The sequence below is a fragment of the Loxodonta africana genome, chromosome 3, assembly GCF_030014295.1.
Source record: "Loxodonta africana isolate mLoxAfr1 chromosome 3, mLoxAfr1.hap2, whole genome shotgun sequence".
Classification (NCBI taxonomy): domain Eukaryota; kingdom Metazoa; phylum Chordata; class Mammalia; order Proboscidea; family Elephantidae; genus Loxodonta; species Loxodonta africana.
In genome coordinates, this window is record NC_087344.1 from 18,601,445 (window position 1) to 18,673,533 (window position 72,089).

The following is a 72,089-nucleotide window of genomic DNA, read 5'->3' on the forward strand; positions in this document are numbered from 1 at the left end:
TCTACTCTGTCCTGTAGTGTCGCTCTAAGTTGGAATCAACTCAGTGGCAATGGGCAGGATCAGCAGACATTATTGTGCCCAGGGATTTCCATGATTTTGAAAGAATTACTGGGCCAAAGGGAGGCCTAATATGAATTCTTTTGTTACCTGGGACCACCATCTCACAGGCTCCTTACGTAAGGTGTAATGGAGGAAGCTCCCAGTTCAGCATCGGGCAGTGGCTTTGAGTAAATGACCAGGCCCCACAGCAGGTATGCACCCCAGGTGGAGCAGTAGTTGTCAGTCCAGTCCAGCCCAGTAATTGCAGCCTCAGCTCCTGGACTGGTAGACACTCCAAGAACCACAGAATTACCAAAAGCAGGACTCTCTCAAAATACAGGTTCTGGGCCTGTGCTGGACAGAAGTTCCATTGCTGCTAGGTTATGCTGTGGGTCCATATGAACCCAGAAGAGGAACCCTCCTTCCAGGGAACCCCTGCTTCTCATAGTACTACTTGCAAGGTGCATTTTTGTGAGAGTTTTGGCTTCCTCATCAGTAAACCAAGGATCGTTTAAAAGTCTTCACTATGGATTGAGTTATGTCCCCCCAAAAATGTGTGTATCAGTTTGGCTGGGCCATGATTCCCAGTATTGTGTGATTTTCCTATATGCTGTAAATCCTGCCTCTGTGATGTTAATGAGGGAGGATGGGCAGCAGTTGTGTTAGGGAGGACTCAATCTACAAGATTGGATTGTGTCTTGAAGCAATCTCTTGAAATATAAGAGAGCAGAGAAATGGGGGACCTCATACCACCAAGAAAGCAGTGCTGGGAGCAGAGCGCATCCTTTGGACCTGGGGTACCTGCACAGAGAAGCTCCTAGTCTGGCAGAAGATTGATGAGAAGGCCAACAAAGAGAGAAAGCCTTCCTCTGGAGATGACACCCTGAATTTGGACTTTTACCCTACTTTACTGTGAGAAAATAAACTTCTCTTTGTTAAAGCCATCCACTTGTGGTATTTATTATAGCAGCACTAGATGACTAAAACAGTCATGGAGGATAAATGAGAGAAGCAATGGAAAAATGTTCAGTACAGCACTACACATACAATATGAGATTTGATCAACACAGAACAAAAGACATTGCTTTCCATTACAAAGGCGGCTAAAAGGAAATACCCAAAACAAGACTGGTGGGATACTGAGTGATTTTTTGCTTTTCCATATAATTTCCCGTTAAAATCAGATTTTCTACAATAAGAACGATTATGTGAAAAAGTATACAAACTTTCAAAATATAGTTGATTAAAAAACACTTCAGGATACAAATGTGTAATAAGGACAATTTGTATATAAAAGAACAAAAATAATATGCTTATCTAAAGTTGGAAACCCTGGTGACGTAGTGGTTAAATGCTACAGCTGCTAACCAAAGGGTCAGCAGTTCAAATCCACCAGGCGCTCCTTGGAAACTATGGGGCAGTTCTCCTCTGTCCTGTAGGGTCACTATGAGTTGGAATCGACTCGACGGCACTGGGTTTGGTTGTTTTGGGTATCTAAAGTCGTGCTACAACTGAAAAGTAAGTTGGCTTACAGTCACAGTCTCTACATATGCAGTCTCACTGAATGAGGTCTCATTTTAGGGGTCCTAAGTGAGAAGGGACACTGAAGGAGTCCCTCACATCTTATAGGATCAATCCACAGTGTGATATTTCACATATTTTCTAAGAATTCCAAGATGTTTCTATGTTCCTTACATGGACGTGATTTTTCAGAAATATGACTTCTTACATATTTAATATAGGTAATTAGTGGAGCCCTATTTGCTACGGCTGCTAAACAAAAGGTCAGATCCACCAGGTGCTCCTTGGAAACCCTATGGGCAGTTCTCTCTGTCCCATAGCATTGCTTGAGTTGGAACTGACTTGATGTTCCTATATGCATGAAACTTCACACCTTAGAAAGTACAGCAGGAAAAGCAAAAACTTTCCCTATATCACGTTCCTTACACTACTATGGTTTCTCTCCCAGGTGTTTTCTTTCAGGGTTTTTTTTTTTTTGGTAAAGATGAGGGATTACCAAAAGCCTTCCAACATTACTAACACATGTTTATTTCCAGCGTATCTTCTCACATGACTTCAAAAGGCTGAGAGAACTGAAGACTTTCCCTCATTCCTTACATACATAAGGCCTTTCTCCATTATGAGTTCTTAAATATTGACTGAGGAATGAGGGATAACTAAAGGCTTTCCTATATTCCTTACATTCCTAAGGTTTCTCTCCACTGTGAAGTCTTTTATGTTTAGTGAGGTATGAAGACTAAGGCTTTCCAACATCATAAGGCATCCCTGCACTGTAAACTCTATTGTATGGTTAGTGAGGGATGAAGACCAACTAAAGGCTTTCCCACATTCCTTACTATTCATAAAGCTTCTGTAAAAATGGCATGGCATTAGAAGCCATCGTCTAGCTTCACGAGGAGGAGAAAGAATCACCATTATCATCAGCCCAAAGCCCAAAGCTGATTCCTATAAGGTGGAAATCAAACAAAACCTCCACTCTCCAAACTATCAATTCTGACACCAGCCATCCCATCCACAGCACTCTGTACCTCTCTACTGGTTTGATAATTCATTGCAATGGCCACAATGAACTCAAAGACAATACTCACAATTAATGGAGTTTATTAGGGAAATAACAGGTTACAATTCAGGATCAGGATAAACACAGAAGTAACACCTCAGGATACAGTTCTTCGATAAGGACTGCTTCTTGGCCTCTGTCACTGCACCCTGGTCAGGGCCTTGCTGCTGCTGCTACCTGCTTGGGTCTGCGACCTGCTGACAGCCTCTGCCCTGCTCAGTCAAGTGTTAGACCTCTTTAGTCAGGCTGATAAGTACCCAGCAGCACCCCGCTCCACCAGCAAGCCTCCTGACCACAGGTGCTCAGTTCTTGTTCCTTGGAACAGTAAGCCTAGCTCCACCAACTAGTGCCAGGAGGCACCCCTCTCTACCACAAAGCTTCCTGCCCGAAAGCACTCAGCTCTCTCACTCTGTGGGCTGGCAAGCCCACTGTGGCTGCCTCACTCGGAGGGCCAGAAAGCCAATCATGCAATCTTGGGCCGGTCTTGTGGTTCTGGTGCTGTATGTTCCCCTGTTGTGCTTGCCACTGCTCCTCACTGCCTCACGCCACTCCTCCTACAATGTTAAACTCCTCTGTCTCCTGGGTCTAGAAGGTTCCCAGTGCAAGGACCACAGGTTCACAAGATGCACTCCGTTCCTGGCCTTTCTTCTTGATGGTAGTGAGGTTCCTCTACCCTTCTATAGGATCAGCTCCTTTTTAAACCTATTGATATGGCAAAACTGACCAATCCCCTACAAGGGCTCCATTCACCTTATTTGCATAGTCCCACCCAATCATTTTGTGCGAGTTACAAAACCATGGCTAGAAGGGCCATATGATAGCAATTTAGTGTGCCACAGGTTCTGTCCACTGAGGTCTTATATGACCAGTGAAGTGTGAGAACTAAGGGCTTTCCCACATTCCTTACCATCAGAAGGCCTACCTTCATGGTAAGTTCTAACATGTTTACGGAAGGATGAGAAACAACTAAAGGCTTTCTCACATTCCTTACATTCATAAGGCTTCTCACCACTGTGAGTTCTAACATGGTCATTGAGGTGTGAGGACTGAAAAAAGGCTTTCCCACATTCCTTACATTCATAAGGCCTCTCTCCACTGTGCGATCTCAGATGGGTAGTGAGGTTTGAGGATCTACTAAAGGCTTTCCCACATTCTTTACATTTATAAGGCCTGTACCCATTGTGAATTCTTATGTGGCCAGTGAGGTATGAAAACCGTCTAAAAGATTTTCCACATTCCTTACACTCATAAGGCTTTTCTCCACTGTGAATTCTTACATGTCTAGTGAGTTGTGAACACTGACTAAAGGCTTTCCCACATTCCTTACATTCATAAGGCTTCTCTCCACTGTGAACTCTTAAATGTCTGGTGAGTTGTGAAAACTGCTTAAAAGTTTTCCCACATTCTTTACATTCATAAGGCCTCACTTCATTGTGTGTTATTATATGGGCAGTGAGGTGTGAGGATCGTCTAAAGGCTTTCCCACATTCTTCACATTCATAAGGCTTCTCTCCACTGTGAATTCTTACATGTCTAGTGAGTTGTGAAAACTGACTAAAGGCTTTTCCACATTCCTTACATTCATAAGGCTTCTCTCCACTGTGAACTCTCATGTGTCTAGTGAGTTGTGTAAATTGCTTAAAGGCTTTCCTACATTCTTTACATTCATAAGGCTTCTCTTCACTGTGCGTTATTATATGGGTAGTGAGGTGTGAGGACCGACTAAAGGTTTTCCCACATTCCTTACATTCATAAGGCTTCTCTCCACTGTGAGATCTTATATGTATAGTAAGAGATGAGGAACAAGTAAAGGCTTTCCCACATTCCTTGCATTCATAAGGCCTCTCTCCACTGTGAGTTCTTGTATGTCTAATGAGGTCTGAGGGCCGACTAAAGGCTTTCCCACATTCCTTACATTCATAAGGCCTCTCTCCACTGTGAGATCTTACATGTGCAGTGAGAGATGAAGAACAGTGAAAGGCTTTCCCACATTCCTTACATTCATAAGGCCTCTCTTTACTGTGAGTTCGTGTATGTCTAGTGAGACTTGAGAGATAACTAAAGGCCTTCCCACACTCCTTACATTCATAAGGCCTCTCTCCACTGTGAGTTCCCATATGTTTAGTGAGGGGTAAGGAACTACTACAAGGTTTCCCATAATCCTTACATTTACAAAGTTTCACATGAAGTTTTAGGTAAGGACAAGTGCAGCCTTCTCCGCATTCCTTACAATGATACGGTGTGTATCCAGTGTGAGATCTGATATGATTTTTAAATGACAAATGATCCATAAAGGCTTTTCCACACTCAAGGGATCCAATAGGATTTACTCCAGCAATTCTTCTGAGGCTAGTAAAATTCCCAATCCAGCTGAAAGTTTTTCCACACTGATTATCTTCTTCAACTTTATTTACTTTACCATCGTTACTTTCACAGAGGCTCTCTACTGAATATATTCTGTTAAAAATGGGAAGCATGTTGTTAGAATTAAAGTTTTACCATTTCACAATTACTATACACAATGTGTTTTTTGCCAAGTTGTCTCGTGTTGCATAGGTTGAATCGTCTCACAGAGGGTACTACCATTATACTCACAGTGTTTCTAAATAATGGAACTTTCTAGTAATTAGGTACAAGTGAAATATGTTTCAAATACTCAATAACTGATTCACATTTGTGGAAATACTGTGTTGTGAAAATTTTGTGAACACACCACTTTAGAGCTACTCTTACACACACACACACACAGAAATATCACAACAACCTAAGACTCTCCTGAGGCACTGAGGCACTGTTCACTGTCATGTGAATAATAACTCACCTCATGTGCCTTCCCTGGTTGTTGTGTTGAAGTTCAATGCCATGGAATTCACAGATATCTCCTAACATGGAGAACCAGGAATCATTCTTCATGTACAACATTTGTCCACTGTTATCCTGTTTCAAAACTGAAACAATTTTAAGTGGAGTTTCACAGATGAAAAAAAATGAACAGGAAATTTTATGAGGAACAGACACATGAGAAAAAAGTGAGGCGTCTGACTGTTACAGGACTTTGGCAATGGTCAAGACAGTTAAGAAATTTACTAAGAAATAATTCCATGACAATTCACAGTGATTGTGACATACCAAAAAACCAAACCAAACCATTGCCGTTGAGTTGATTCCAACTCATAGTGACCCTAGAGGAGAGAGTAGAAGTGCCCCATAGAGTTTCCAAGGTGTGCCTGGTGGATTCAAACTGCCAACCTTTTGGTTAGCAGCTATAGCTCTTAACTACTACACCACCAGGGTTCCCAGTGGTGAGATTTAAAAAAAAAAAAAAAACTAGTGCCAAATAAGTACAGTGTAATTAGGAATGCAAAATTAAAAAGTATCGCAAATAATACAAGTGCATAAAGATAGTATTAAAGCAGGAAATGGAGGAGGTCTGTTCCCACAAACAAACAAGGCATGAGATGGTTGATGAAAACTCAAAAAAGTCAGCTCAGGTTCATGTGTAAGTCCACTTCCTCAAAGCAAGAGATTTTTTCAAATTGATTTCTTTAAATGTAATTTCATCCCAGCAGGACTGGTCCTTCAAAGGATTCTTGCCTTCCTGGTGCTCCCTGATAGTACAGTTCTGGATAAGTCCTATCTCCATTCTTCTAAGATCTTCCCTTTGCTTCTCAGGGAGGAAAATTAGTGTGGTTGACATGGTTCTCACAGGGAAAGACAGATCATGAGGGAAGACAGACAAGCACACTTCTCTGATGTTGAACCAACACTCTCGTCTCCACTGTCTCTATAGACAGACAGGTGTGAATGTATTTTTCACAAAATAATCACATTAAATGTGTAATAAACATGGTAAAACACTAACAAGGTCCCAAACCACAAATTTCTCTTTGCCACAAAGTGAACCCTGAAGCCAATGCTCAGACTTAAAACACTTAAAGAGGCCTCAAGGCTTTTAACAACAACAGTTAGTTTAATACATAGATTTTACTATCATAAGGAAGCTACTATGTCCCATACTCATTAAAAATCAAGCCCATTGCTGTCAAGTCAATTTTGACACATAACGACTGTACAGGACAGAGTAGAACTGCCCCATAGAGTTTCCAAGGAGCGCCTGGTGGATCTGAACTGCCAGCCTTTTGATTAGCAGCCATAGCACTTAACCACTATGCCAACAGGGTTTCCCTAAGCCCCATGAGGACAGTGGAAACACCTGTCATGCTTACCAATGTATTCCAGTTCCTCAGTCCAAATCCTAGAAGGTCGATGAGTACAATATATTTATTCACTAAATAAGTAAACAAGAAAAATGAAGCCATCCTTACCTAAGTCCAGGTTCCTAAAGGTTTCCATCATCACATCTGTGTAGAGTTTCCTCTGAGAAAAATCCAGCAAAGCCCACTCTTCCTGGGTAAATTCCACAGCTACATCCTCAAAGTCCACTGAGTCCTAAAACATCACACACATTCAGGATCAGCAAGGTACTGTTTTTCCCAATGTGTGCAAAAGTATGAATGAGGCTGAAAGTCTTGGGGAACTGAAAATTCATAGGGAGGTCACACAAGGTTCTATGTTCTACTTAGACTTTGGCCATCGGCACTGTCCCTTCACAAACTAAGTTATGACATACGGCTAGACAGTTGCTTTAGCCCTGAGGTAGGACACTGAAGGTGTACTGTTGGCCTTGCCAGCTGAAGGCAAACTGCTTTTGGTGGTCCTTTGAAAGAGGTATGGAAAAAAAGACATTGGCCAAATCAGTAGGTGCATACTAGGTACCAAAAGATGTATTAACTTGCTCAAGCAATGAAACCACATCTGGAACAGCAGCTGCAATTGCAGTCACCATCTGGTTAAGTTTTCGACAAGCCACTATCATTCTCCAAGATCCATCTGTTTTTTGCACAGGCCAAACAGGCAAATTGAATGGGGATGTGGTTAGAATCACCACCCCTGCATCCTTTAAGTCTGTGATGGTGGCATAATCTCTGCAATCCTTCCAGGAATGCAGTACTGCTCTTGGTTTGCTATTTTCCTAGGTAGGGGCAGTTCTAATGGCTTCCACTTGGCTTTTCCTACCATAATAGCCTTAACTACATTTGTCAGGGATCCAATGTGGGGGTTCTCCCAGTTGCTGAGTATATCTATTCCAATTATGTATTCTGGAACTAGGGAATTCACAATAGGACGGGTTTCGGGGGCCCACTGGACCTACTGTGAGACGTACATGAGCTAAGACTCCATTAACAACCTGACCTCCATATGCTGCCACTCTGACTTGTGGGCTACAGTGACATTTTGGGTCTCCTGGAATTAGTGTCAGTTCAGAGCCAGTATCTAGTAATCCCCAAAACGTCTGATGAACAGTCACTCTAGTAAAACACTGTGGATCCTTTTGGGAAAGGCTGGGAGAAAGATTAACAGTACAAATTTTTGGCAGTGTGATGGGGTCCTTCCTCAAGGCGACCTGGCCTCCCCTTAACTCAAGGGATTTTGAGCCTGAAAACTCACTAAAGTCTGGGAACTGATTGAGGAGCCATGACACTATTCTGGCGATTCAAGTTAGAATGCTGTTCACCTGCTCTAGAATTCATCCACTTGTACAAATCAAGTAAATATTTAGTAGATAACCTATTTCAATCCTACGCACACCATGACTAAGTAGCCAATACCATAAGTCCATACAAGTCAGACGACTCTGATTACTGCTTTCACTCTGTTGTCCATTACAGTAACCACACATACCTTCCCTTTGTCATTTGAGTGCTGCCACTTGGCCTCTACCACCATGGGGTCCAATCAGCCCCATTGTAGTTAGGTGTCTTAATTCAGATAAGGCAGTTCCCACTGTCAAATCTGAGTTACACAGAATAGCAATCACAGCAGTCTTCAAGGATGCTGGGGGCTCCCTTCACAAATTTATTCCTCATTGTTGTGGTAAAAGAATGTGAGAGAATAAATTTCTCTTATAGCAGCACTAGAAAACAGACAATTTGGTACTGAGAGTGGGGTGCTGCTCTAACAAATATCTAAAATGTGGAAGCAGTTTTGAAACTGAATGGGTAGAGGCTGGAAAAGTTTTCAGGTGTCTAATAGCAAAATCCAAGATTGCCTTGAAGAGACTGTTCATGGAATTATGGACATCAAAGACAATTCTGGCGAAGGATTACAAAGAGGTGAGGAGAGCTATAACAACAGAGATAGTGCATAGGGTGAGAAGCAGAGGCAGAGAAATGGCAGCAGCAGAACCAGGAGACTGGCGCAAGATTGTGGGGGAGCCAACCCAGGAAGTGAGAGAGCTGAGGGCCTTTGGACAGGAGGCTTCCTTGCAGATTTGGGTGCCTTGGAATACTTATCAGTGGAGCAAGGCTTGCTGACTCTGGGAGCAAGAGAGCTGAGTGCCTTCAGACCTATGTTTACTGGTGGAGTGGCTACCTTCAGGCATTATCAGTAGAGCTAAAGAGCTTTGGAACACTTGCCCGAACAGGGTAGACAGCAGGCCAAGCCAAAAAGGCCCAAGAGGCCAAGGAATCAGGCAGCAGAAGCTGAAAAGACAAGGAACACAAGGGTCTCATCTCTAAAATCTACAAAATACTTCAACATCTCAATAACAAAAAGACAATCCAATGAAAAAAATGGACAAAGGATATGAGCAGACACTTCAAAGAAGGCATTCAGGTGGCCAATAAACACATGAGGAAATGCTCAAGGTCATTAGCCGTTAGAGAAATGCAAATCAAAACTACAATGAGATACCATCTCACCCTGACAATACTGGCACTAATCCAAAAAACACAAAATAACAAATGTTGGGGAGGTGGCAAAGAGGCTGGAACTCTTACGCATTGCTGGCGGGAATGTAAAACGGTAATACCACTTTGGAAAATGATATGATGCTTCCTTAAAAAGCTAGGAATAGAAATACCATATGACCCAGCAATCCCACTCCTAGGAATATACCTGAGAGAAATGAGTGTCGTCACACCAATAGACATATGCCTTCCCATGTTCACTGCAGCACTATTCACAATAGCAAAAAGATGGAAACAACCTAAACGCCCATCAAGACATGAATGGATAAATAAATTATGGTACATATACACAAGGGAATACTATGCAACAATAAAGAACCATGATGAATCCATGAAATGTTTCACAACATGGATAAATTTGGAGGGCACTATGTTGAGTGAAATAAGTCAGTCACAAAAGGACAAATATTGTATGAGACCACGATTATAAGAACTCAAGGTTTACACAGAAAAAAAAAAAAATTCTGATGGTTACAAAGGTGGGGAGGGACGGGAAGGGAAAATCACAAACTAGGCAGTAGAGAAGTGTCAACTTTGGCGAAGGGAAAGACAACACACAATACAGGGGAAGTAAGCACAAGTGGACAAAGGCAAAAGCATAGAAGTTTCCTAGACACATCCAAACACTTTGAGGGACTGAGCAGCTGAGGCTGGGGACCACACATCCAACTTTGGTGTGTAGTGTCCAAGGTCTTAAAAGCTTGCAAGCAGCCATCTAAGATACATCTATTGGTCCCACACCATTTAGAGAAAAGGAGAATGAAGAAAACCAAAGACACAAGGAAAATAGTTGGCCCACATGAACCAGAGACTCCACCAACCTGAACCTAGAAGAAATAAATTGTGCCTGGCTACTGCCACCGAATGCTATGACAGGGGTCATGACAGAGAGCTCCAGGTAGAATAATAGAAATATGTAGAACAGAATTCAAATTCACACAAAAAAGACCAGACTTGCTGGTCTTACAAAGACTGGAGGAATGCCTAAGACTATGGCCTCCAGACACCGCTAACTCAGAACTGAAACCACTCCTGAAGCCCCTTTTCAAACAAAGATTAGACAGGCCTATAAAACAAAAAATAACACAAGTGAGGCAAGACAAGGCAGAAAGGGACAGGCACTGGATGAACGGACCCAGCAAACCTGGGGTGGAAAGGGGAAGTGTGCTGTCACATTGTGGGGATTGCAACCAATGTCATAGGACACTATGTGTATAAATTTTGAAGGAGAAATTAACTTGAGCTGTAAATTTTCACCTAAAGCATAATAAATTGTTTTAAAAAAGTAAAAAAACAAGCCAATAATGTTCAACTCTGTAAGAACTTCAGAACCATTCAAAGGTTTACAGCAATGATACAAACACAAAGCCAGGAAAAAGGTAACTTTAAAATGATAGGAAAGCTTTGTCAGATTTTCTACTTGCCCATGCCTCAACTGCTCCCTGGTTAGGGGGCAGTCTTTTAGGGGTGGCAGCCCATAGTCTCACAGTGGGCTAGAGAAAAAAAGCTAAAGGAAAACATAGCCAACGAACTAAAGGAAAACAATGTTTTAATAAAATGAGTGGAGTCCTTAAGTGGCACAAAAGGTTAAGCACTCAATTAGCAGGTGAAAAGTTGGCTATTTGAGCCCACCCAGAGGCACTCAGAGACAATCCTGGCAATCTGCTTTCAAAAGGTCACTACCTCGAAAACCCTATGGAGTAGTTCCACCACATACATGGGGTCAGCGACTAACAATAACAAGAAAATGAGAACATCAATAAAGAGGTATGAATTATAAAAAGGAAGCAAACAAATTTTGGAAGTACAAAGTACAATAACCAAAATGAAAAATTCACTAGAGGATTTGAATAGCATTTCTCAGTGGATACGAGAAAGAGTCAGTGAACCTGGAATATAGGACAACTGAGATTATTGTCTGATGAACAAAAGAAAAAAGAACAAAGAAAGGTGAACAAAGCCAGATGGATTTATAGAACACCATTAAGTAGACCAACACATGCATTATGGGTACACCCAAAAGAGAACAGAGAAAGGGGTAAAAAGAATATTTTTAAAAATAATGGCTGACCTGGCCCAGACGGCTTCACAGCACAGTTCTACCACTTTCAGAGAAGAGATAACACCACTACTACTAACGGTATTTCAGAGCATAGAAAAAGAAAGAATACTCCCAAACTCATTCTATGAAGCCTGCATATCCCTGATACAAAAACCAGCTAAAGACAGCACAAAAAAAGAAAATTACACACCTATTTTTTTATATCCCTCATGAACATGGATGCAAAAATCCTCAACAAAATTCTAGCCAAAAGAATTCAACTACATATCAAAAAAATAATTCACCATGACCAAGTGGGATTCATACCAGGTATGCAGGGATGGTTCAACATTAGAAAAACAATTAATGTAATCCATCAGATAAATAAAAGACGAGAATCACATGATTTTATCAATTGATGCAGAAAAGGCATTTGACAAGTTCAACACCCAGTCATGATAAAAACTGTCAGCAAAATAGGAACAGAAGGAACATTCCTCAACATAATAAAGGGCATTTATACAAAGCCAATAGCCAGCATCACCCTAAATGGAGAGAGCCTGAAAGCATTCCCCTTGAGATCGGGAACCAGAAAAGGATGCCCTTTATCACCATTCTTAGTCAACATTGTGCTGGAGGTCCTAGCCAGAGCACTTAGGCTAGATAAAGAAATAAAGGGCATCCAGATTGACAAGGAAGAAGTAAAAGTATCTCTATTTTCAGATGACATGATCTTATACACAGAAAACCCTAAGGAATCCTCCAGAAAACTACTGAAACTAACAGAAGAGTTCAGCAAAGTATCGGGATACAAGATAAACATACAAAACTTAGTTGGATTCCTCTACACCAACAAAAAGAACATCAAAGAGGAAATCACCAAGTCAATGCCATTTACAGTAGTCCCCAAGAACATAAAATACGTAGGAATAAATCTTACCAGAGATGTAAAAGACTTATACAAAGAAAAGTACAAAACACTTCTGCAAAAAAACAAAAGAGACCTACATAAGTGGAAAAACATACCTTGCTCATGGACAGAAAGACTTAACATTATAAAAATGTCTATTCTACCAAAACCAATCTATAGATTTAATACAATTCCGATCCAAATTCCAACGACATTTTTTTAATGAGATGGAGAAACAAATCAACAACTTCATATGGAAAGGCAAGAGGCCCCGGATAAGTAATGCATTACTGAAAAAGAAGAACAAAGTGGGAGGCCTCACTCTACCTGACTTTAAAACCTATTATACTGCCACAGTAGTCATAACAGCCTGGTACTGGTACAACAACAGATACATAGACGAATGGAAAAGAATTGAGAATCCAGGCATAAATCTATCCACATAAGAGCAGTTGATATTTGACAAAGGCCCCAAAGCTATTTAATGGGGAAAAGACAGTCTTTTTAACAAATGGTGCTGGCATAACTGGATATCCATCTGCAAAAAAATGAAACAAGACCCATACCTCACACCACGCACAAAAACTAACTCAAAATGGATCAAAGACCTAAATATAAAATCTAAAACAATAAAGATCATGGAAGAAAAAATAGGGACAAAGTTAGGAGCCCTAATACATGGCATAAACAGTATACAAAACATTATTAACAATGCAGAAGAAAAACTAGATAACTGGGAGGGAGCTCCTAAAAACCAAACACCTATGCTCATCCAAAGACTTCACCAAAAGAGTAAAAAGATTACCTACAGACTGGGAAAAAGTTTTTAGCTATGACATTTCCAGTCAGTGCCTGATCTCTAAGATGTACATGATACTGCAAAAAATCAACTACAAAAATACAACTAACCCAATTAAAAAATGGGCTAAAGATATGAACAGCCAATTCACTGAAGAAGACATTCAGGTAGCTAACAGATACAAGAGGAAATGCTTATGATCATTAGCCATTAAAGAAATGCAAGTCAAAACTACAATGAGATTCCATCTCACTCCAGCAAGGCTGACATTAATTCAAAAAACACAAAATAATAAATGCTGGAGAGGTTGTCGAGAGACTGGAACACTTACACACTGCTGGTGGGAATGTAAAATGGTACAACCACTTTGGAAATCGATTTGGCGCTTCCTTAAAAAGCTAGAAATAGAACTACTATAGGAGCCAGCAATCCTACTCCTTGGAATATATCCTAGAGAAATAAGAGCCTTTACACGAACAGATATACGTACACCCATATTCACTGCAGCACTGTTTACAATCGCAAAAAGATGGAAGCAACCAAGGTGCCCATCAACGGATGAATAGATAAATTAATTATGGTTTATTCACACAATGGAATACTATGCATCGATAAAGAACAATGATGAATCCATGAAACATTTCATAACATGGAAGAATCTGGAAGGCATTATACTGAGTGAAATTAGTCAGTTGCAAAGGGACAAATAGTGTATAAGACCACTATTATAAGAACTCGAGAAACAGTTTAAACACAGAAGAAAATATTCTTTGATGGTTATGAGGGGGGGAGGGAGGGAGGGCGGGAGAGGGGTATTCACTAATTAGATAGCAGATAAGAACTACTTAAGGTGACAGGAAAGACAGCACACAATACAGGCGAGGTCAGTACAACTGGACCAAAACAAAAGTAAAGAAGTTTCCTGAATAAACTGAATGCTTCGAAGGCCAGTGTAGCAGGGGTGGGGGTTGGGGGTCCATGGCTTCCGGGGACATCTAGGTCAACTGGCATAATAAAATCTATTAAGAAAACATTTTGCATCCCACTTTGGAGAGTGGTGTCTGGGGTCTTAAACGCTAGCAAGTGGCCATCTAAGATGCATCAATGGGTCTCAGCCCTCCTGGACCAAAGGAGATTGAAGAACACCAAAGACACAAGGTAATTACGAGCCCGAGAGACAGAAAGGGCCACATAAACCAGAGACTACATCAGCCTGAGACCAGAAGAACTAGATGGTGCCTGGCTATAACCGATGACTGCCCTGACAGGGAACACAACAGAGAACCCCTGAGGGAGCAGGAGAGCAGTGGGATGCAGACCCCAAATTCTCCTAAAAAGACCAGACTTAATGGTCTGACTGAGACTAGAAGGACCCTGGTGGCCATGGCCCCCAGACATTCTGTTAGCCCAGGACAGGAACCATTCCCAAAGCAACTCTTCAGACAGGGATTGGACTGGACAATGGGATGGAGAGGGATGCTGGTGAGGATTGTGCTTCTTGGATTAGGTAGACAGGTGGCATCTCCTGCATGGAGGGGAGATGAGAGGGTAGAAGGGTTAGAAGTTGGCGAAATGGACACGAAAAGAGAGAGTGGAGGGAGAGAACGGGCTGTCTCATTAGGAGGAGAGCAATTGGGAGTATGTAGCAAGGCGTATATAAGTTTTTGTGTGAGAGACTGACTTGATTTGTAAACTTTCACTTAAAGCACAATAAAAATTAAAAAAAAAATGTAATCCCCATGGTAACCACAAAGAACAAATCTAAAAACATATACCCAAAAGGAAATGAGAAGGGAAGCAAAACAAACAATGACAGAATTTGAATGCAGAAATAGACAATTCTACATTCAGAGTTGGAGATGTCAATATGCCACTTTCAATAATAGACACAATATCTAGACAGAAGATCAATAAGAAAATAAGTGGATTTGCGTAACAACATAAAACGAGACTTCACAGACATATAGAACACTCCACCCAGCAACAGCAGCATATACATCCGTCTCTAATGCACATGGATTGTTCTCAAAGACAGACCATTTGTTAGGTCAAAAAAAAAAAAGTCTCAATACATTCAAAAAGATTGAAATTACAAACTATTATCTTCTCTGACCATATGCAATGAAACTAAAAAGAAGTAACAGAAAGAAGAAATTTCACAAATATGTGGAATTAAACAACACACTATTAAATAACCAATAAGTGATTTAAAAAGAAAATCCCGAGGGAAATTAGAAAATACTTAGAGATAAATAAAAACAAAGCCAAAACTAAGGGTGAAGACAGTGCTCAGAGGAAAATATACAGTATTAAATGCCCAAAAGAGATCTCTCAATTCAATAACCTTACATTACACCTTGATTAAACAGAAAAAGAGTAAAAAAGTCCAAAAATACCACAAGGACAGAAATAATAGACTATAAACCAAAAAACCCCTTGCCGTTGAGTCAATTCTGACTCATAGTGACCCTATAGGTCAGAGTAGAACTGCCCCATAACTGCCAACCTTTAGGCTAGCAACTGAGCTCTTAACCACCGTGCCACCAGTATAGATAAATGAAATAAGGAATATAGAAAAAACTGACAGAATCAACAAAACAAGAATTTGGTTTTCTGAAAAGATCAATACAATTGACAAATCTTTAGCTAGACTGACCAAACAGAGAAGCAAAAGCTAAAACCAGAAATGAATGTGGACTCATTACTATCGATCATACAGACATAAAGATTACAAGAGAACACAATGAACAACTGTACGCCAACGAATTAGATAATCTGTGTAAAAGGGGAAATTCCTAGAAATGCACAAGTTACCTAAATTGACTCAAGAAGAAATAGAAAATTTCAACAGAACTGTAACAAGTAAAGAGATTTAATCAGTAATCGACATCATCCCAACAATAAAAAGATGAGGACCTGATGGCTTCTACTAAACATTCAAAGAAGAATTTATATCAATCTTACTAAAACTCCTCCAAAAATAAAAGTGAGAACTCTTCTTAACTCATTCGCTGAGGTAAGCATTATTCTGATGCCAAAGCCAGACACAGACATGATGGGGGCAAGGTAGGGGATGACAAACCAATATCCCCCATGAATACAGTTGCAAAAATACTCAACAAAATACTGTAAAACCAAATCCAACAGCATATTAGAAGAATTATGCATCATGACCAAGTAAAATTTACCCCAAAAGGCAAGGATAATGAAACAGTAGAAAAACAACGTAATAGACATCAATAATACAAACGAAAAAAAAAAAATACACATGATAATTTCAATTGATGATGACAAAGTATTTCACAAAATTCAGTATCTTTTGATAATAAAAAACACTCAACAAGGGAAATCAAAGGGAAGTTTCTTAACATGATAATAAGCATTCATGAAAAACCCACAACTAGCATCATATTAAGGAGCCCTGGTGGTGTAGTGCTTAAGTGCCCATCTGTTAACCAAAAGGTGAGCAGTTCAAACCCACCAGCCGCTCCACAGGAAAAAGATGTGGCAGTCTGCTTCCATGAAGATTTACAGCCTTAAAAATCCTATAAGGTAGTTCTGTTGTATCCTAAAGGGTCGCTACGGTATGGAACGATATGATTCACTATGATTCTGAGAAGCAAGAACGCTCCTTAGAGACGAGGATGGCAAGACTTCACCTTGCTTGCTTTGGACAGGTTATCAGCAGGGACCAATCCCTGGAGAAGGACATCATGCTTGGTGAATTAGAGGGTCAGTGAAAGAGAGGAAGACCCTCAACAAGATGAAGTGACACAATGGCTGCAACAATGACCGAGTGGTTGTGACAATGGGCTCAAGCATAGCAACAATTGTGAGGATGGCACAGGACTGGACAGCATTTTGTTCTGTTGTACATGAGGTCGCTCTGAGTCAGAACAGATCTGAACAACTTTCAACACTGTACTGGATGTCACAGCCAGAGAAATTAAGCAGAAAAAATAAACTGAAGGCATTCAATTCTGATAGGAAATAAAACTATCTCCATTTACAGATGATGCCCGAATGCTCCTTAGAAGCACCTTGCTTGCTTTGGACCTGTTACCAGGAGGGACCAGTCCCTGGAGAAAGACATGATGCTTGGTTAAGTAGAGGATCAGCGAAAAAGAGGACCCTCAGTGAGATGGATTGCTGCAACGATGGGCTCAAGCGTAACAATGACTGTGAGGATGATGCAGGGCCTTGCAGTGTTTCATTCTGTTGCACACACGGTCACTATGAGTCAGAACCTACTCGACGCACCTAACAACATTTACCGATGACGTAGTCATATAGATAAAAAAATCTTAAAACATCCACAAGAAAGCATCCAGACCTAAAAAGGATTTCAACAAATTTGCAGGGTACAATATTAACACGTAAAACTCAGTTGTTTTTCTGTGTACCATTAATCAACAAGCGAAAAAGAATGAAGTTGATCCCTATACTTCATATCATGTTCAAAAATTAATTTAAAAGGTATCAACAACCTAGATATAAGAACTAAAACCATAAAAGCAATGTTTAGTTAATAGTACCAAAACCAAACTTCTCAATGTCCTCAAAAAATTGAATCGTTAAATTATTACAGTATATTCCATCCAGAGAACAATATACAGTAATTAAAGGGAATAAACAACCCATGGAGTCCTCCCAATGTAAATCTGAACTTAAGGAATTGGCATTTAAAGTTCATATAGTGCTTTTCGGTTTCTAACATAAAAACCATCAAAATTCAAATGTGTATTAAAAAAGGAAAAAAACAAACTCATTGCTGTTGAATCGATTCCAACTCCTTCAACCCCATAGGACAGAGTAGAACTGCCCCAAAAGGGCTTCCAAGGATGTGATCCTTACAGATGCAGACTGCCACACCTTTCTCCTGAGGAGTAGCTGCTGAGTTAGAACCATGGACATTTTGATTAGCAGCAGAGCGCTTATCCACTAAGCCACTAGGGCTCCTTTCAAATGTATATATTTGGGGATATACACATAAGTGAAAAAATACAAACAAAAGCAAACAACTGATCCTCAAAAACAGTAAGAGGCCAGAAGGGGATTGTGACTAAAAATCAACTCATGGGGGACAGCCAAGAACAAATACCTAGCCATTACATGGATGTCCATTTTATATTTCACTGAGCTGTACATTTAGTATAAATTTTTCTGCATGTATGTAAAAAATTCTAATAAAATTCAGAAATGGAAAGAAACATCCACAATCTTAAAATGGGCATATACAAAAAATTTACATCAAAGAACACAGAGTGAAAAGTTCACTTTCCCAGAAAAGCAGATGAAAAACAAGGACATCCGTTACTTCACTCCTAGCCAACCATATCCTAGCGGTTTTAACCAGTATATTCCCCTCAAGAAAAAAGGAAAGGGTTAAACATTTTAAAGGGAAAAAACCACAGCCCATTCTATTTTATACCAAAAATCAAACCAAACCCAGTGCCGTCAAGTCAATTCCGACTCATAGCGACCCTACAGGACAGAGTAGAACTGCCCCATAGAGTTTCCAAGAAGCGCCTGGTAGATTCGAACTGCCAACCCTTTGGTTAGCAGCCATTGCACTTAACCACTACGCCACCAGGGTTTCCATTCTATTTTATAGATTAAGTAATTATGTATTCACAACTCCAAAAGAATATACAGATTATTATAGGACAGAAATTTTAGCCCTGGTGGCACAATGGTTAAGTGCTCGGCTGCCAACTGAAAGGGCAGTGGTTTGAACGCACCAGTGGCTCTACAGGAGAAAAGACCTGGTGATCTGCTCCCATAAAGATTACAGCCTAGGAGACCCTATGAGGTAGCTCTACTCTGTCACACAAGATCACTATGAGTTGGAATCAACTTAACAACATATACACTAGTACCAAGCAGTTGGAAAATAAAAAGCATAGTGTATTTTAGTGAAAATAAAAAGGGCCAAGGAGTGGAATTAAGCAAATGAAAGATCCTAATAAAAAATTATTCAACGACATCCAATCAACTACAACAAATGAAGAGAGCACCCTTTTAGACGACTGTTCTACCCAAATAGATCTTATTTCCAAAGAACTTCCAAAAAACTCCAATTTTATTTTTCTTAGAACTTGACAAAAATTACTTCAAAAATTTATATGGAAGCACAAATGTCCACAAATAGACAAAATATTCTAAGGAACACTACACAGGGATTGTTGAAACACACACACACGCACACGTGTATATATATATATATATATGTATATACACATATAAGTATATATATATACACACTTACAAATAGCTGTGTGTGTGTAGCTATGACAAATTAGGCAGCACAGTATCAATATAAAAAAAAAATCAATATAAGAGCATACAAATAGATTAATGGAAAAAAAGTAAGTACAGTCATGTACCGCATAAGACCCATTCAGGGGGCAGTCTATCGCATATCTGTTGCATGAGGGTTTTTTTTTTTTTTAAGGGAAAGCTGCTCTCCTTTTACTATTTCCCCCTAATAGTTTTAAAGACCCGAAACCCTACTCTTGTGGCACTGATGGGCAAGGTGTGGGTGGGGATGGCGCAGCTCTGGCTGGGCTACTGCTAGCGCAGGAGGACACGGGTTTGGGAGCAGGTTCTCGGGCTTTGGCCTATAGGCAGGCAGGTGGCAGCTGCAGGCTGGGCTGTTCCTGCTCTTCAGGCAGGCAGAAGAGCAGGGGTGGGGCTGGGAGCTCTCCACTTCCTCCTTCTTTACTTCCTCTTGCTGTACTCCAGCTGCCCCTCTCAGCCTGCTGCCCACTTCTCCAGCCTCCACCAGCAGCTCCAACAACACCAGCAGCAGCAGTGGCGATACGGATGACTTGACTGGAAGGGGGCGCCCAAAAGGTTTTAATAAGGCTTTACAGGGGTGGCCATAACCTGGGGACTGCCTGTACATAATATGGTGTTTCTACAACATCCAAATCACATAATGTTCTATTTCACAAAACCTATTGTGGGCACTATAGTGGGCACCAAGCAACGCATAACTGTAGTCCAGGAACAGGCCCACCCACCACTATAGGAAGTTGAGCCATGACAGGGGAAGCACTGCAAGGCACTGCCAAAAACTACAGACACTTTAATATGTAGGGTCAATTAATTATGTCATTGGGATAATTAATGCATTCCTATCTATTCCATATGCAAAAATAAATTCCAAATAGATTAGTCTTAAATGTGAAAATGTAAAATTATAACACTTTCAGAAGTTATAAACAAATGATTTTATGATATCAGAATAGAGAAAAAATTCTGAAATAAGACATAAGGGGATAGACTGGCAAACTCAACTATAATAAAATTCAGAACTAGTCATCAATGGGCAGAATAAAGTGAATGAGTGCATAACCTACATGCTAGGAAAAAAATTTTCTACATAAATGAAAAATGTATTTCTAAGAGCTATAAAGAAGCCCAAAAAGTCAGAAAAAGATGAACTAATGGTGAGGAAATATGCAAAGCCTTGTCAGTACTGGAGTAGTTTAAGATAACTGCAGAATGAAATTAAAGTATGACACCATTTCATAGCCACAACAGCAAAAATTAATTCCGTAATACCCATGTTACCAAGCAAATGAAACAAAATACAAATATACTACTACGTGGAAGGTAAAACTGGTAAACTACATCAGCGTTTCCTACTACATTTAAACTTGGTTATGATCTGCAACTTAGACCTTTCTCCTCACTAGAGCTATTGGGCGGAGCCCTCGTTGCCCAATGGTTAAGAACTCGGGCTGCTAACAGAAAGGTTGGCGGTTCGAATCTACCAGCTGCTCCTTGAAAACACTACGGGGCCTTTCTGCTCTGTGCTATTGGGTTGTTAGGAGTCGGAATCGACTCAACTGCAATGGATTTGGGTTTTTTTTTTTTTGGTAGTTATTGGGCAAGAGCACTTGGACCCTGGAAAGAAAGTGAACAGAGCAGTACTATTCACAAAAGGAAAAACTAAACTAGAAACAACCTAAATTTTGTTAGCAATACAATGGATAGGTAAATTGTGGTCCACTCATAAAATGGAACACATACCTACATAGGAACATAGGTAAACTAGAGCTACAGATACCAACATGTATGAAACTCAAAAACATCATGAGGAAAACAAGTCAACTAAAGAACCCACACAGAGGAAATGCATTTATACAATGGTCAAAAGATGCGAAGGTCAATGATATAAAGTTCACAGATTAAGACTTGGGTGGTAAAGCTGTAATAACAACAATAACAATAATAGTACATTTACAGTGGTTACTTCCAGGTTAATGAGATCAGGGCAGGACACACTGGGAGGGCTCTAAGAACTTCCCATGTCCTATTTGTAATCAGGTGTCCAGATTAGTGTTATTAAAACTTTACATGAAAAGTTTCATGTATTCCTTGCTTATATACTTTACAACAGAAAGTTTAAAACAGAAAAATAAATAATTTTAATATATTAATTCTACCAGGTAATCTGACAGCCCCTTAATTCTACCAAGTAATCTGACAGCCCCTTCATTTTCATTTAATTTGTCTTAGGTCAGGAGAGCTTTTATACCTCAATTTATATATACATGAATCTTAGAAATTTACAACAATATGCACTAGAGTGAGCTTTGTAAAAGGAAAATGTTGGAAACTCCAAGTGTCCCTTCATAGCGTTGAGGTTACAAAAAAATTAAACAAAAACCAGAAAAAAACTTAAGACAGATCCACCAAATGCAGTACTATGGAGTTTTTACAACTTTAGATTGAAGCTGTCTACGTATTGTTAACAGAGCTCCAGGATAATTTGTTAACTGCAAAAAGCAAGTATAAAATCCAAGCTATCTTTTTTATAACAAAGTAGGGTAGATAAAAATTTCTAATTCCATTTGCTTGCATTTATATAAAGAGATACTGGCAAGATGCTTAAGAAAGTTGACAAGAAAGCTGGATATCTAAAGGTGGCTGGTGGAAGAAGAATGATCTGGATGAGGGCAACGTTAGAGCAAGTCTTCATAAAGATTGCTTGGTAAGTTCATACTGCCATTTGAGCTTTAATTTAAGGGTATTTTCTATTGGAAAGACATGGTAATTTTACTTTTAAACAATATAAATCGAATGTGGTACTTAATGTGTTTCCTAGGAATTTCATTCGTAAATACAGAAGCATTGAAGATTTAATCCCTTAGGGCCTAAATGTTACAGAATAGTCTAATACACTTGCGCAAATCAAAAATGTAAGTCAGGGCTCCGTGCTGAAACCCAGTAACCAGGGATATCAGTCTGTATGTTCATTTTCTCCACCAGAAGGTTTCCAAAATGGCTGGAAGAATTAAAACATTAGGGGTTCTGGAATAATATGGTAAGTGTAACAGAAGTCCTTCAGATCCCTCTGAAGATCCAAGTGAGATTTAAAGTAACTTTTACACCAGTAAAAACAGGTATTCCTCTGTGTTTCAGAACTTTTATATCTATTAAACTAAAAAATTATCAGTGGAAACCTAACAAACGGATTCCAAAATTTGCTTCCAGTAGAAACTGTGCCCCTGAGACCTTAAATACACCCATTCTTGTTTTAGATGTAGCCGATGCAGATCCTGCCCATGAAGGACTCTGGGACTGAGCAAGAGTGATTGACTGGACAGTAACCCCGTCCATAATTAGACAAGGACACTGACCAGACTCCCCTCTTTTTTTCCCTTCAGGAAGATACTGGGTAGCCCCTAATGGACGGAATGCAGTAGCTACGTGGCACTAATTTCTGGCTGTGGTTGACCCCAAGGCACCACTGGCTGGATACATGCACTCTATGCTTTCCTTGAATCCATTCTCGCATTTCAAAGGTTATACTGCATTTACAAGGAACCCATTTGGTGGGGGTGATTGAGTAAAAGGACTGTATTTTCTTGGTGGGATTACTTACCTGCTATTTTTACTCTCAGTGTCGACAATATTATCACCAAAACTGAGACACTACAAAAGTTCATCACCAGTCCCCTAAATGACACTGAACTTGGGTCTGCTGCTCTCAGCGAAGAAACTGCTGCCTTGAGAAGTGTGGTGCTCCAGAACAGAATGGCTTTGGACGTGACAACAGGGGCCCAAGGAGGCGCCTATGCTTTATGAAAAACTGAATGTTGTGTACATGTTCCCGACAACGCAGCCCTTGTAAGCCACTCCTTTGTTCACTTACCCAATTAGATTGCACAGAACATATGGGGGATGACACTTGGTGGACAGAGATCAAGGGGTGGTTCTCTGGGTGGGGAACAGCGTGGAAAAAATTACTATTTGGACTTCTTGGCGTCATAATAGGTGAAATCATTTTTTGAACTTGCTTGTGTGGTATATGTTTGTATGTTTGCAATGCATTCATAAACTAGGGAAGGAATCCCTGAGATCATCTTTCCCCTATCCTGCAGGCTCAGAGAAACTCACAGAAGAGGTGGGCGTGTGAGGCTGTAAGAGCCAGGCAGGAAGGAGTGGATTGTAGGGTGTTAGACATATCCAATATGGATTCTGCCCATGAAGGTCTCTGGGATTGAGCAAGAGTGGCTGGCCAGAGAGTCACTGTCTTAGGCTGGGTTCTCAAGAGAAGCAAAACCAGTAATGCATATAAATATATAGAGAGAGATTTATATCAAAGAAACAGCTCACACAGCTGTAGGGGTTGGAACATCCGAAGTCCTTGGATCAGGATAGAGGCCTTTCCCAATTCACAGAGCAGCAGAAGATGGTGAACCCAAGACGAGCAGGTCAGAGAACAGAACTCCCGCTCACAGACCGTGATGGTCGAGGAATCCCCAAGGTCAGCAGGCAAGACCTCAAGGTTTCTCCTGAGTCACATAGCTTCAGGGGCTGGTGAACTCAAGATAGGCAGGTCAGGGAGCAGAACTCTTGCTTGCAGGCCATGAAGATCAACAAATCCCAAGATGGACAGGCAAGCTGCTAGTCCAAGTCCCAAGAATCAGAGGTCAGACAAGGGACAGCTGTTGGATCCAGAACAAGCCAACAACCTTTTCAAGGTAAGCAGGGAGGAAGGAGGTGGTGGAAGGCAGAGAGATGAAGGCTGAGGGGGCAGTGAGCTGCCACAGACCCCAGACCTGCCAGTACCACTCAGCAGATTCCACCACGGAGGTGATTGCATATCAAATTTCAACAAGGAAGTGATCACAACATTACACAACTGCCAAAACACTGAGAATCCCACCACAGAGGTGATCGCATATCAAATTTCAACAAGGAAGTGATCACAACATTACCCAACTGCCAAAACACTGAGAATCATGGCCCAGCCAAGCTGAGACACAATCTTAACCATCACAGTCCACCTCTTGTCAACTTGGCATATGTACACATCTCCCTAAACCATACATAATCTCTGAATAAACACAATTACAAAGTTATACTTGTCCATACCAGGAAACAACTAACACACGTAAACAAAAAGCACACTACCCCATTTACATATATTTTATAAGTGAAGAAAAAAATATCTGATGCACACATACAAAGCAGAAATACTCATAACAATTACAGTCCTCCTTTCTGCAACTGCTCACATGGCCTTAACTGGTATTTAGAACTACCTTCTTCCACCACCCATTCTGTATTCCCCTTGCCCTCAGCAAGCACCTCAGCTGGTCATGGTTCTTTGCTTGGTGGGGGGACCCAAACCTTCATTTCTGAAGGGTCTGGGCCATTAGTAGCCATGTCAGAATTGGGTTCCTGTAGATTTCCATTGACATTAATCACAGGACATGGTAGTACTGAGACGCCCTAAGGGATATCCTCCATTCCAGACATATTCTTCTTTACTTCCATTATGTAGTATCAATCCGATTTCCTCTTGGTAATCTGGATCAATCACACCAGCCAGTATGGTAACTTCCCTCTTTGCCTGTTCATCCAGAGGCATAAGGAGCCCAAAGCAACCAGGTGGCATTCTTAGCTTCTAATTCAATGGAATCAGTAATGTGTCTCCAGGTGGGAGCATTCCTCCCCTTGGAACAAAGACCTCTAGGCCTGCAGAGCATAAGGTTGTGGGGACAGAAAGCAAAAATCTTGCAAGTGGGTAATTAGGGGTAATAGTGAGTGGTGCCACTCCCATTTCCACCCCTGGATTCCTGGACCCAGGACTCCTTGCTATCAGAGAAACGGCACAATATATTGGATGCTGGTTTAGAGCATATACAGCCTCCTGGAGAACACTGCCCCAACCCTGCAAGGTACTACGACCTAGCTGGTGCCGTAATTGTGTCTTTAGGAAGCCATTCCATCGTTCAATCAAACCAGCTGCGTCAGGATGATGGGAAACATGGTAAGACCAGAGAATTCCATGAGCATGGGCCCAGTGCTGCACTTCGTATGATGTAAAATAAGTCTCTTGATCAGATGCAATGCTGTGTGGGATACCATGACAGTGGATAAGGCATTCTGTGTAAGTCCACGGATGGTAGTTTTGGCAGAAGGGTAGCATGCGAGGAAGGCAAATCCATATCCAGAGTAAGTGTCTATTCCAGTAAGGACAAAATGGTGCCCTTTTCATGATGGAAGTGGTCCAACATAATCAAGTTGCCAACAAGTTGCTGGCTGGTCACCTCAAGGGACGGTGACATATTGGGGACTCAGTGTTGGTCTCTGCTGGCAGATTGGGCACTCAGCAGTGGCTGTAGCCAAGTCAGCCTTGGTGAGTGGAAGTCCAAGTTGCTGGGCCCATGCATAACCTCCATCCCTGCCACCATGGCTACTTTGTTCATGAGCCCATTGGGCAATGATGGGAGTAGCTGAGGAAAGAAGATTAGTGGTTTCCACAGAATGTGTCATCCTATCCACTTATTAAAATCATCCTCTGCTGAGGTCACCTTTTGGTGAGGATTCACATGAGGCACAAATTATCTTCACTTCTTTGGCCCATTCAGAGAGGTCTATCCACATACCTCTTCCCCATAAATCCTTGTCTCCAATTTTCCAGTCAGGTTCTTCCCAAGTCCCTGGCCATCCAGCCAAACCACTGGCCACCGCCCATGAATCAGTATAATCGCATATCTGGCCATTTCTCCTTCCAAGCAAAATGAACAACCAGGTGCGCTGCTCGAAGTTCTGCCCATTGGGAGGATTTCCCTTTACCACTGTCCTCCAGGGAGGCCCCAGAAAGGGGCTGTAGCACTGCCACTGTCTACTTTCGAGTGGTGCCTGCATATCACACAGAACCATCTGTAAACCAGGCACGAGTTTTCTCTTCTTCAGTCAAGTGATCGTAAGGAATTCCCCATGAGGCCCTAGGTGCAGACTGGGAGATGGAAGGTAATGTGACAGGAATGAAGACCACGGGCATCTGGGCCACTTCCTCATGCAACTTACCTGTTCCTTCAGGTCCTGCTTGGGCCCAATCTCATATATACCACTTCCATTTAATGATGGAATGCTGCCATGCGCGTCCAGCTTTATGACTCTGCGGGTCAGATGACATACCATTCATGATGGGCAGGTCAGGCCACATGGTGACTAGGTGTTCCATTGTTAAGCGTTCAGTCTCTATTAAAGCCCAGTAACAAGCCAAAAGCTGTTTCTCAAAAGGAGAGTAGTTATCTGCAGAGGATGGCAGGGCTTTGCTCCGAAATCCTAAGGGTGTGCACTCTGATTCACCAATAGGGGCTGCCAAAGACTCCAATCAGCACTCTATATGCCACTGACACTTCAAGCACGATCGGATCAGCTGGATCATAGGGCCCAAGGGGCAGAGCAGTTTGCACAGCAGCCTGAACCTGTTGCAGAGCCTTCTCTTCTACCAGGCCCCACTCAAAACTCACAGCTTTTTGAGTCACTTGATAAACAGGCTGAAATAACACACTCAAATGAGGAATATGTTGCCTCCAAAATCCAAAGAGTCCCACTAGGTGCTGTGCCTCCCTTTCAGTTGTGGGAGCAACCAGATGCAATAATTATCCTTCACTTTAGAAGGAATACCTCGACATGCCCCATACCACTGGACCCCTAGAAATTTCACTGAGGTGGAAGGCATCTGAATTTTTGTGGGATTAATTTCTCACACTCAAGCACACAAATGTTTTACCAGTAAGTCCAGAGTCATTGACAGTTCTTGCTTACTAGGTCCAATCAGCATAATGTCATCAGTGTAATGGACCAGTGTGCCATCTTGTGGAAGGGAAAGACACTCAAGTTCCCTGCAGACTAAATTATGCCACAGGGCTGGGGAGTTGGCAAGTGAAGGTGTTTGAACTGCTTCTGGCGGTCCTTTGAAATAGGTATGGAGAAAAAGGCATTCGCCAGATCAATAGCTGCATATCAGGTACCAGGAGATGTATTAAATTTGCTCAAGCAATGAGACTACATCTGGAACAGCAGCTGCAACTGGAGTCGCCACCTGGTTAAGTTTTCAATAATCTACTGTCATGTTCCAAGATCCATCTGTTTTTTGCACAGGCCAAATAGGAGAGTTGATTGGGGATGTGGTGGGAATCACCACCCCTGCATCCTTCAAGCCCTTGATGGTGGCAGTAATCTCTACAATCCCTCCAAGAATGCGGTATTGTTTTTGGTTTACTATTTTTCTAGCTAGGGGCAGTTCCAACGGCTTCCACTTGGCTTTTCCTACCATAATAGCCCTAACTCCATTTGTCAGGGATCCAATATAGAGGTTCTGCCAGTTGCTGAGTATATCTATTCCAATTATGCATTCTGGAATTGGGGAAATCACTACAGGATGGGTTTGGGGACCCACTGGACCTACCATCAGGCGGACAGAAGCCAAGACTCCATCAATAACCTAACCTCCATATTCCCCCACTTTGACTGCTGGGCCACAGTACCGTTTTGGGTCTCCTGGAATTAGTGTCAGTTGAGGCAGTATCCAGTAATTCCTGAAAAGTCTGATTATTTCCTTTTTCCCAATGAACAGTCACTCTCGTAAAAGGCCTTAGATCCCTTTGGGGAAGGCTGGGAGAGAGATTAACAGTATAAATTTCTGGCAGTGTACTGAAGTCCTCCCTCAAGGGGGACCCAGTCTCTCCTTCATTCAAGGGGTTGCGGGTCTTTAAACTTGCTCATGTCTGGGAATTGATTGAGAGACTGTGATTCTCTGTTCTGGCAATTTGAGTTAGACTGCTGTTCACCTGACCTAGAATTCATCTCTTTGTACAGTTTAGTAGGTTTCCCATCTATTTCACTCCTAGGGACACCATGACTAAGTAGCCAATGCCATAAGTCCATACCAGTCAGACCATTCTGATTACAGCTTTGACTCCGCTGTCCATTACTGTAACCACACCCACCTTGTCTTTGTCGATTGAGAGCAGCCACTTGGCCCCTACTACCAGGGGGTCCAATCAGCCCCATTGTAGCTACCCAAACCCAGTGCCTTCGAGTCGATTCCGACTCATGGCGACCCTTCAGGACAGAGTAGCTAGGTGTCTTAATTCACTTAGGGCAGTTTCCAGTGTCAAATCTGATTTACATAAAACAATCACAGCAGTCTTCAAGGATGCTGGAGCTCCTGTCACAAATTTGTTCCTCACAGTTGTGGTAAAGGGTGTGTCCTCTGGGCATGCCATGTGTGGGCCTGTGAGTCTAACCTGATAAATCCACTCCAGCATGCCAATTTCCTTAAGCCTTTGGATACGTTTTCCTACAATACACCAAGGCAGGTCTGGTACTTTAACCTAGTTTAGTGTAGGCTACCATGTAATCCATGCTTTGGAAACCCAGCCAAACAAACTATTAGAGGCTTTCCTAACTTCTTGAGCTGAAACACTGAATGAAGAATCTGTGCTTAGTGGACCCATATCAATAAACTCAGACTGATCCATTTTATGTTCCTTGCACAATTATCCCACACCCTTAATAGCCATTCCCACACATATTCCCCAGGTTTCTGTTTGTACATATTAGGAAAGTTAAGTAGTTCTTTGGAGTGTAGCATACCTCCTCCTGGGTCACACTTTGTACTTCACCTTCCGGGGTTCCCTGGGACTTGAGCCTAGTTATAGGTCTAGAAGCCAGAATGGGTAGAGTGGAGTATGTTTTGAAAACATTCAACACTGTCTTCCTCAGGTGCTGCCACAGGAAGTGACTGCTGGCAAGTGCTCCTTACAGGCAGCTGGGCTAGGGCTAATCTCATCAGATGGCAGTGGAGGGGTTTTTCTGGGCAGGGTGGCACAGCAGACGAAAATGAAGTAATCTCTTCAGATGGGAGTGGCTCTGTTGGCAGGAGTGAATGAATGGAATTTAGGGGCTCCATGTCCCCAGCTTCCTGATTATCTGCCCATATGTCCCCACTCCAAGTTTGAGGATCCCATTTCTTCCCAGTCAATGCCCTCACTTTAACTTCAGACACCTCTCTAGGCTGGAAATTGAGCTGACGTTGTAATTCAGCCACTCTCACAATCAGAGTCTGGGTTTGGCTTTTAGCAATATCTGCTCTGTTATTACAGAAATAAGGCCTTCTTTCAAACCATAAGTGGAGGCTTTGAGGTCATTTAGGCAGCACTTGAGCTTTGACTCTGAAGCCCTGAGCACATCTTTCTTTCACCACTCTGTCGAGTGAAAGTAGGACCCACCAAGCAGCTTCCTTGCATTTCTCATTCTGACAAAGCTCTGGAAAGATATCACACAAGTGTTCACCCAGAGCATCGGCTTTCACCAATGCCTAATCTACTGGTGGTGATATTTTGTATGTCTGTACCACCACTTCACACCACGGATTAGCAGTGCCCTCTTTACTGTTGGAAGCAGAGGCATCACCATCTTCGAGACTAACCAGACTTGAGGACCAATCTAGAAAATTCATCCTTAAAATTTTGTTTCTCTAGAACCACTCTTGGTACCAAATGTCTTAGGCTGAGGGGGCGGTGAGCCGCCACAGGCCCCAGGCCCGCAGGTACCACTCAGCAGATTCCATCATGGCGGTGATCACATATCAAATTTCAATGGAGAAGTGATCACAACATTATGCAACTGCCAAAACACTGAGAATCATGGCCCAGCAAAGTTAACACACAATCTTAAGCATCACAGTCACTCTGTCAGTAGTTAGACAAGGACATTAACCAGCCTACCCTCTCAGGGCCATTCCCCAACTCCCACCCCCCAGATTTTCAGACTTCACTTTCCCCTCCCTTCCTCCTGTGGCACTCCTCCTGGGGTCCTGGTATCACATTCCTTTCTCCCTTTGTAATCATCCACTCTTTGAGTAATAAGTGGTACAGCAAAGGCCCCTGTTGCACACCAATACCATAACCTAAGTTAATGACCAGCGCTTTGCAGTTTCTCCCATGTGAATCTGTGCTGCCCTTCTGTACCTAAGTTTCCCCTAATAAAAAGCCTTTAGTCCACTCATCCTGGCTTTTCACACCTATTTTTTCTTAATCTGAACCAAGCCTTTCCAAGGGTTTTAGGGACTGCTTTACCCCCGTGACTCCCCCATGACTCTGGATTACATCTGTAGTGCTGCCCTGGCTGCCAGTCAGGCAGGATGAATCTCCACCTCATACCTTAGCTGCTTTAGCAAAAAAAAAAAAAAAATTTCTTAGACTTTAGTCCAAGACTATGGGGAGCAGTCAAAAATTTTGGAAATGTAATACCAGCTCTAGGCACAGAGAGCCTGGGAGGACAGGGACCTGGACTGGGTTATTGTGCTTCATGCACACCTGAAAGATGCAAGCAAAACTATTCCCTGCTGGAAAAAAAAAAAAGATGGTTTTGGAGACCCCAGACATGATCCAGCTGGACTCACTCTCCTGCCCCATTCCTGTACTGAGGTCATGGGAGTGCCAGGCCCCACGTAGGACTCATGAAGAGTCAGGGTTCTTCCCCGAATAACTCTCTCCCTTTCTTTACCCCATCTCCCCACGTGAGAAGTGGAACAATAGTTTCAGAACTGCACAAAAAAGGCTCCAGTGCCTGGGGGAGGAACATTTTTGCAGCGAGGGGAGAGGATGGCTCTGGAGAGCCTGTGGCTTAGCCTCCCCAGCTAGAGCTGCTCCATCTTCATGCTCTGCCCAGGACATTTTGACATTCAGCACAGAGCACCGAGGCCCAGGATGGGGTTGTAAGGCTCCATGGTGACAGCTCTGTCACATACGAAAGGCAACACCAGGCATCCAAGGCTTCAACGACCACATATGCATAGAGGAAGGGTCCAGTGATGGTGGAACAGGGGCTTAGGATGCCACTTAGGACTTAATCCCTTGGCCTCTTCTGCTACCTTTTACCTTGTAGAAACACAGAGCACGAAGCACACAGCTGGTCCCGCACCAAATCATACTTAGCCTCACCCCCTTATACTAAGAATTACCCAATTCTCTGTGATACTCACCATTTCCTCGCTACAGCTCCTCAAAGTTAAGTGACTGTCCTCTCGGAGCTCAAGAAGCCACTTCAGTGACAGGAATAGGAGGGGAAGCAGAGCCACTAAGCAGTTTGGAGGCAGATGAATAATGTTTGGTCCACACAGCCAGTCAGAGCAGTTGAAACCTTACTTGTGAGGGCAAGGATGTGCAAGACAGTTGCCCTAGGTACCCAGCTGCTGAGACTCAACTAGTTTTCTCTGTGTCACACCTGGGACCTGAAATTGAAGATGATAGGGAGGAGGGGGAGACAGGTGTTGAGTAAAGAGGAAGCAACTGGTTCTTAGCCTTCAGCTTTTTCCCTGGGCAGGACTTCCTCCCAGTCTCAAGGCAGTGCTCCACCCTGAGGGCATTTGCTGCTTAAGGCAGAACAGGCTCTAGCCTTCCAGAGCATCCACCTGCATTCTTCACACAGCTACTCAGCCTCTTCCTTTTGGTAACAAGATCACAGATGGAGGAATTTACTCATCCCAGAGCATGAGAAGCATTTAGGGCAAGGCTGGAAAACTTGAATCTGATTTTCTCCAGGGACTGAGGGGTTCAAGGATGAGTTTGTTTGTTCACCTGCATAACGCTGCCCCTTGTAGATCAACATATACCCTGTTATCTGATATCACCGTGGGTGAATTTTCAGGGAGAACGTATTTTTCAAGTTTAGCCAACGCAATCATCATGCTTCATCAGTTTTTCACTTTGTGCAGTTAAATCTCTTCTACTGAGCTTTGCTTTTGTTTATTTTCATTTCATACATACCATTGTAATATATGATCAGTATTTATCCTGTTGATTTTGTACTTTCACCATTACCCCTGAGTTTTTTGTTTTTTGGCTCTCAGGCCTTTAACACCACCAGTCCCTAAGCTTTCAAGAAATCTGGGAGGATTCCTAACACTTCCTCTTTCAGCATTATAACAAATCTGTCAACGCACAAATCAGAAAATCATTAAGTTTTCTCTAAGGAGCCCTCTCCCGCCTCTGTTCCCATCTCCCTTGCCCCCCCCCCAGCTCCCCCATCCAGCTGACTCCCACTCTTATTTCTTGATCTCAGTGTAAATGTTCTCTCTCTTGCATGACCATTATATCCAGTGTCTCCCCTTTAAGTATTATCTTGCCTTTTAGTATTTTCTCTCACAGCACTCATTTTAATTCACAACTTTATTTCTGTGCTTACTTTCAGCATAAACTGGGAGTTTGTTAGATATGTAGACTCTCAAGCTACACCCCAGACCTGCTAAATAAAAATCTGCATTTTAATGTGCCCTGGTTATCCACATCCACATGCAACTTTGAGAAGCATTCACAGCTCTATAGCCTGTAACTCAAGGAATAAGCATTCGATCAACTGAGGTGCCCTTTGAACCATCTACATCTACATAATGTCACCCACTATCTTCCTGATCCACAATCTCCGCGTCTAGGCCACCTCACAGTCTTCCTTAACTTGTTCATAACAAGCTTCTGCTTGACATCATTCATTCATGGTTGTCTTTCCAAAATCTATTTGCAGTACAAGAACTGGAGTGTTCCGTTTTAAATCACAAATATACTCACATCCATCCCTGCTTCATGCCCATCAGTGGCTGCCCACTGGCCTTCAAAAAGCCCAGAGTGGTCAGAATGGCTCTTAACAACTTGCTACCATTGCTTCTTCCAGTCTGGCTCACACAACACCCCCCAACCTCCAACCCACACTTTGTTTTCTTTGCTCCAATCATCTCTAACTTTTATCCAGCAACAGATAATAATGCATTCTCTGCTGCCTCAGAGATTTACACACTCACTTTTCCCAACTGAAATATTCTTTCCACGCCCACCCATCACACATGCTATCAACCCTGCTCATGTACACAGCTAACCATGTATATAGCTGAAGCCAACTAATTTTATGAATTTTCACTTAAATGATTTTCCCTTTCAAGTAGTCTAGCCTGACTCTTGGGTTAGGTCCTTTTACATCTGCTATCAAGATGTCCCTGGTTTGTCATTATTTATTTAAAACTATCTCCCATGCTAGACGGTAAATCTATGGACAATTTATATTTTGTTTTCTTGTTCTTTCCAGCCTATGACATAGGTAATTGGGGTCACACACAGAATAATCACACACACAGATTGCCATCTATTGTATATACTGTGGAGCAGCACTACTCAGTGGAACTTTCTTTGAACACAGGCTTGTTCTGTCTCTGCATAGACCAGTATGGAAGCCTCTAGCCACATGTGGATATTTAGCACTTAAAATGTTGACTAATGCAACTACGGAAGTGAAGTTTTTCTTTTTGATTTAATTAATTTTAACTGTGAATAGCCACAGCTGGTTAGTGGACATCACAACTCTAGGGGACTCACCAGAACCAAAACTGACCAACGCAACAGAGAGGGTGAGAAAGCTGCCATTACCACAACGCAAAGCTTCACAGCTTTTGTTTTCTGGAAGCCTGTCACATAGGGAAATAGAGTAGATAAAAGTAAAGGTAACACTCAATACAATTTGGTTGTATTTACCTGATTACGGTTAATGTCAACCTAAACTGGAGTTACCACATTCTGCAAATTGTAACGATCTTTAAACAGAGAAATGAGTCAGGATAACTGAGGGGGCGGGGGCGGGGGGGACTCTCTGAGAAGGTGACATTTGCAGTTAGACCTGACTTAGGAGAGTAATGGGCTTCCTATAGGAAAAAGTTTTCCTCTAATCAGAGGAAATACCTGATGTAGAGGACAAAGGAAGAGAAAATCCTGACATCTTTGTAAAAGCTTTTTAAAAATGTGTCAAGAGCTTACTTAACATGAGGGTGTTATAAATTTAAGTCAGAGAGTCATACAAAAGCCTGAACAGGTAGGATCTTGATGGGCAACCTAAAATATGTGGATTTTATTCTGTACGTGACTGATAGCTTGCTTGGTATACATTTGTGAAATATGCCTCTTGCTACTGGGTGGAGATGATACCTTTTTATGAGAAGAGAGAAAGGAGGAGAAAGCTCAGAGGCTGTTCTCCTAAGGGATCTCTCTCAGAGTAGCTTGGACTAAAATTGTAGCCCTGATGATAGCGGTTATGTTTTGGTTCTAAACCAACAGGACTTGGTGCTTTCCTGAGGGTGGAAGATGAGAGAAAAAGAAGATAGAGATGGACTGAGTACATCTCTCAATCTAGTGAATGGATGCTGGTGCCATTTACTGACATGGGAAAGCCAGGTGAGGAGTAGACTTGCTAGGGTGAGATTAGAGAGCTCTGTTTCGGACATGTTAGGTTTCAGAGCCATACAGCCCACAGTGCCCCAGGTGAACTCTGGGAAGGGTTTGGTCTGAGTCCACTGGTACCCAAGAGCCCATATCTCAACCTGTGGGCTGCCTCCTCCTGGAAACAAAGAATCAAACTGTGGCCTCTGAAACAGGCTCCATTCCCACTTCTGAAGCTTCAAGCTAGAGGGAAGGAAGAGCATAGTCACGTATTAGGCCTTTAGGAAATGCTAGTCAATATTGGGGTGTTATCTGAGGGGCAACTCTTAGATTGTGAAACTAGGAAAATTCAGTAGCTTTGAACGCGGGCTTGAATTTGACATGAAGTGATTACACTACCAGTCATGGCTCCAAGGGAACTCCTGTTCAAAAAGGGAGTACTTAGAGAATATCAATCTCTAAGGACAGAAAGAGAAAAATAAATGCACCATGTTTTTCTACAGATTTGAGATTTCAGTGGTGTTTAATGATTTTTCCTCTAGGCATTTTTAAAATTTTCGAAACACGTAATCTTTTCACAATTAAAAAAAATGTGAACATTTATTTTCTCCACATACTAGTTTTTAACAATGGACTCAGATATGATGCCAAAAGCACATGCAAAAAAAAAGACAAGAGATATAAATTAGACTTCATCAAATTAAAAATTTTAGGCATCAAAAGATTTTATCAACAAACAGACAACCTACAGAATGGTAGAAAATATCTGGGAATCCTGTATCTGATAAAGGTTCAGTAACCAGGAAATATAAAGAACCCCTATCATTCAACAACAAAAAGATAGGTTATCCTAAAAATGGGCAAAAAAGTTAAATAGACATTTCACCAAAGAGCATATACAAATGGCCAATAAACACATGGAAAGATGCTCTATGCCATTAGTCATTAGCCACTGCTGTCGAGTCAATTCTGACTCACAGCAACCCTATAGGACAGAGGAGAATCACCCCATAAGGTTTCCAAGGAGTGGCTGGTGGATTCAAACCACCAACCTATTGGTTAGCAGATAAACTCTTAACCATTAGTCATTACCCATTGCCATCGAGTCAATTCTGACTCATAGTGACTCTACAGGACAGAGTAGAACTGCCCAATAGAGTTTCCAAGGAACACCTGGTGGATTCAAACTGCTGGCCTTTTGGTTAGCAGCCATAGCACTTAACTACTACACCACAAGGGTTTCCTATGGCTACTGTCAGAAAAACAGAAAAAAACAAGAGTTGGGGAGAATGTGGAGAAATTGTTGGTGGGATTGGAAAATGGTGCCACCTCTGTGGAAAACAGTTTGGCATTTCTTCAAAAATTAAACATACAATTACCATACGACCCATAGATTTCCATTCCTAGGTATATACCAAAAAAGCTTGAAAGCAAGGATGCAAACAGGTACCTTTACAATGTTCACTGCGGCACTATTTATAATAGCCAAAAGAGTAGAAAGTACCCAAATGTTCATCGACAGATGCATGGATAAAGAAAATGTAGTATATCCATACAATGGAATATTATTCAGTAATAAAAAGAAATGGAAGTTCTCATAAACGCTGACATGGATGAACCTTGAAGGCACTATGCTAAGTGAATTAAGTCATATAAAAAATTAAAACCTAAGTCATATACAAAAGGACAAATAGGCAAATGTATAGAGACTAAATGGTTATCGGGGAGGATGGGAGGGAGGAGGGTAGTTAATGCTTAAGAGGCACCGAGTTTCTGCTAAGGGTGATGGAAAAGGTTAGAAACTGATAGGGGTGATGGTAGCACACAAGGTGAAAGTAATTCATGTTACTGAATCTTACATGTAAAAATGGTTGAAATAGCAAGTGTTTCGTTATATATTTTTTTACCACACACACACAAAAGATGCAATGAAATACCATGAAAACAAAAAAAGAAACTTAGTTTCTTGGTCTGAGTGTATAGGTAAAAGGAGAAAAATGTAGATATCATGGGGATATAGGGAGTTAAGCAGGCATTTCGAAGATTTAATGCCAACCTTGTCATTGTTGTGTGCCAGGAGTCAATTCCGACTCATAGTGAACCTCAGGCCGTGTTCATCTAGACAAATAAAATCACATTTGAGCAACTGCAGTGTACAAAGAATGGACTTTTTAAGGTAATTAGATCTGGATCACCATGTTACTAATACAGAAAAACAAACAAACAAACAAACCTGGACTACCTGTGTAATAAAAACTCCACTGAATTTTAATTTTAAAGGGTGAAAATAAAGAGATCCGCTAATGACATTGAAGCTAGCAATGATTTCTCAAACAAGACTCTTAAATGTAGACACTTCAAAGCTTTTTTTTTTTTTTTTTGGTGAGAAGGGGTTGGTTCATTTATTTCAAAGTGAGGGCAAATTCACATAACTTTCAAGACTAAGTAAAAGTTGTTAAGTTAGTGACCCAGGGAATGCCTCTAGTTTCAAACCATTTTTCTCAGAAAAATTACTATCCATGTGTATCTGAATATGCATAATACAATGGAATTATAAAACCTAGAATCTGAGAGGCTCTTAGAAGTATCTGGCTTTTCCTAAGGACGGTATTGGGGTTGTTGTTGTTCTTAGGTGCTGTCAAGTCAGTTCCGACTCATAGCGACCAGACCCTATGTACAACAGAATGAAACACTGCCTTGTCTTACACCATCCTCACTATCTTTTTATGTTTGAGCCCATTGTTGCAGCCACTGAGACACTTTAAAGTTTTGAAACGATACATGCAGCAGCTGCTTGACTCCTTAGTGGCTATACATTTTTTCCTCTTTTGTTCTCTGTAAAATGATACCCTTTTGTTGCTCTTACATGCAACACGTTTGATACACACAGTATCTTCATTCTACATTATTACATTTGGTTTGAAAAGAAACATTCTCTAGTCATATTACAGGTGTCACACACATTACCTACTCATCAATTTAAGCTTCAAGTTCAAAATTACTTACTATAAATCATGACTTTCTAATAATTGCCCATTTCACATGTATTTAAGCAAGAGTACTTTGTAAAAGAATGATCACAAAGGATGAGATACTTTTTGCAACCCTGTAGTCTGGCCGACCTCTACGATCTGTTTAAGAATTTTGATTCGTTTCATTACACATGCCTCCCATTTTGCCCTCATTCCTAATGTTCGCTGTTCTGACACTGGGAATATGCACAGCTTTTGCCTCAAGAAGCCTCCAGTTCTCTGGTAGCAAAAACTGAGGCTGAATCACCAGTATCCAATCCTGCGCAAATCCTGTCTCAGCCAAGCTTTAACATCTTGGACAAATACTGGGTATGTGACCTCTATACAAGGGTCATTGTCTACATATGAAGCTTATTCAACCACATCACATTTTACAGCAAATCAACTAGGGCCGGACATACTGTTTCTCACACAATCACGATGAAAATGTCTGTTTTACAGCCAAAGAAATTACTGGAAATGTGCCTCTTACTAAATATTCTCCTCCTGAAACTAGGATAAAAATGAAAACCAAACCCTTTGCCGTCCAGTCGATTCCGGCTCATAGCGATACTACAGGACAGAGTAAAACTGTCCCCCAGGATTTCCAAGGAGCGCCTGGTGGATTAGAACTGCCAGCTTTTGGTTAGCAGCTCTAGCTCTTAACCACTACGCCACCAGGGTAAATACAGTCCCAAATGCACGTACTAGTTCCAACTCACGGTTCTTAATTCTTCATCTACCTTAAACACCTACAACCCTTCAAATAGGAGTGAATATATTCCTCTCCATAAACCTACTTTTTGTCTGAGCAGCAATATTTAACAAAAGTCCTGCTTAAATGAAGCACAGAAATCAGAGGGGAGCCTGGTGAGCGGCGGCTGGAGGGGGCGCAGGGCACTGAGACTCAGGCTGACCACCCGGGGCTTCCATGGGGCCCGTGACTCTGCATTTCTCACAACCTCCCAGTGAGGCTGACACTGCTGGTCTGGGAACCACACTTGCTCAGCGAGGACTGACACAACTCTACCTGTCAGTGCACCGACGGACAAGGTGCAGCCCAAGCCGCGCAGAACACAGCTGCGGTCCCGGAGGGCGCGGGCGGCCCGGGCCGGCTTCTCCGACAGGCGGCAGGCGGCGGCGGCGGCGGGAGGCCCGGGCACAGCGCGGTACGGGGAGTCGCGCGGCTCTGCACCAGCCCCGGGAGGGCGGAGAGGCCAGCACTGCGCGGGAGAGCGGGGACAGCGCCCTCAGACCCCGGGACAGGGGCACCGGACCAGGAAGGACGCCGACAGACAAGACATCCACCTGACAGGACCGCGACCCAACAAGGCTGCCGGCGCGAGGACGCGCACTTCCACTTCCGGGTTCTGGGATGCTGAGTGCCAAAGGGAGGCGTTCCGTGCGCGGACCCAGAGGGCGCCGCCTAGTGACGGTGGGATTCGGTGGCTTTGCCCTGGACTTGGGGTCTGTCCGCTTGTCTCTCTTGTTTCCTCTGTAGAGAAAAGCCTAGGTTTTCTGACATGCGTATATAAGTTTAAAAGCAGATTTCAGTAGGCAAAGATTTCTGATACCCTTGGGGAGCAGAGAAAGCTGGCATTTGTAAATCTGACCACTTGAAAGACGATTACCATGTTCTTTAGAGAAATAATTTGTTTGCTCCTCATAAACATTTGCCCATCTTTAGAATCGTGAAAGTCTGAAGTGTTGGCTTCTGTTCACAGTTTGTCTTCTCTTGCATATCGCGTATCTTTACCCAGGAGCAGGGCACCTACTGTGCAAACTCAGTAGATCTCTCCCAGAGCTGAGGCACTTGGAGAAAGAAGTGTTCCAGGGCAAGAGGCAGGCAGATAGCAGTCCTTGTGAGCAACAGTATGTAAACGGTGAAGTGGTTTTAAAAAATGACAATTATAAACAGTTTTTGCTTTTTTATAATCAGGCATAACAAGCATAAAGTAAATTGCATAAAGTGACCTAATCTTAAGTGTACAATGCAATGAATTTTTACATATGCATAAAATACACTCATAAAACCACCTCTGAGATCCCCAACTGATAATGCTGCTTCTCCAAGTGATATTGTCCCTGGGAATAATCAGTGTTCAGTTATCCCCAGAGACAGGTTTGGCATGATCTTGGTCTTCATATAACTGGAATCATATTGCATGAACTCTGAGGTGTCTGACAACATCTACCCAACACGTGAGATTTCATGTACGTTTAAATACATATTGTTACCAACTGCCAATCCGACGCAAAAGGTCCTTGCCTTTTCCCGAGTTAGAATACAAGTGAAAGAAAAACTTTATCTTCAGCAAGCTTTATTTTGCTTGAGTCAAGCAAAAGGAGTCAGCTGGGGGACTAAGCCTCTCCGAAAGACTGACTCATAGAGTCAGGGAGGTCACAGCTCTTATAGTTTAGGGTAGGATAACTGTGTCATCTTTACTCATAGGTTTTCTGGGAATAGGCGTGGCCTCTTAGGAAGGGGTGTAGTTTATTATAATGAAGTATGCGCATGTATTTCTTTCAAGATGGAATCTGCAGCGAAGGGCTCTGGGACTGTTAGCATCACTTATTATGAGATGTGGCACCTACACAGTTCCCCAACTCCACTGGTTCGAAACCTGCCAGTGGTTTGGATGATGCAGTGCCTTCTGGCGAGAGGTCATCTGGTGGTCATGGCAGTCTTTTGTATGCATGCTCTGCACCTGTCTCCTTGAAAAACAAAGTTGTGGATAAGCTTGGCTGAGTAAGCTAAAGCATTTCTAGATTGTCTATGAGAACAAAAATATGACCTTAAGTATAAAAACAAAACCAAACTCGTTGCCATCAAGTAGATTCCAACTCATATTGACCCTACAGGACAGAGTAGAATTGCCCACATGGGGTTTCCAAGGAGCACCTAGTGGATTCGAACTGCTGACCTTTTGGTTAGCAGCCATAGCTCTTAAGCACTATGCCACCAGGGTTTCTGACCTTAGGTATATCCCACCTAAATTTAGACACTATCTCAAGAATAGATTTGACTCATTGAATACTACTGACAGAAGACCAGACGAGTTGTGTAATGACATCAAGAACATCATACAGGAAGAAAACAAAAGGTCCTTAAAAAGACAGGAAAGAAAGAAAAGATGAAAATAGATGTGAGGAGAGACTCTGAAACTTGCTCTTGAAGGTACAGTAGCTAAGATGAATGGAAGAAATGATGAAGTAAAAGAGCTGAACAGAATATTTCAAAGGGCAGCTTGAGAAAATGAAGTACCATAATGAACTGTGCAGAGACTTGGAGCTGGAAAACCAAAAGGGAAGAACACGCTCAGCATTTCTCAAGCTGAAAGAACTGAAGAAAGAATTTAAAACTTGAGTTGTAATATGTAATATAACAGGCAAAATGTTGAATGATGTAACAAACATCAAAAGAAGATTGAAGGAATACACAGAATCACTGTACCAAAAAGAATTGGTCAGTGTTCAAACATTTCACGAGGTAGCATACAATCAAGTGCCAATGGTACTGAAGGAAGAAGTCCAAGCAAATATTTCCATTATGTATTAATGGTTTTGGTAGGCCCAGCAAATATTGTAAGCAAGCAGTTGTCAGTTTGGGTTAGAATCTACCATAGAAAGAATGGATGGATAGCTCCATGGGATTAAACACATTTTTCATAAGAAGTTTCTTTGCTGTAACTCCCAGAGCTATGATCGATTACTGTGGGCACAGCCAGAATTACATTTGCTATAGAACCTTTTTTTTTTTTTTTATAGAACCTGCAAACATTGAGTGCTATAAAAAAGCTTGTGTTTTGATAGTGTGAGAAGGTTAGGATTGGGAAGAACTTCCAAGCTAGTTGTAGTTATTCATTTTTTTAGACATACTTTGGCCCGCCTAATATTATTCTGTATACATTGCCTTCCTTGCATGTATTGATTAGTGACCACTGCCACTTGGTTAGTGGGATTTATCTCTGCCTTAATAAAAGGGGCTTCTACTGTCAGGGGAGAAAGATCATTATAATTGGTAGAAAAATAGGCCAATATATGTAACGGCATACATTCTTGGCAGGGCTTACATTTTGTAAAATATAGAGTACAGATCAACATAGAGCAAGGTCTTGCCAAAGTGGTGCAGGGGCATTCCAGATATTGAGTTCTAATCACTTAATGTTGTCCATAATCATTTTCCTGATTGTCCTACTGAATGAATGGACCCCCATATCGATTTCCCGGTCATTCCCAAAATCTCCTCCTTTTCTTTCTTGCCACTTGAAGTGACTTAGAAACATCTGAGGCTGAACTGGCAAACCTATTTCATACTTGGATCCACAATCAATGACCATGGAAGCAGCAGTCAAGAAATCAAACAACATATTTCATTGGGCAAATATGCTGCAAAAGTGTTACAAAGGAAAGATGTCACTTTGAGGGCTAAGGTGCACCTGACCCATGCCATGGTATTTTCAAGAGACCAAGGAACTAGGAAGTAGAAGCTGAGGACACAAGGAGCACAGGGAGCAGAGCTGCCTAAGTCTCAAAGGGTAGGGCCACAATCTCTCCAGTCTCAAAGGGTGGGGCCATGGCCTCCAGGTTTCATACAGTCAGATCATCACCACCTCAATTCCGGAGTGTGGGACTGCCTTTCACAAGTGCCAGTGGGCTGACGCCAGATCCACTGCCCAAAGCTGAGGGGGCAGAGCTACCAATTCCAAAGTGCAGAAGAGCAGGGCCTGCCAGGGCCAAGGGGGTGGAATCACCACTCAGATTGACTAGAAGAATGGGGTCACCCAAAACCAAGGAGAAAAGGAAGGTGTTGAAGGCCAGGGCTGATGGGCCTCCACCTAGAATCCAGAGAGTCTGGCCAACACCCAGAGTCTGGAGGGCAGGGCCATTGCCCAGATTGTCTCAGAGAACAGAAGGTTATTTTCAAGCATTGAAATTGTTCTGCTGGGTTTTGCACTTGCTTGATATCCTTTATCCTTTCTTTCACTCCATTTTCTCCCACTTGTAATGGAAATGTCTACCTTGTGCCCATTCTACCATTGTACTTTGGAAGCAGATAAATTGCATTATAGATTTCACAGATAAAGAGAAAATTTGGCCCAGGATGGAATTTGGATTTGGAGTTGATTTAAGACTTTTAGGGTGGTATGATAGAGTAAAAGTGTTTTACATATGGCAAGGACATTTATTTTGGGGGGCCCACAGGATGGAATGTAATGGATTGAATATTGTCCCACAAAAATGGGTGTCAACTTGGCTAGACCATGATTCCCAGTATTGTATGGTTGTCCTCCATTTTTGTGATTCGGTGTAATTTTCCTACTTGTAAATCCTAATCTCTGCCTGTGGTTAATGAGACAAGATTAGGTTTTGTTAAAGTGGATTAGGGTGGGATTCAACCCCCTTAGTCAGATCACAATCCTGACCAGATGTAAGGGGTGTTTCCCTGGGGTATGGCCTGCATCACTTTTCATCTTCCAAAAGATAAAAGGAGAAAGAAGCAATTAAAGAGATACAAGGACCTCATGCCACCAAGAAAGAAGTGCCAAGAGCAGAGCGCATCCTTTGTACCTGGGGTCACTGCACTGAGAAGCTTCTAGAACAGGGAAAGATTCACGACAAGGACATTCCCCCAGAACTGACAGACGGAGAAAGCATCCCCTAAGAGATGACACCCTGAATTCAGACTTATAGTCTCCTAGACTGTTAGAGAATAAATTTGTTTGGTAAAGCCATCCACTTGTGGTAATTCTGTTATAGAAGCACTAGATAACTAAGACACTTGGTAAAATAGAAGGTCAGTGAAAAAAGAGGAAGACACTTGACAAGATAGACTGACACAGTGACTACAATGTGCTCAAACATGGCAATGATTGTGAGGATGGTGCAGGACTGGGTAGTATTTCATTCTGTTGTACCTAGGGTCGCTATGAGTCAGAATCAACTCTGATAATCTGGCAGCCCTAGGGCTGGGACTTTCATCAACTGGGACTTTAAATCCCTAAAGGCTCGTTGACACTCAGGAGTCCAGTTGAAAGGATATCTCTCTGCCCCCTGAGTAGCCTGATAGAGAGGTTGCACCAAGACCCCAAAATTAGGAATTCAGATGCAGCAGAAATTCTCCATTCCTAGGAATCCTCTGAGTTGCTTACCTGTCTTAGGAGGGGTTAGGCAGCAGATGGTTTCTATCCTTTCAGGTAGTAAGTGCCTTTGCCCTTGGGAGATGAAGAAACCTAGGTATTTTACCTCTATGAGGTTAGCTTATAACTTTCCTAGGGGCACTCAGTATCCAACTTTGGCCAAGATATTTAAGACAGTTACAGTGTTTGTAACAGAGCCTTCTTCAGACTCGCAAGAGGTCATCCATGTATTGTAGGACCACTCCTCGGTTCAGGAGAGGTAACCACTTTAGATCTTGGGCCAGCATTGTTCCACAAATAGTGGAGGCGTTCTTAAACCCTTGGGGTAGCACAGTCCAACGGAGCTGTTTCCTTCCTTCGTCCCTTTCCCATTTGAAAGCTAAGATGATCTGGCTCTCAGTGGCCAGCGGAGTACAAAAGAAAGTGACTTTTAAATCCAAAACAGTAAAATGAATATAGGAAGGTGGGAGGGCTGATAGTAGGATATATGGGTTTGGGTCTACTGGATGTAGGGTCTTTGCAACTTTGTTCACAGCCCACAGATCTTGACCAAAACGATACTCACCGTTTGCAGCCTTCTTCACCAGCAGAACAGGGGTGTTGAAAGGGGATCGGCACTCTTGCAACAGTCCCCACTCTAGGTATCGAGTGATTAGTCCCTGCAGGCCCAGACAAGCTTCAACTCAGTGGATATTGTTTAATCCGAGGAGGCATGATATTGGGTAACAGCTCCATGGCCACAGCGAGGACAGTCTGAGATCGTCCTGGCTGGCCACTGGCCCAAACCCAAGGGGCTGCAGCATCAACAGCTCTGAACCGTGGGTGAGACAGATGCCGGGGGTAGCACTGCTTGGGTGAGGGCTAACAGAGGTGCTTGCACCTGTGCATCATTAGCTGGTGGCACTGGCAGAGATAAGACTTTTTCATCAAAAGAGATTTCAGCATGCACTTAGGAAATCCCACCCCAAAAGGGGGACTTGGGATTCTGGGACTTATAGAAACTTGTGGGATAGGTTAGTTTCTCCTATTTCACAGTCCATTGGCTACAAAAAAGATCTAGTCACCTCTTTTCCAGTCACTCTGACAACTTGAGTACTGCTGGTCAAGGCAGTCCCTTTAGACTTCTGGTTGAGTACTGAGAAGGCTTTTCCAGCATCAACCAAAAAGTCTACTGGCTGTCCTACCATAACTTTTACCAGGGGGTCGGTAGGAGGGAAATTAAAAGTTGTCTCTCCTGGAATCCGTCATTCACGGTCCTCTTTCTGCTCTTTTCATAACTCCTTGAAAAAGCTTCTCCTCCTTTTCAATCTTGCCTGGCCTTTTTCAGTTTTCTTTTGGGGCACCCATTCTACCGATGTCCCTTCTGTTTGCAAAATGCACACTGGCTTTTCTTTAGTTGGGGCCCATCCTTGCCTCACTCTTGTCCTCTTCATTCAGATGATCCTAGAGCCAGCAGATTGGCCTGTTTCTTCCTGTCGTGGTCTTTTTCTTTCTTTCTTTTTTTTGGCCTTTTGTACCTAATGTATGTTGGTAAAGCCCTTAAATGCAATTTCAACCAATGGAGTTGAAGACAGGATCCCTAGTCCTCTTTCTACCTTCTGCATTTTTCTTTGAATATGAGGAGCACTCTGCCCAATAAAAGTCCTACTGGCCAGAGGACTGTCCTGGGGCAGTGCAGGATTGATGTACGTGTACTTATGGAATCCTGTCATGAGCCGTTCCAGAAAGGCTGATAGGTTTACTTCCAACCCTTGAATGATCTCCTTGATCTTACTAAAGTTTATCTGTCTAGGTGCCCCATGCTTTAGCCCATACAGGAGGAACCCTCAGTAAGCTATGAGACTCTGTCTGCCTTCCACTCTACTTGGGTCCCACCGTGGCTCCTTACCCAGCACCACTTCATCTGCTGGTACTCCAGCTACGGCCCCTTCCTCACTGTTATTTTTCTTCTGCCTTTTCCTTTGCTTTTGCTAAGACTATGCATCTTTCTTCTGCTGTGAGGAGTGCAGCTAATAAAGTCTGACAATCTGCCCATGTAGGATGGTGGGTAATGAAAATGTGAGAAAAATGTTCAGTCGTGGCATGTTGGTATGACCGATACTCTGGAAGGTTTTGCTTCCAATTGTACAAATCAGAAGCTGGGAACAGATTATGGACCCACGTCGTCTGAAGTGGCCCTCCTGCAGTGAGGACTGGTACCTCCCAGAGTGGGTAAAGCCCTCCCAGGGGAACTTGGCCGAATCGTACCCCACTCCTAGTATGGGGTGGGGAGACCATATCTGTCTCACCTTCTCTGCCCTCCTTTAACACCTTCCCATCCTCATCTTCTGATACCACCAGGGAGTGTCACAAATGAGTTCTGGGGGGGGGCTTTTGAGGTGTGGAAATGAGAAGAACATCCTCCAGTACTTCATCTCTTACCTTGTCATCATCATTTGCCTGCACAAGAGGAGCTAAAACAGAGGCTTTATCTTTTCTCTCATGCCATAATGTCATAAAACACTCTAAATGTAATTTTTCATCCCATTTGTTAGTTTGAGTACAAAACAAGTCAAACTTGGATAGTATCAAAGTATGTAGAACCATTTAAAGGCCACTTGACCCCATCAAGGAGCTGGTATTGAGGCCAAACCTGATTATATAAACTCTTAAGATGTCTCTTAGTTAGCAGATTCCCCCCAAAGTAAGTCCAGTTAGAAAGAATAAGACCTAATGGACTTACTTCCCTGGGTACCCATTTGCAATGGGAAACCTTAATTCCCTGGGTACCCATTTTCAATGGGAAACCTTACTTCCCTGGGTACCCATTTGCAATGGGAAACCTTACTTCCCTGGGTACCCATTTTCAATGGGAAACCTTACTTCCCTGGGTACCCATCTGCAATGGGAAACCTCACTGGTCTCTTGTCCAACCTCACAGGACCTAGTCACCCATTCCTGGAGGGAGTCTATGAGAACGGACACCCCCTGTGGCTTTTACAGAGGATTCACCACTTGAAGCCCAAACACCTACCCTAACACTGCTGAACTTTCTCCCTCCATCTGGAGCTTGCTGCCATGGAGTCCTCTCCTGTTGCTAGACCTCTGGGTCCCCACCAGTTGAGAGACCTCCACAACTTGAGGAGGGGTGCACCTTCTCTCTTCCCAGGTCCTTCCCGGGGGCTTGATCATTAGGGAGATGGAACCAGGGCCAGAGTAATTCCAGCCCCATGTTGGGTGCCAAAATTTACTGCCGATTAGAGTCCGTGCCCTGGAACGGTTGAGCCAATGAAACGTACTCCAAGTCAGAAAGAGAGAAAGTTTATTTAGGAGGTGACACCAACAGAAAGTTCGACAGCAATGCAGGCTGTCTTTATGGAGCCCTGAAAGACATTGTACATTAGAGCTTATGTATGGCTGTTACGAGCATTAGAAATACCTTTTTGGCATGTAGACCACAGATGGCATAGCCGGATGAGCTATTCATTACAAGATAATTACAAGAAACTCTTTATCAGACTAAAGAGATACATGCCAGACTTCTCCTTATCAGGATGAAGATACACATGTGAGACATGTGGGCTCTAATTTTTATGTGGGGGGTGGTAAGCCACAGGTGGCTGTACAGAACAAAACAAAGTCATTAACAAAAGTATGCAGAAAGGAGAGGGTGGGCAGAAAAAACTTATAGGTTCACCATGGAGTTAGTTATGTCAAGCTCTCAACTGCCCATTTTGAAAAGGAGAAACCATGTTGTGGAGTATTAGGGTCACAGCTAGACATGTTCATTGTGTCTATAGTTCCTGGCATCAGCTCTAAGGGAGAATTTGGTAGGCAGTGTCTGATTTTTCCATAAAGCAACCCAGTAAGACAGCAATAAAAAAAAAAAAAAAAAAAAGGCAAGCCAGAATTTACTGAAGTAAAAATCTGCTGGGTATCTGGAAGAGTTAACGGAGCCCTGGTGGTGCAGTGGTTAAGAGCTCAGGCTGCTAACCAAAAGGCCGGCAGTTTGAATTCACCAGCCACTCCTTGGAAACCCTATGGGGCAGTTCTACTCTGTTTTATAGGGTTGCTTGAGTCAGAATTGACTTGATGGCAATGGGTTTTGGTTTGGAAGGGTTAACTGCTTTGAGAAAGTGTTTGAAACCAAGGATTTCTCTCTTTGGGTGTGAAAAGGAGGCTTCTGTGAAAGGAAAGAGTGCAGCAAGTACTCCATCTCATAGAAAACAATACACTACTTTTCTGCCATGATCCACACCTTCCCAAAAGTTAAATAGAATTCTGTTATGCTCAGGGACATAAGGCTCTCTGCATCACCACAAATTGTGTGCTCTTTTGCAGGGGAAACTGATTCTGGCCGGGAAATCCCACCTTTTACTTCATACAGTCTCTCAGAAGCAGGAAGCGTCTGTGTAAAGTCCACACAGATACCTTTATTTACTGTCTCTGTGTTCAGATCCCAGAGGAACTGCTCTCCTTTCTTATCATTAGACACAAAGTGTGCCACCTAGGTCCAGCCAAAATGCAGCAATAACCAGATCATTCCACTGGCCAGTGAGCTCTCCTTGGTGACCATCTGATATAGAGCAAATGGGAACTGGTCTTTATCATGCGGGAAAGGATCAAAAGGACCATATTGGATCTGGATAAGAAGAGGAAAATATCATGATTCTGAGTTTAATGGGTCTCAGAGTTGTTTTCTTTGGGGAGGGTATAAAGGAACACTCTATGTAAGAGGGAGAGTGAATGGAATATTTGGTGAGAAGAAAAACCGCAGTATAGATTATCCAGTTTTTTTTTTTTTTTTTTTTTTAATCCTAGGCACCCAGAAGACCACTTTCCCTAGTTCCCTTGACTTTAGGAAGGGACACGTGACTAGTTCTGACCAATGGTATCACATCCAGGACAAAGTATAAAAGAGGATATATGTAAGATCTCCATATATTCTTTGTGTCCTGCAGTGGAAACTGAAAGCGGCACGGGCTTCAGATGGAGCACCAGCAAGGTGGTGGTTTCTCCATTAGCCTGGGCTGGTGTGATTTGTGGAGCAGAGGCTCCCCTGTTCAGCAACCAGTAACCAGTCAGATGTGAACAAAGGAATGGATCTTTGCAGTATTAATCTCTTGATAGATTGGGCTTAGTTTATTCCCATAGCATAACCTAGGTTGTCCTGAAGGATATAATCATCTACCCTCTCGGATTTTCTAAAGACAATTCTTCTAGAACAGAATTCTCCTAAATTAACATTGCCTTGTTTGGTAGTAATGTCTCCTGATTTTTGTCGTTTGTTGTTGATTGCTGTCAAGTTGATTCTGACTCGTCAATTCATGCGTGCAGAGTAGAGCTTCTCCAGGGAGTTTTCAAGGCTGTGACCTTTTGGAAGCAGATTACCAGGCTGGTCTTCCGAGGTGCCTCCGGGTGAGTTCAAACCACCAACCATTTGGCTAGTAGTTGAGTGCTTAACCGTTTGTGCCACCCAGGGAACCATACTTGTCTTAGACTGGATCACTTGTGTAGAGACTCTTAACAGGGGAGTTGTGTGTGGAAAGGGAGAGGTGAATTAAAATTTTCTTTACATTTAAAGTTTTGCCTTATTTCTCACGGATTTTTCTTAATGAAAGGGACTTTAAAATTCACCACTGGGGTATTTATAACACACGATGTCAGCTTCAACTTCATTTGTTTCATTCTTTCTCTCCCCAATTCGGACCTGTCTGATGTTAACTTTGACCCTGCACGTAGCTGAAAGAAAGCCTGAAGAGATAATAAATATCAAGAAAATTAGATTTGTAAGTTAATTGTCTACACACCAAAGTCCCAGATATAAACTGATTTATAACTAGTCTTTAATAAACTTTAGGTTATACACAAAAGGGAAATTATAAGATTTGCACCAGAAAATAAAATGGAGAACTCTCCAACCAATTTTTTGAGGCTACAGTAATCATGACACTAATTTGGATAGTGAGGAAATAATTTTTCCCATCCCACTTAGCCATCTAGACGTGATTATTCTGCATAACAATAACTAATGGAATTCAACACAGTATGAGAGAAAGAAAAGAAAAACATTTTACAATAAGGTAACATTTTTCCAAAATCCAAAGCCTAGAAGAAAAGAAAATCTATGATTGTTTCGTGGGCGAATTTTCCAAAATATTTGTTAGAGATATACAAAGTCTACAAAGCTATACCAGAAAATTGAAGATGTAATACTTCCAAACTCACTCCGTGCAACTGGGATTGCCCTGATACCACAACGAGACAAAGATATTACAAGAAAAGAATGCTACAGACCAATGTCTCTCAATAAGGTAGATGCAAAAACTCTCAACATTTTGCTAATTGAATTCAATGATATATAAAAAGGGTAGTATGATTCACTGGGGTTTTTCCCAGATATTCAAGTTCCATGTAACATTCTACTATCAATCAATGCAAGTCACCTTATTAGCGTACTAAGAAGGAAAAGTCACACAATCATCTCATTAGATGTAGAAAACCATGTGACAAAATCCAACATCATTTATTGACTAAAAACTCAGCAACATAAAAATGAAAAGGAAATTAGGGAAATTCCTCAACTTGATATAGGGTATGTACAAAAAAACCCTGTAATTTACATTATACTTAAAGCGAAAGATTGAATACTGCCTCCCTAACCTCAGGAACAAGACAAGGATGTCCATTTTACCCCTTCTTATTCCACATATTCCACATTTACTGTAGTGCAAAAGGAGCCCTGGTGGTGTAGCGACTAAGTGCTCAGCTGCTAAGCTATAAGTTGGCAGTTGAAACCCACTAGCTGCTCCACAGGAGAAAGATGTGGCAATCTTCTTCTGTAAAGATAACAGCCTTGAAAACCCTGTACAGCAGTTCTACTCTGTCCTACAAGGTCATTATGAATCGAATTGGTTTGACAGCAATGGGTTATGAGTTAGCAAATACAAGACAGGAAAAATAAATGAAAAGCATCCAGATTGAAAAGAAAGAAGCAACTGTCTCTATTAACAGATATGTTATGATCCACATAGTCCAATGCCTTTGTCGTTGTTAGGTGCCGTTGAGTTGGTTCCCACTCATAGCGACCCTGTGCACAACAGAATGAAACTCTGCCCAGTCCTACACCATCCTTATGATCTTTGTTATGCTTGAGCTCATTGTTGCAGCTACTGTGTCAATCCACCTTGTTGAGGGTCTTCCTCGTTTCCACTGATCCTGTCCTTTGCCAAGCATGGTGGCCTTCTTCAGGGACTGATCCCTTCTGATAACATTTCCAAAGTATGTAAGACACAGTCTCGCCATCCTTCCTTCTAAGAAGTATTCTGGTTGTACTTCTTCCAACACAGATTTGTTTGTTCTTTTGGCAGTCCATAGTATATTCAATATTCTTTGCCAACACCACAATTCAAAGGCGTCAATTCTTCTCTGGTCTTCCTTATTCATTGTCCAGATTTCACAGGCATACGATGCGATTGAAAATACCATGGCTTGAGTCAGGCACACCTTAGTCTTCAAGGTGACATCCCTGCTTTTCAACACTTTTAAGAGGTCCTTTGCAGCAGATTTACCCAATGCAATGAGTGATTTGATTTTTTTGTTAAATACTTTTTATTGTGCTTTAAGTGAAAGTTTACAAATCAAGTCAGTCTCACACAAAAACCCATATACACCTTGCTACACACTCCCAATTACTCCCCCTCTAATGAGACAGCCCGCTCTCTCCCTCCACTCTCTCTTTTTGTGTCCTTTTCGCCAACTTATAACCCCCTCCACCCTCTCATCTCCTGGCAGGAGATGCCAACATAGTCTCAAGTGTCCACCTGATCCAAGAAGCTCACTCCTCACCAGCATCCCTCTCCAAACCATTGTCCAGTCCAATTCATGTCTGAAGAGTTGGCTTCGGGAATGGTTCCTGTCCCAGGCCAACAGAAGGTCTGTGGGCCATGACCACCGGGGTCCTTCCAGTCTCAGTCAGACAATTAAGTCTGGACTTATGAGAATTTGGGGTCTGCATCCCACTGCTCTTCTGCTCCCTGAGGGGTTCTCTGTTATGTTCCCTGTCAGAGCAGTCATCGGTTCTAGCCGGACACCATCTAGTTCTTCTCATCTCAGGATGATGTAGTCTCTGGTTCATGCGGCCCTTTCTGTCTCTTGGGCTCGTAAATACATTGTGTCCTTGGTGTTCATTCTCCTTTGATCCAGGTGGGTTGAGACTCATTCATGCATCTTAGATGGCTGCTTGCTAGTGTTTAAGACTCCAGACGCCACTCTTCAACGTGGGATGCAGAATGTTTTGTTAATAGATTTTATTATGCCAATAGACTTAGATGTCCCCTGAAACCATGGTCCCCAGACCCCTGCCCCTGCTACACTGCCCTTTGAATCATTCAGTTTATTCAGGGAACTTCTTTGCTTTTGGTTTAGTGCCATTGTGCTGACCTCCTCTGTATTATGTGCTGTCTTTCCCTTCACCTAAAGTAGTTCTTATCTACTATCTAATTAGTGAATACCCCTCTCCCACCCTCCCTCCCTCCCCGTCCCATAACCACAAAAGAGTGTTTTCTCAGTTTAAACTATTTCTCAAGTTCTTATAATAGTGGTCTTATGCACTATTTGTCCTTTTGCAACTGACTAATTTCACTCAGCATAATGCCTTCCAGGTTCCTCCATGTTATGAAATGTTTCACAGATTCATCACTGTTCTTTCTAGATGCATAGTATTCCATTGTGTGAATATACCATAATTTATTTATCCATTCATCTGTTGATGGGCACCTTGGTTTGTTCCATCTTTTTGTTATTGCAAACAGTGCTGCAATAAGCATGGGTGTGCATATATCTGTTCATGTAAAGAATCTTATTTCTCTAGGATATATTCCAAGGACTGGGATTGCTGGGTCGTATGGGAGTTCTGTTTCTAGTTTTTTAAGGAAACGCCAAATCGATTTCCAAAGTGGTTGTACCATTTTACATTCCCACCAGCAGTGTATAAGTGTTCCAATCTTTCCACAGCCTCTCCAACATTTATTATTTTGTGTTTTTTGGACTAATGCCAGCCTTGCTGGAGTGAGATGTTGTTGAATTCTATTGACTAGAATTTTGTTTAGGATTTTTGCATCTACATTCATGAGGGATATAGGTCTATAATTTTTTTTGTGTGTGTGGTGTCTTTCCCTGGTTTTGGTATCAGGGATATGGTGGCTTCACAGAATGAGTTTGGTAGTATTCCGTCCTTTTCTATGCTCTGAAATACCTTTAGTAGTAGTGGTGTTAACTCTTCTCTGAAAGTTTGGTAGAACTCTGCAGTGAAGCCCTCTGGCCCAGGGCTTCTTTTGTTGTTGTTGTTGGGAGTTTTTTGATTACCTTTTCAATCTCTTCTTTTGTTATGGGTCTATTTAGTTGTTCTACCTCTGTTTGTGTTAGTTTAGGTTGGTAGTGTGTTTCCAGGAATTCATTCATTTCTTCTAGGTTTTCAAATTTGGTAGAGTACAATTTTTCATAGTAATCTGATATGATTCTTTTAATTTCAGTTGGGTCTGTTGTCATATCGCCTATCTCATTTCTTATTCCAGTTATTTGCTTCCTCTCCTGTTTTTCTTTTGTCAATTTGGCCAATGGTTTGTCAATTTTGTTGATTTTTTCAAAGAACCAGCTTTTAGTCTTGCTAATTCTTTCAATTGTTTTTCTGTTTTCTATTTCATTTAGTTCTGCTCTAATTTTTATTATTTTTTTCTTCTGGTGCCTATGGGTTTCTTTTGTTGCTCTCTTTCTATTTATTCAAGTTGTAGGGATAACTCTTTGATTTTGGCCCTTTCTTCTTCTTGGATGTGTGCGTTTATTGATATAAATTGGCCTCTGAGCACCGCTTTTGCTGTGTCCGAAAGGTTCTGATAGGAAGTGTTTTCATTCTCATTGGATTCTCTGAATTTCTTTTTCTATCCTTAATGTCTTCTATAATCCAGTCTTTTTTGAGCAGGGTATTGTTCCGTTTCCAAGTGTTTGATTTCTTTTCCCTGCCTTTCCTGTTATTGATTTCCACTTTTATGGCCTTATGGTCAGAGAACATGCTTTGTAATATTTCAATGATTTGGATTCTGCTAAGGCTTGCTTTATGACCTAATATGTGGTCTATTGTAGAGAATGCTCCATGTGCACGAGAAAAGAAAGTATACTTGGCTGCTGTTGGGTAGAGTGTTCTGTATATGTCTATGAGGTCATGGTGGTTGATTGTGTTATTTAGATCTTCTGTGTCTTTATTGAGCTTCTTCTGGATGTCCTGTCCTTCACCGAAAGTGGTGTGTTGAAGTCTCCTACTATTATTGTGGAGCTGTCTATCTCACTTTTCAATGCTGACAGAGTTTGTTTTATGTATCCTGCAGCCCTGTCATTGGGTGCATATTTAATACAGTTATATCTTTGTGGTGTGTTGTCCCTTTAATCATTATATAGTGTCCTTCCTTATCCTTTATGATGGATTTAACTTTAAAGTCTATCTTGCCAGACATTAACATTGTCACTCCTGCTCTTTTTTGATTGTTGTTTGCTTGATATAATTTTTTCCATCCTTTGAGTTTTTGTTTGTTTGTGTATCTAAGTCTAAGGTGTGTGTCTCTTGTAGGCAGCATATAGATGGATTGTGTTTTTTAATCCATTCTGCCACTCTCTGTCTCTTTATTGGTACATCTAGTCCACTTACATTCAGCGTAATTGTGGATAGGTATGAATTCCATGGCACTGGGTATGAATTTAGTGCTATCATTTTGATGTCTTTTTTTGTGTGTTGTTGACAGTTTCTTTTTCCCACTTAATTTTATGTGCTGAGTAGATTATCTTTCTATATTGTCCTTTCCTCATATTCATTGTTGTTGATTTTGTTTCTGCTGAGTCGCTATTTTTTCCTTGTACTTTATTTTGATTTGTAGGATAGGTTGACTCCTTTGTGGTTACCTTATTTTTTACCCTTATTTTTCTAAATTTAAACCTAACTTTTATTTCTTTGTATCGCTGTATCTTCCTCTCCATGTGGAAGATCTATGATTACATTTCTTAGTCTCTCTTTATTATTTTAATGTTGTCCTCTTTTATATAATAACATCGCTGTTACCCTGTTTTAAGCCTTTTTTTTTTTTTAATACTCCTGCTTTGTTTTTTTTGATTTCCCTGTCTCGGTTGACTTCTGGTCGCTCTGCCCAGTGTTCTAGTCTTGGGTCGATACCTGATATGATTGATTCTCTAACCAAAGAACTCCCTTTAGTATTTCTTGTAGTTTTGGTCTGGTTTTTATGAATTCCCTAAACTTGTGTTTATCTGGAAATGTCTTTATTTCACCTTCATATTTAAGAGACAGTTTTGCTGGATATGCGATTCTTGGCAGGCAATTTTTTTCCTTCAGTTTTTTAAATATGTCTTCTCATTGCCTTCTTGTCTGCATGGTTTCTGCCGAGTAGTCCGAGCTTCTTCTTATTGGCTCTTCCTTGTAGGTGACTTTTCGTTTACCCGCAGCTGCTGTTAAAATTCTCTCTTTATCTTTGGTTTTGGCATGTTCGATTATAGTATGTCTTGGTGACTTTCTTTTAAGATCTACCTTATGTGGAGTTCAATGAGCATCTTGGATAGGTATCTTCTCATCTTTCACGATATCCAGGAAGTTTTCTGCCAACAAATCTTCAACAATTCTCTCTGTATTTTCTGTTAGCCCTTCCTGTTCTCATACTCCAATCACTCATAGATTATTTTTATTGATAAAGTCCCACATGATTCTTGAGGTTTCTTCATTTTTTAAAATTCTTTTATTTGATTTTTCTTCAAATATATTAGTGCCAAGTGATTTATCTTTGAGTTCAGAAATTCTAGCTTCTACTTGCTCAATTCTGCTCCTCTGTCTTTCTATTGAATTGTCTACTTCTGTAATTTTATTGATAATCTTCTGAATTTCTGATTGCTGTCTGTGTATGGATGTTTCCAGCTTATTAAACTTTTCATTATGTTCCTGAATAATCTTTTTAATTTTTTCAGTTGCTTTATCTGTGTGTTCCTTGGCTCGTTCTGTGTATTGCCTCATTTCCTTCCTGATGTCTTGAAGGGTTCTGTATATTAAATTTTCGTATTCTGGCTCTGGTAATTCCAGGAATGCACTTCCATCTAGAAGATCCCTGGATTCTTCGTTTTGAGAGTTTGTTGAGGTGATCATGGTCTGTTTCTTTATGTGACTTGATATTGACTGTTGTCTCCGAGCCATCTATAAGTTATTGTATCAGTTTATGCTTGCTTACTGTGTCATATTTTCTTGCTTTGTTTTGTTTTGATATACCCAAATGGGTTGCTTGAGTAAGCTAGCTTGATTATTTTTGCCTTTGGAGCTCTGACGTCCTGTCCCCAGCTGGCTAGAGCTGTTAACAGGTATATCAGTCTAGGAGTCCATTCAGTTTTCTTGTCTGAATTCAGCTCAGGTTTCTAGGCAGCTGATCATCAAGTGTGTGGTACAGGCTCAGTCCTACAGTCTTAGAGGCCAGGGGTGATTGGCTTATATACTGGTATCTCATTGCAGCAGGGGGTGATGCTCTGAACAAGGCAGGGGGCTGAGAACCATCCCCAAGTGTCTCTGAGGAAAGCGTGTTCGTGTTCCCTAGAGCATACAGGTGGGTGGGTTCTGTGGCTGGACCATGGGCACCCAAAGATTTTGGTTGTAAGGACTGGGAGGTACTAGTTAACAATGATGACTTCTTGACAGGCAAATGAACAAAGAAAAAAATAGGTATCTATAAAAAGATGGTTGAACTCTATACTTCTGTTTACACTGCATCTAAACTTAAGGATTTGGAGCATGTGTGATTAAGACTGTTTTGTGATATGTGGAGGATAATCAAATATGATTTTTGAAAAGTTAATCCATTAGATCCACTTAGTGTACTCCACTACTCCATGGCTAACCAAACCCAAATTAAAAAAAAAAAAATCACATACATAAACTTGTTTTGCCCAGAGGCAGTGTCTTAGAATATGTAAAAATGAGATTGCACAGTAGTGACAAGATGTTGCACTCAAATAATGAATTTTTTGCTAGGTTAAGGGGGTGCAAACTTAGTCTCCTCTCAGGACTCTGTTCAGATAAAGTTACAATGTATATATCCAATTTGGAAATGATGGCATACCTCTTTGGGTCCAGCAGGCTATTCTATCATCCTTTCATGAATGACCAAGTTTTGCTTATGTGGATTACTGAAAACAAACTTCCGTACTTTAACCAGCAGCTCAAGACCAGCAAGAAAATTCACGAGGTTCTTGATATCATACTGTGCCTTAGAGTTTCTTTTCTCATCCAAGGATGTATTGTCCCCAACACTTTTTGTACATTGGATATTCCTCAGAAATGGGTGAAGCTAGAGGTGAGGCATAATTGAGAAATGGGAATGCATTTAAATTAGAGTTAGAAGGCCTATGCCTACCTAGCAATCCTTTCCTCACCTCCCTACCCTCAGGCTTTCTTTATGGTAGAGGCTCATTTTTTGTTTGTGTGCCCACCATGTTATAGCTAAAGGGAGATGAACTCTTCCCATTCCCATGAGAACAATGGAGGCCTGATCAAATCCAATCATGAAACCATCTAGAGCTTGGCTTACACATTGGCTTTGGTGAAACCCTGAACAATAACCTCATCTCAAGGCTTCTTGCTGTTATTAGGTGCTGTTCAGTCAGTTCTGACTCATAGTGACTGTAGGTACAACACAACAAAACACTGCCCAGTCCTGTGCCACTCTCACAATTGTTGCTATGTTTGAGCCCATTGTTGCAGCCACTGTGTCAGTCCATCGCTTGAGGTCTTCTTCTTTTTAGCTGACCCTCTACCAAGCATGACGTCCTTCTCCAGGGACTGGTCCCTCTTGATAACATGTCCAAAGTGCATAAGACAGTCTCACCATCCTTTCTTCTACTGAGTTGTACTTCTTCCAAGACAAATGTGTTTGTTCTTCTGGCAGTCCCTGGTATGTTCAATATTTTTCATCAACACTATGATTCAAATGTATGAGTTCTACTTCGGTCTACCTTATTTATTGTCCAGCTTTCACATGCATATGAGGCAATTGAAAATACCATGATTTGGGTCAGATGCACCTAGTCCTCTGTGTCTACCTGTGTGACAGACAGACAGTATCTCACCAAGTGTGAAGACCAAAACTTCAGACCACTAGTTTTGTGCTATGTATGTTCAAAAAGCCACATGGTTTGGTGCAAAATAATATATTTTCCTATTTTTCTTCTGTTCAGTTCTACTCTTCATACTCTGTTGAATTGATTTGAAGAAAAAGCCTTCTGTAACTTCAACTCTGTTTTTAAATGTCTCCATTGACATGATGGGGAGTCTGTTCTCCTGTGGGAGTTTGAGACAGAGGAGAAGGTCAGTGTCCTCTCCAGGCTGATGAGGCTCATCGTCTCTATCTGGAAAACCAGCTGCTAGTATAATCTATCTGAAATCTTGTCCACCTTAGTGGCAGCCCAAGCAGGTGGTTCATACAGTCTATAATTCCATAGAGATAATTGAATCACCAGGACCACCAAGCATTTGCAGAAAGACAATATGTAATGTAGCAATCTCAGAGGGAAGAAATTTTCCTTGGGAAATAATTAATAGAATAACCAGTACAGTGTTGTAAAGTTGCTACTGAAGTTGCCTGAAGACTCAGAGATTTTCCACACATGAGTCTCCAACAGAAAACAGGGTGTCCTCACAGTCATGTTATGAGAAGCTGTGCACTTTTTAATTCTGAACATCTAAAGAATATTTGGAATTTCCAGGCAAGGAGACGATATAAACAAAGGCACTAAAATAATGGCTGTGACATGAGGGCAGATAAGAGTGGGGGCAATGGAATAAACAGAGTTTTTGTGAGATTTTTGTAAAACTGAAATTGGGGCTCATGCTGTTTAAACTTAACGTAGGAAGACAGTCCTTACTTTTACATATAATGTATTCCTAGATGTGTAAAAATAAATTATACAACAAGATTATGTGCTACAAGGGACAGTTTTTATTTCCAGAGTGTTATTTTAACTACAAAATTCCATACTATAATTATTGGATAACATCGCGCCACTCAAAATAAGAATAAACAGTTGCAAACATCCATTACTAATCATAACATGGAATGTATGAATCTAAGAAAATTGGAAATTGTCAAAAATGAAATGGATGAGACAGAGCCAACATGGTGGTATAGACAGAAGTACCACACCATCCCTCCACAGCAAAGACCCAAAACCCTAAGTCAAACAGAGACAAAGGACAATCCTGGAACCCTAAGTGTCAAATGAAGGGATAAAGAACTCAGCCAAACACCTAATGGAATAAGAAACTGATAGAGAATAGAGATTGAGGAGAGATATGAGCGGAGGTCCCCTATCAACTAACACAGCCCAGATTTGCCATTTTGGACTCCTGTGGGAGATCAGCTGACAGGGAGTATGGGAAGGCAGCTTCACAGAGCTCCCAGCAGCAGACAGAGCACCAGGTAACCAGTGATGCTTTCTGACCACCCATCCTTCTCCTCCCTGCTTGGCCTCTGCCACTTAGTATCTGGCTGTGGCCGCTTGGCCAGCCTGTAAGTGCCAGCTCCATGCTGCCTGGATTCGCCCTGCCCACATCAGAGATCAGTGGACAGGGAGTATGGGAAAGCGGCTTCACGGAGCTCCCAGCAGGTGACAGAGCTCCTGGTAACCAGCGTTATACACTTTCCCACTCCGCACCTTTCTTTTCCCTTCTCTGCCTTCACCACTTCACACTGGCCTCAGTCTCTCGGCAGGAAGGCACCAGCTCCGTGCCACTTAGATTCACCCCACCCACACTAGCCAGCTCCCTCAGTGCCATTTCTTTGCTGGTGATGTTGCTTTTTTCAGCTTCTTTTGGTTTCTTCCCTGCCTCTCACTTCTTCCCACTCCTTTCTCTCAAACACCTGGCTCCATGTGCCATCTTTGCTTCTTCTTGGCAAGCTGTGAGGTGGTGCTTTGCTGGGAAACTGATGCCACATTAGTGGGATCCCTGGGATCTTTTTGTTTTGATTTGTTTTCCTTTTCTTTTTGAGGCTTGGGAGCCGCTTCTAGCTGGGCTGTACAGCTCGGCTTGGGAGCCACTCCCACAGTCGTGCAGCCATGTTGGCAGAATCCCTGGGGGCATTCTTTTTTTTTTTTTGTCTTTCTTCATTTCTCAGTTTCTCATCTCTCTATACTTACCTTTTTTCCTGCCTCTGAATACCTAGTGCTGTGTGTCATCCCTGACCCTCTGGCCAGGCTGTACTGAGCAGCTTGGGAGCCACTTTCCCAGTCTGCACAGCCACACTGGTGGGATCCCTGGGAGGGCTTCTCTCTTTTTTTTTTGGTATTATTATTACTCTTTTTCTCTTTGCTTTTCTTCATTTCTCAGTTTCTCGTCTCTCTATACTTACCTTCTTCTCCTGTATCCTGAATACCTAATGCTGTGTGCCATATCTGCCCCTTCTAGCCAGGCTGTACTGTGAGGCCTGGGAGCCATTTCCCTGGTCTGCACACCTGAGTCAGTGGGATGCCTGGGTGTCTTTTTTTCTTCTTTTTTGTTTATTTAATTTTTCTTTTCTCTTTTCCTTTTTGTATTTCTTCATTTTCTCAGTTTCTCATCTCTGCTTTCCTTCCCTCTGTCTCCTGAATATCTGGTGCTGTGTGCCATCTTTTTCCGTTCTTGATGGGCTGTGCCCCAAGGCCTAGGAGCCACTTCTTCGGGCACTGCTGGGATCCCTACAGGCATTTTTTTTTTAACTTTTATTTTGTTTTTATTTTTCTCCATTTCTCAATTTCTTATTTCTCCACTCCAATGACAAGTTGCCTCAGCACTTTTTGTTTGTTTTTGGCTCTTGTTTCTCACTCCTCTTTCTCTTCTTTCCTATACCATCTTAACTCCACACATCACAACTTCCCTCCTCCTTCCTGCCCACTGGCACTGTGCACTGAACATCACACCCCCTAGCAGCACAGGCACGGCTTACCAGAACCTATCCTGCACTGACTTCCTGCCCAACCTGTTGGCCCTAGTACATGTCAAAAACAAACCATCTCAGCCCCTTCCCTTCAGCTAGACCTGCCCTGCTGCACTATAGCTGAGCGACTGGCCCTGCTTATTGGACAAGGAGGTGAAAAACATCATGCCAACAGATGAGCAAACAACAAAGAACACACAGCCTGCCTGCTCAGACAGAACCAAATAAAACAGAAAGCAGGATGAAATAAACAAATCTACAATTAATAAACAAAGAAAATAACTACTGAATGTCCCAAAGGCAGCAGACAATATCAAAACATTAAAAAAAAAAAAGACAGGATTGTTTCAAGATAAAACATCAGGTGATTCTCCAGTAGAAGAAAAGGCACTAGAACTACCTGATAGGGAATTCAAATCTCTAATATTCAGAGCAATCCAACAGTTGAAGCAAAAAACAGGCAAAAATGAAGGAAAAAGAGATAAATTCATAGAAAGGGCAGACAAATACATGGAAAATACAGACAAAAAAATGGAATAATACAGGAATAAAATACCAGAATAAGTTCACAGCTAGAAATCATACAAAAACAACAATTTGAAATCCAAAAGATAAAAAACAAGATTTTAGAAATGGATAGTGTCATAGAAGGTCTGAGCAGTGGGTTTGGAACAATGGAAGACAGGGTCAGAAAATTGATGACGAAAACTTGAATACAAATTTGTTTGAGGAAAAATCAGAAAAAAGAATGGAGAAAAATGAAGAAAACTTGAGAATTATATGGGATAAAATCAAAAGCAAAAATTTACGAGTGATTGGAATTCCAGAACAGGGGGAGAAAACAGAAAACACAGAGAGGATCATTGAACAACTGCTGACAGAAAACTTCCCTAATATCATGAAAGATGAAAAGTTGAGCATCCAGGAAGCTCAATGAATCCCGTATAGGATAGACCCCAAAAGAAAATCACCAAGACATATCATAATCACACTTGCTAAAACCAAAGACAAAGAAAGAATCTGGAAAGCAGCTCGAGAAAAATGAAAAGCCACATACAGAGGGGAAACAATAAGACTAAACTCTGATTACTTGGCAGAAACCGTGCAGACAAGAAGGCAATGGAATAACATATATAAAACCTTGAAACAAAAAAAATTGCCAACCAAGAATAATATATCCTGCAAAACTCTCGAATATGATGGTGAAACTAGGACATTTCCAGATGAACAGTTATTAAGGGAATATGTAAAAACCAAACCAATTGAGAAGAATTATTAAAGGGAGTCCTTTGGTTTGAAAACAAACATCAGACCACAGCCTGAATCTATGGTACATACACACAATGGAGTGCAAGGCAACAACAAAGAACAATGATAAATCTGTGAAGCATCTCATAACATGGATTAATCTGGAGGCCATTATGCTGAGTGAAATGAGTCAATCACAAAAGGACAAATATTGTGTGAGGCCACTACTGTAAAAATTCATGAAAAGGTTTACACACAAAAAGAAGCAATCTTTGATGGTTACCAGGGAGAGGAGGATTGGGGATGGAAAAACACTTAATAGACAATAGATAAGTGGTAACTTTGGTGAAGGGTAAGACAGTACACAATACTGGGGTAGCCAGCACAACTTGCACAAAGTAAGGTCATGGAAGCTCCACAGACACATCCAAACTCCCTGAGGGATGGAATTGCTAGGCTGAGGTCAGTGGAGACCATGGTCTAGGGGAACATCTAGTTCAGTTGGGACATCATAGTTTAGAAAGAAAATGTTCTACATTCTCCTTTGCTGAGTGGGGTGTAGGGTCTTAAAAGCCTGTGTGCAGTCATATAAGATATTCCAGTGGTGTCACCCTTTCAGGAGCAAGGAGAATGAAGAAAACTGAAGACACAAGGGGAAGATTAGTCCAAAGGACTAATGGACCACAACTATCACGGCCTCCACTGGACTGAATCCAGTTCAACTAGATGGTGCCTGGCTACCACCACTGACTGCCCTGACAGGTATCATAATAGAGGGTCCTGGACAGAGCTGGAGAAAAATGTAGAACAAAATTCTAACTCACAAAAAAAGACCAGACTTACTGGCCTGACAGAGACTGGAGAAACCCCGAGAGTACGGCCCCTGGACACCTATTAGCTCAGTACTGAAATCACTCCTGAGGTTCGCCCTTCAGCCAAAGATTAGACAGACCCATAAAACAAAATAAGACTAAAGGGGAACACCAGCCCAGTGGCAAGAACTAGAAGATAGGGAAACAGGAAAACTGGTCATAGGGAATCCAAAGTCGAGAAGGAGAGTGTGTTGACATGTCGTGGGGTTGTTAAAAAGTGTCAAAACAATATGTGTACTGTTTAATAACAAGTTAGTTTGTTCTGTAAAGCTTCATTTAAAGTACAATAAAAAAAAAGATTTGATGCATTAAACACTAATGACCGAAAAGACCAAAATAGATGTCAGAAGAGACAGGCTGTTAAGATATTGCCTCATTTGTCTATACATATAAATACATTATTAAGATGTCAGAAGAGACTCTGAAACTTGCTCTTGAAAGTAGAGCTGCTAAAGTTGAGGATGTTTTCTGAAGGAATCTAGTATAGTTCTGTTTGGCATTGGCACCAGGGAAAGACATTTAGTTTGAGTGGCTCATCTGACAGGCAGCTCTGCGTTTGCAGAGTGGAGGGGATGGTCTGAAGCAACCTCGATTAGACCATTAGATATGTATGGGTCTCCTGGCTAAGCCACCACTACCACTGCCAGCCTGGTCTGAGCCCAGGCCCCGCCTTTGCATTTTGGGGTAGGAAAATAACAATTTTCCTCAGGTCCCAGCCACAGGTCGTGGTTGTTGTTCCTCATCACCACAATTCCTGAGACCCCAACCATACTCTCCCCAGGTGTGGAGTCCAGGAGTACATATGCACATCCGAGCTAATGAGTCAGTTGATAGTGAGCTCTCATTGCAAAGAATGGAAATTCTGGAACACTTAATTGTGCTTATGCAGAACCTGTACATAGACTAAGAGGCAGCTGTTGAACGGAACAAGGGGATACTGCGTGGTTCAAAATCAGGAAGGGTGTGCATTGGGGTTCTATCCTTTTACCATACTAAATCTGTATGCTGAGGAAATAATTCGAGAAGCTGGACTATATTAAGAAGAACAGGGCGTCAGGATTAGAGGAAGATTCATTAACAACCTGTGTTATGCAGATAACACAACCTTGCTTGCTGAAAGTGAAGAGGACTTGCAGCACTTACTGACAAAGATAAAAGACTACGGGCTTCAGTATGGATTGCACCTCAAAATAAAGAGGACAAAAATTCCTCAGAACTGGACCAATAAGCAACATCAAGATGAATGGAGAAAAGACTGAAGTTGTCAAGGACTTTATTGACTTGCATCTACAATCAACACCCATGGAAACAGCAGTCAAGTAATAAAATGACCTATTGCATTGGGCAAATCTGCTGCAAAAGACCTCTTGAAAGTGTTGAAAAGCAAAGATGTCACTTTGAGGACTAAGGTGCACTTGAGCCAAGCCATGATACTTTCAGTCACCTCATACGCATGCTAAAGCTGGACAACGAATAAGGAAGATCGAAGAAGAACTGATACCTCTGAGTTATGGTATTGGCAAAGCTTACTGAAGTATACCACGGACTACCAGGATAACGAACAAACCTGTCTTGGAAGAAGTACAGCCAGATGGTCCTTGGAATTGAGAATGGTAAGACTTCATGTCTCGTACTTTGGACATGTTATTAGGAGGGACCAGTCCCTGTAGAAGGACATCATGCTTGGTTATGTAGAGGAACAACAAAAATACTTAGACCCTCGATGAGACGGACTGACACAGTGGCTGCAACAATGGACTCAAACATAGCAAGCATTGTGAGGATGCTGCAGGACCGGGTAGTTTGTTCTGTTGTATATACAGTCGCTGTGAGTTGGAACCTAATCCACGGCACCTAACAACAACAACGTTAATGTGGTCAATTTCTCGACTCTGTTTCATTTGTTGATCTACTTGATTATCCTTACACCGTTACACTTTCTTCATTACTGCAGCATTATAGCAACTTTTCAAACAATTTTCTTCCCCAAGATTGGTTTGCATATCCACAAATTCTACATCTGCCTTCATACTTAATGACGAAAGACTGAATACTTTCCCCAGTGTAAAGGAGGAAATGAAAACATGCAACTCAGTAAGCCCAGTGCAGTGTGAGAACGGCGGCCGCTGCCTGGACACTCCTGAGTGGTCTACGGGAGCAGGAAAGACCGGTGCGGTGGAAGGTATTTTAGAAGACAGCATTCAGCACATTGAACACATGACCAGGTAGGGAGGCCTTCCTTAAACGTCACTTCCTTGGAGTCACGCTCAACATCCAAATTTAGAGATCAGCGTTTCACCTGAATGTTGAAATATTGCACAGTTTTAAAAAAATACACACACGTATATTTTCACACATATACATGTACTTCTGTGCACATGAATATACATACTTATACATATATCTAAGTGTACAAATATATATATGCATATATTTTTTAATGTCCTTTATTTTTCGAGCACTTTAAAGTTTTCAGGAGCTGTCTACCTTTGGGAAATTTACAATACATATTAGCATCTTAAAGGCTCTGAGAGGAATTGCAGAATGGTTTACTGAAACCAAATATTCCGGGGACATCCACAACTCCTCTATTTTTCATGGCCTAACTAGTATGTTTATAGACATACTTTACATAAAGCTGAATATTGTTTAAAGTTCCACAGAACAACTCCCCAACCAATCAAAATAAACCTGCCACAAATTAAGCCGATAAGCTTTTTCTCAAACAAACCAAGAATGAACACTAGGCACAAAAGAAAAACCATGTGCCTGGAAGTGTATTTCATGTGTAGTAATGAGCACACTCAGTTTAATAAAAATATTGCTTCTTCCCATTTGCATGTGGGAGTTCTATGGTAAACTTCTACCTAGATGTTAAATACCCAACTCTTAGTGGTTTTAATACAACTTTACTGATTTGGTTTATTAACTAGCATCCTTCTTTCAAGTATAATAACCTATTCTAGTGATCTTAAGCATAAATTAAAATTCATCAGAAGATAAAGAGGCACCTCACCAAACCCAGGGATAGGAATGCAACCCAAACTTAGGGAATGCAGTAAATCCAGGGACTGGACCGCTGTGCCTCTCTCACTCTCTCCCCCTTCATCAATGATTCCCCCACCCCTTCACTGTCTTCTTCTGATTCTCAGTCAATATGGCCGAAAAAACACGGCTATAACAGCTCCTGAGTTTCAGGTTACAAGTTCAACCGTGACAAGACACTGAACTCTGATTGATCCACCTTCTGTCAGTTCCCTGCTCCTCCCTACCCCAGCCTGTCAGGAACCATCCCTGAAAGGTGATGAACATGAACAGAGGACAGGGCAGGGAAGCCATTACCACAAAGAGGGAAAGGGAAAATAGACAACCTGTGTCTACTACATCTGGCAAATTGCTCAAACAAAGTAAAGACAACCCCTTGGTTAATCACACACATGCTGTTGATTCCATTACATTAACAACCTAAATGTGGCTTCAGGCTGGACCAGAATCGGTAGAGACTACAAAATGTGCTTATTCCTTTTTCTCAACTAAACACTGAAAAAGACATCTTAGGAATAATTAACAGCAGCATAGAAGGTGAGAAAGAAGTACTGAAATGGAATTAACAATCCTTAATAAATAATGATATTCCACGCACCCACTAGGATTCCACCTTTATCGGTTATTCCATAACTATTCTCAAATTAACATTCCTGTGAGCAGGTGTCTACATGGCAAGTTCTTATTCTCTCTTCAGATCTCACAGCCTGATATGAACAAACACACAGACTCATCTCTGCCACTTCCCCATGCCCACCAATGTTGCGGCTACATAGAATGGCTTGCCCCTTCCAGATTTATAGGACAGACTTGTATGAAAAAGTATTGTTTATCTGAAATTCAAATTTAACTGAGTGCCTCTTATTTTTTCTTTGCTGAGTTTGCCAACCCTACCCAGACCACACTCTGTGCTGTCAATGCTCCCTTGACCTTGTCACCCTTTTCCTTTCACTTAGAGTGCCCCCTCTTGGACAAAATCACCCTTCAAGGGCCAACAAAGACACTATTTTCTCTGTAAAACATCCCCTATTTTCCTCAGGTAGTTAGACCATTCTAGGATACTTTTCTCAACTCTCTATTAAAACACTTGCCACACTGAATTGGCTACCTATTTCTACCACTGGCCATGACCACTTCAAGGCCACGACTGGGTTTCAGATATCTTTGAATCTCCATGCCTGGTACATAGTAGATATTTCATAAAAGTGAGTGAATGAATGAATGAATTTCTTTGTGAATGAACTACTGCTATCACCTATTAACTCCCATCCCATTTCCCTCTGTGATTCCATGCTCCATCTCCTAAACACAGTATATTTTGAACTTCAGGCCACTCCTTTGTAGGTAGAAAAATTAATTTAGTGAATAAAGCTAGCATGAAGTAGAATCAAGTGAAATAGGTTAGAGGGATGTGGAGTGAAGTGTAATGGAAACTAAAGTGCTGCACATAGTAAGGCTAAGTCCTGTTCATCTCAAGTTTCAGTTGTGTGTGTGTATGGGTGTGTGCATCTATATGTGTGTATTGGATTTCAGCATAGAATGCATTTTTACTGTGGGTTCTGGTCAAAACAGTGTATGAAAGCCACGTGTCTGTCAGTTTGTCATATTGTGGGGGCTTGCGTGTTGCTGTGATGCTGGAAGCTATGCCACTGGTATTCAGATACCAGCAGGGTCACCCATGGAGGACAGGTTTCAGCTGAGCTTCCAGACTAAAATAGACTAGGAAGAAGGACCCGGCAGTCTACTTCTGAAAAGCATTAGCCAGTGAAAACCTTATGAATAGCAGTGGAACACTGTCTGATATAGTGCTGGAACATGAGCCCCCCAAGTTGGAAGACACTCAAAAGATGACTTGGGAAGAGCTGCCTCCTCAAAGTAGAGTTGATCTTGATGACATGGATGGAGTAAAGCTTTCAGGACCTTCATTTACTGATGTGGCACGACTCAAAATGAGAAGAAAGAGCTGCAAACATCCATTAATAATCGGAACCTGGAATGTACAAAGTATGAATCTAGGAAAATTGGAAATCATCAAAAATGAAATGGAATGCATAAACATCAATATCCTAGGCATTAGTGAGCTCAAATGGACTGGTATTGGCCATTTTGAAGCGGACAACCATATAGTCTACTATGCTGGGAATGACAACTCGAAGAGGAATGGTGTTGCATTCATCATCAAAGAGAACATTTCAAGATCTATCCTGAAGTACAATGCTGTCAGTGATAGGATAATATCCATACGACTACAAGGAAGACCAGTTAATATGACTATTATTCAATTTTATACACCAACCAGTAGGGCCAAAGATGAAGAAATAGAAGATTTTTATCAGCTGCTACAGTCTGAAATTGATTGAACATGCAATCAAGATGCATTGATAATTACTGGCGATTGGAATATGAAAGTTGGAAACAAAGAAGAAGGATCAGTAGTTGGAAGTATGGCCTTGGTGACAGAAAAAATGCCAGAGATCGAATGATAGAATTTTGCAAGACCAACGACTTCCTTATTGTAAGTACGTTCTTTCACCAACATAAACGGCTACTATACACATGGACCTCGCCAGACGGAACACACAGAAATCAAATTGACTACATCTGTGGAAAAAGACAATGGAAGAGCTCAGTATCACCAGTCAGAACAAGGCCAAGGGCTGACTATGGAACAGACCATCAATTGCTCATATGCTAATTCAAGCTGAAACTGAAGAAAATCAGAGCAAGTCCACAAAAGCCAAAATATGAACTTAAGTATATCCCACCTGAATTTAGAGACCATGTCAAGAATAGATTTGATGCGCTGAACCCTAGTGACCGAAGACCAGTCAAGTTGTGGAATGACATCAAGGACATCATACGTGAAGAAAGCATGAGGTCATTGAAAAGACAGGAAGGAAAGAAAAGACCAAGATGGATGTCAGAGGAGACTCTGAAACTTGCTCTTGAACTTCGAGCAACTAAAGCAAAAGGAAGAATTGATGAAGGAAAAGAACTGAACAGAAGATTCCAAAGGGTGCCGCGAGAAGACAAAGTAAAGTATTATAATGACATGTACAAAGAGCTGGAGATGGAAAACCAAAAGGGAAGAACATGCTCAGCATTTCTCAAGCTGAAAGAACTGAAGAAAAAACTCAAGCCTCGAGTTGCAATAGTGAAGGATCCCATGGGGAAAACATTAAATGACACAGGAAGCATCAAAAGAAGATGGAAGGAATACACAGAGTCATTATACCAAAAACAACTGGCCGATGTTCAACCATTTCAAGAGGTGGCATATGATCAGGAACCGATGGTACTGAAGGAAGAAGTCCAAGCCGCTCTGAAGGCACTGGCAAAAAACAAGACTCCAGGAATTGATGGAATATCAGTTGAGATGTTTCAACAAACAGATGCAGCACTGGAGGTGCTCACTTGCCTATGGCCAGCTTCCTGGCCAACTGACTGGAAGAGATCCATATTTATGCCTACTCCCAAGAAAGGTGATCCAACCAAATGTGGAAATTATACAACAATATCACTAATACCACACGGAAGCAAAATTTTGCTGAAGATCATTCAAAAACAGCTGCAGCAGTATATTAACAGGGAACTGCCAGAAATTCAGGCCAGTTTCAGAAGAGGATGTGGAACCAGGGATATCATTGCTGATGTCAGATGGATCCTGGCTGAAAACAGAGAATACCAGAAGGATGTTTACCTGTTTTTTATTGACTATGGAAAGGCATTCAACTGTGTGGATCGTAACAAACCATGGATAACATTGCGAAGAACGGGCATTCCAGAACACTTAACTATGCTCATGAGGAACACGTACACAGATCAAAAAGCGGTTGTTCAGACAGATCAAGGGGATACTGCGTAGTTTAAAGTCAGAAAAGGTGTGTGTCAGGGTTGTATTCTTTCACCATACCTATTCAATCTGTATAATGAGCAAATAATCCGAGAAGCTGGACTATATGAAGAAGAACGGGGCATGGGGACTGGAGGAAGATTCATTAACATCCTGCATTATGTAGATGACACAACCCTGCTTGCTGAAAGTGAAGAGGACTTGAAGCACTTACTAATGAAGATCAAAGACCACAGCCTTCAGCATGGATTACACCTCAACATAAAGAAAACAAAAATCCTCACAACTGGACCAATGAGCAACATCATCATAAACGGAGAAAAGATTGAAGTTGTCAAGGATTTCATTTTACTTAGATCCACAATCAACAGCCATGGAAGCAGCAGTCAAGAAATCAAAAGATGCATTGCATTGGGCAAATCTGCTGCAAAGGACCTCTTCAAAGTGTTGAAGAGCAAAGATGTCACCCTGAAGACTAAGGTGCGCCTGACCCAAGCCATGGTATTTTAGAATCGCATCATATGCATATGAAAGCTGGACAATGAATAAGGAAGACCAAAGAAGAGTTGACCACATATAGACAGTTCTTTAAGGAACACAATGCAAACATTTTTTACTAGTTAAGCTCAACTATTTTTTTGTTTTAAAGATGACTTCAGGAGATCATTTCAGGTTAAAGTTTAAAGATTACCTCAGGGCAATGGTTTTAGGGAGGTCATCCAGGCTCAGTAGTTTGGATTCCATAAGAGTTTCATATTCTGTTGCATATTTCCTCACTTTTGATCAGGATTCTTCTATACAGTCTTTGATCAAAATGTTCAATAATGGTAGCCAGGTACCATCCAGTTCTGGTCTAGTGGCAAAGGAGGCATTTGTTCACAGTCTTTAGCCTTAAGCCCCTGTTTTCATTCCACCTAGGGGTATTGTTGCTTGTGAAAGCTGAACAGTGAATAAAGAAGACCAAAGAAGAATTGATGCATTTCAATTATGGTGTTGGCAAAGAATACTGAATATACCATGGACTGCCAGAAGAACAAACACATCGGTCTTGGAAAAAGTACAGCCAGAATGTTCCTTAGAAGCAAGGATGGAAAGACTTCATCTCACATAGTTTGGACATGTTATCAGGAGGGACCAGTCCCTGGAGAAAGACATCATGCTTGGCAAAGTAGAGGGTCAGCGAAAAGAAGGAAGACCCTCAGTGCGACGGACTGACACGGTGGTTGCAACACTGGGCTCAAGCATAACAACAGTTGTGAGCATGGCACAGGACTGGGCATTGTTTCCTTCTGTTGTACATAGGGTGGCTACGAGTTGGAAGTGACTTGACAGCACCTAACAACAATAGAGCTGTTGTGCAGAGAATTTGTTCATACCATCAATCCAGCTTCTATCCCATAGCGTTTGAAAGTAGTGACTTGTGTGGACTTAGGCAGTCTTATTGGTTCCCATTTGGCATGTCCAATCAATATGGGCAGAAAGACGGAATTACATACTTTCTCTTTCCCAATACTAGACAGGGGAAGTGTTCCGCAGTCAGACACAATATCCATCCCCATAATATGTTCAGGTAAAGGAGACAACCACTTTCCATAAAGGCTGTTCAAGCATTCCAATTTATCATCCAAACTTTCATCTTAATCCCATTACCCGTTCCATTTCTATATCCTTCCAATCTGCCTGTACTCACTCTTAGGATACAGCCAACAGGCTTTTGATTTTTGTTGTTGTTGAGAATATACAGAGCAAAACATATACCAGCCATTTCTTCATGTATAAGTCAGTGACACTGATTACATTCTTTGAGTTGTGCAACCATTCTCATGTTCCTTTTTTGATTTGTTCCTCCCCAATTAATATAAACTGCTTCTTAAGGTTCCTATCAAATCTTTGGAGTTGCTGTTTTGCCTGTGTGGTTCCATAGAGATAATTCCTTAAAAGAGCATAATGCTCAAAAAAAAAAAAAAAAAACCCAGCGCCTGGGCAGATATTTATTAGTTAAGGTAAACTGTTGCTTGGTTTTAGGAAGACTTTTTTTTTTTCAGGGGTTATTTTTGCTTTAGGTATTAAAGATATCTCCGGACAGTAGTTCCAGGGGTTCGTCCAGCACTCTTCGCTCCAGAAAGTCTGGAGTCTATGAAAATCTCAAATTCTGTTCTGCGTTTTTCCCTTTTTGATCAGGATTCTTCTATAGGATCCTTGATCAAAATGTTCAGTAAGGTAGCTAGACACCAT

General features: G+C 41.7%; 1 protein-coding gene across 4 annotated transcripts; it reads right to left on the bottom strand.

Moving 5' to 3' along the window:
- Positions 1 to 2,644: 2,644 nt before the first annotated feature.
- Positions 2,645 to 39,067, bottom strand: LOC104847288 (zinc finger protein 883-like). 4 transcript variants are annotated; one of them, XM_064280568.1, is made up of 6 exons: positions 38,745 to 39,067; positions 31,490 to 31,738; positions 29,098 to 29,373; positions 6,946 to 7,069; positions 5,442 to 5,568; positions 2,645 to 5,077 (listed from the first exon to the last, which is right to left on the bottom strand). In XM_064280568.1, the coding sequence occupies exons 4-6, from the start codon at positions 6,974 to 6,976 to the stop codon at positions 3,478 to 3,480; spliced, it is 1,758 nt and encodes a 585-aa protein (XP_064136638.1). In that variant the 5' UTR covers positions 6,977 to 7,069; positions 29,098 to 29,373; positions 31,490 to 31,738; positions 38,745 to 39,067; the 3' UTR covers positions 2,645 to 3,477. The 4 variants fall into 4 exon arrangements, with proteins under 4 accessions (XP_064136638.1, XP_064136636.1, XP_064136639.1 ...); XM_064280566.1 differs by lacking the exon at positions 29,098 to 29,373; XM_064280569.1 differs by lacking the exons at positions 29,098 to 29,373; positions 31,490 to 31,738.
- Positions 39,068 to 72,089: the final 33,022 nt, after the last annotated feature.

Bases quoted from the DNA above. Each gene is read 5' to 3' on its own strand.
- LOC104847288 (XM_064280566.1), bottom strand. The intron at 5,569-6,945 runs GTAAGGATGGCT...AAATTGTTTCAG, and splicing joins CTTTAGGAACCTGGACTTAG to TTTTGAAACAGGATAACAGT. The intron at 5,078-5,441 runs GTGAGTTATTAT...CATTTTTAACAG, and splicing joins AACCAGGGAAGGCACATGAG to AATATATTCAGTAGAGAGCC.